General features: G+C 41.7%; 1 protein-coding gene and 3 pseudogenes across 1 annotated transcript; 3 read left to right on the top strand and 1 right to left on the bottom strand.

Moving 5' to 3' along the window:
* The window catches only part of LOC139448026 (uncharacterized), a 2,052-nt pseudogene extending 740 nt beyond the window's left edge, over positions 1-1,312 (top strand).
* An 18,059-nt stretch (positions 1,313-19,371) lies between these two features.
* Positions 19,372-20,226, top strand: LOC139448024 (uncharacterized; annotated as a pseudogene).
* Positions 20,227-28,494: 8,268 nt separating this feature from the next.
* LOC139448230 (inversin-B-like) lies at positions 28,495-33,605 on the bottom strand (annotated as a pseudogene).
* Positions 33,606-36,346: 2,741 nt separating this feature from the next.
* On the top strand, positions 36,347-70,001 carry LOC139448099 (tetratricopeptide repeat protein 14-like). The gene is made up of 15 exons (XM_071229613.1): positions 36,347-36,404; positions 39,860-40,031; positions 43,333-43,445; positions 47,931-48,007; positions 48,578-48,700; positions 50,320-50,404; positions 53,462-53,556; positions 56,000-56,037; positions 57,880-58,017; positions 58,912-58,983; positions 59,733-59,852; positions 60,158-60,280; positions 61,247-61,361; positions 63,289-63,551; positions 66,581-70,001. Exons 2-15 carry the CDS (start codon positions 39,883-39,885, stop codon positions 69,327-69,329), a joined length of 4,260 nt encoding a protein of 1,419 aa, XP_071085714.1. The 5' UTR covers positions 36,347-36,404; positions 39,860-39,882; the 3' UTR covers positions 69,330-70,001.
* The last annotated feature ends 2,088 nt before the right edge of the window (positions 70,002-72,089 follow it).

The raw sequence follows: 72,089 nt of genomic DNA, 5'->3' as shown, positions 1-72,089 counted from the left end.
GTTGTCTTTGGGTCATCTGTCACCCAGCACCATAACACCAAGTCAGTTATTGGCTCTAATAAAGGACATAAAAACTCACCTACCTATTAGATTCCGGTTAGCGAATAATCCGGTAGACAATTTATGGGGATTCTATAAGACTTTACTGTGTACCACCGTCCTATTTGATGATAAGATATTAGTAGTCACGACGATTCCACTTTTAGATGTTAATGGTGAATTTGGAATATACCAGGCTCATAATTTGCTGGTACCACTAGTCATGAATCATATAAATACAGGATCAAACAACATAAATAATATGGTAGCAAAACACCGGTTAGAAACAGAGGTAATCGCAGTCAATGCACAACGTACGAAATATGCATTACTGAAACCCTGAGAAGTTCAGATATGTACAAAACCCCTTACGGACTATTGCCATATCCAGAGCCCGATCTACCCAATCAATCTCAGCCAACTATGTGTAATTTCTCTGTTTATGAAAGATGAGACAAAGGTCCGACAGACATGTCACACAGAAGTCCAGCCAAATGCTATATTGCCTAGGGCAGAATACCTTACTGCGGGACGCTGGGTATTGACAACCAATAAAAGGTTGGATCTTGTACTGGTATGTGATACGGATAACAAGTTTTCATATACCATAGTGGTCTTACCTCCGATGGCAATAGTTAAACTGAACGCATCATGTTCAGCATCAAATGATCATTTGACCTTACTCCCTTATTATCATAATGAAAGCCAGTACGAGTTGTAAGATAATTTTCTGAAGTTAGTTCATACCCCAAATGTTTCCAACATGTTGCTCTGGAAACCTTTCTTGAAAACTGCTATAAAAATGAACTTGACTAGGTTACTTGATAAACTAAAGAGTATCGAGAATATCCCTATGAATCATCTTATTGATCAGCTTAATGATTTACAGGCTATGGTACCATATGAGGAGATGTCAGATTGGAAATATTTCTTGGGAATAACCTTAACTGTAGTGGGAATTCTTGTGGGGATTTTCTTGTATGTAAGATTTATTAGACCCTGGCTAGCCAAGCGAGGAATGAGTAAGAGGAATGTCTTGGCTACAACCGAGTTTGAGATGGCGCCAGTTGACACTGGGAGCGCAGGTCGCGCCTACAGAGGAAACCTACCCTCTGCGCCACTCTTGACACAAAGGGACTCTGATCCAGCAGTAGAAGTTCGACCAACTCCCGCCATACGGAGCATCTACCCGACGCTGGATGCGGGTACCCGAGGGCATCGTGTGTTGACTGACCCACGTGGACAGGAGTACGGACAACAGAGAACTACATGAACTGTTGTCGTCGCATACGATCAGAACACCAAACTACAGATCTTTACAAGTTGACTGTGAAAAAGAAAAAGAAATATCCACAACGCATGAAAGACGATTGAACATGGTGCAGCTGTTTGCACTTCGGTTCTTGGTGTGCGAGGATGAACTGTACCCTGTTTCAGAATGTGTTTTATTTTGTGAATTTATATATGTATGCATATTAACTATATTCTAATTAACAACGGCTTGTTGTGGCTTGTACATACATTTGAAGTATTCGTATTAACTATATGCTAATGATATGCTAATGAAGTTGACAACGGATTGTTATGGATTGTACATATATTTTGAGGTATTCATGTATCTACGGATTGTCATAATTATTTTATGAAATTTTATGCCGTCACAGCCATCCGTTGAGAAACTCCTATATAAACCGCACTGTAAGTGTAGTCGGTGAGAGAGGCAGAGAAGGGCGCTGAACACTGACCAGGACCAGACCGACAGAGCAGTCCAGAAGAAACGGCATAAGAACACGAGCCAACGGCCAACAGCAAACAAGTCAAGTCACCGCTCAGAAGGCCAGCACACTGGGACGAGCTCTAGTCACACTGGGTCACGCCTGAAACAGCACATAGCCTCTCTCACAGTCTCTGCCACGCCCTTGTTAAGTGTTCGTAGTACCAGCATATAAAAGAGTCCTTGTTATTAAAAAGCTGCTGAAACCGAAGACCGTTTTTGTCTGTTGAGAAAGCCTGACCACCCGTTCCCGTTAGTTGCCTCTCACGACAACCAAAGTCGCCTTTTACGCCAAGCATGGGTTGCTGAAGACCTATTCTACCCCGGATGCGCTTAAAGAGTCAATTTGATTTGAACAACACATTACAAACATTACGAAGTTGAAAACAGCCGCCTGTTGTGAGATACTCATTGACATGATTCATGTAATACCACCTATCATACCAACTGTTTATCAGGAGAAGTAGAGGATGAATACCATGTCTTACTTATAAGTGAAACGAATTCTCATTTAAGGCATAAATTTCTCCCTATGTTACAAGGTATTTTTATAGACCGTCAGGTAATGTTAAATCTGCTAAACTCTGAAAATCCTAAAATGATACAAGCTGTTTCTGTATTTTTAAATCATGTCCTTATAAAGAGGAATGTGTAACTTGATTTAAAATCTAATCATGTACATCACGTGACAAATGTTAATATCCAATCTGCATTGTACTATGGGCCTTATGCCTAAATTGCCTAAAAACTGTCTTTCTGTCTAGTATACCCATATCAAATACATCACCGTCGGATAACCATTTGTAGTTGGTTTCATTTTTAGTCACCATCAAACAAACATAGTTAATACTTTGCTTTGACTGGATGTTTATTTATTAAATTAATTAATTAATATAATAATTATTAATATCAACTCCGCCTTATTTTACCTGTCAGTGCGACATTTCCATGGGCGTGAGAGGCAGATGATATCGTGATAACAGCAGGGAAATATGAAAACGGATCTGTGACGGATACTTTAAGGAATGTCTTCATTAAATGAACATTACTTCATAACAATGATATTAATCCATTAATTGGTTATTCCGAACCATTATACTCGAAAACGTGTACCGGATTGTGGAGATTTCACTGTAGTTAATACTCACAATGTTAACGCTAACGGTAGGACGATGCCCTTCCTGTACATGTAGTCGTGACCTAGTTTCACACGTTGTACCGGGAACAAGTGTTGTCTCTCTGGGTCCTGAATGCGACTTGGTGTCCTGTATTCATACGAACAACATCAGGTGATAACCGGACTGCACATTATCTGTCCATTAATCACGTGGTTTAGCTGTATATGGTCTGCCCTTATCAATCCGATCGAAGGAGTTGTGGTCGATACCTTATGCTTTTTCTCTGCTGGGTATGTCCGATGATTTATGGTCTATCGGCAACATATCTGTGCTTCTGGGTTGTGAGTTATGCACCTAGAATCTGAGCACCTGGGACTTCGACCCCCGCCCATGTTACACTGATAAGCTGGGTTAGATTGCCGTGGGGAGGTTGTTAAAACAGCGCCATGACCAACACAGTTTGTGCTCCCACATATCACGCCCTTCACCATGTGCTGAATGATGCGGAAATACTCACAGACGGTTTGTTGGGGTCTTCGCACGCAGGCGGTTTTATTTTTATGTATTAGCAGGAAGATGAATCGCGGCGCCCTTTGATGTTTCCTGTCGAACTTGTGTTATTTAATAGGTTAGGATTATGAGGAAATATGTAGATAAATAAGGTATAGAATGAAAATGAAATCATAATGAGCGCAATTTTAGTTGTTTCATAAAATGTAATATGCACAAAAAATACATTAAACATAATGAATGAAGTCTTTGAATGGCATTTAGAAGTGATACACATAAGGTAGAGAATGTATCAATGTCAACGGGATTGCCTCAACAGCCGGGCCAGTCCGGACCAACGTTAGTATTGACTAATTACTCCATAACCGACGACCATTCCTACATGTTAATACTGCAACATACACACATGACATTAATGAACAATCTCAAGACACAAACGTGCAACATTATTAAGCTGTTGGGAGTAAATCGCTTGAAAATAAGGAAGTCGAGCGGTGGGTGAGCGTGGCTGAGCTAGCCTACATAGAGCAAGGGTTCACATCTCTCTTTCTCTCTGTTATCTCGCTCGTCTATTTAGTGGTGGATTCTTACGTAACGGTGGATTCTTACGTAATTGATTCATCAAGACGGGTTTCAATGTTTGATCAGGCTACATATGTACTTAAGGTTACACCCGCACTGTCCACTCTGAGCTCACGTCAAGTGATAACATTTGCTAAAAAAACATTGAGTTGTATAAAATGTGTATGTGACAATAAGTATCGGGGTAGAATAGGTCTTCAGCAACCCATGCTTGCCGTAAAAGACGACTATGCTTGTCGTAAGAGGTGACTAACGGGATCGGGTGGTCATGCTCGCTGACTTGGTTGATGCATGTCATCGATCCCAATTGTGTGGGTCGATGTTCATGACATTAATCACTGGATTGTCTGGTACAGGCTCGATTATTTATAGACCGCCGTCATATAGCTAGGATATTGGTGAGTGCGGCGTTAAACAACAACAAACCAACCAAACCAACGTACTGCTACAGAATTATTTCACCACCGTCTACTGCCTTATGGTGATTTCACCGCTGCCTACTGCTCCAGGATTATTTCACCACTGTCTGCTGCCTTTTGATGATTTCACCGCTGCCTACTGCTACAGAATTATTTCACAACCGTCTACTGCCTTATGATGATTTCACCGCTGCCTACTGCTACAGTATTATTTGACCACCGTCTACTGCCTTATGGTGATTTCACCGCTGCCTACTGCTACAGAATTATTTCACCACCGTCTACAGCCTTATGATGATTTCACCGCTGCCTACTGCTACAGAATTATTTCACCACCGTCTACTGCCTTATGATGATTTCACCGCTGCCTACTGCTACAGAATTAGTTCAACGCCGTCTACTGCCTGATAATGATTTTACCGCCGTCTTTTGCTTCATAATGACTTCACTGATGTCTTCTTCCTTATAATGTCATCGCCGTATGCTGCCTGATAGTGATTTAACTGCTGTCTACCACCTCATAATTATTTCACAACCGCCTAGTGCCTTACAATGATTGCACTCACGTGTCCTCATGTGTCTACTGCTTCATAATGACTTCACTGACGTCTTCTTCCTTATAATGATATCAACGCGGTCTACTGCCGTCACTGCCTCATCGTACATTCGACGCTGCTTTCAGCAGGGATTTCTAATGTAAACGAAAAGGATTTGTCGCTTTTATTTATAATGATTTCACATAATTATTTCAACACCGTCCAACGGCCTTGTTATTTCACCGCAGTATACTGACCTACCATGATTTCACTGCTGTCTACTGCCTAACAATGATTTGAAAACCATCTACTGCTTTGTAATAATTTTACCGCCGTCTACTGTTTGTTGTGTGACACCGCACTCAGCAATATTCCAACTACATGATGGCGGTCTGCAGATAATCGACTAGACAATCCAGTGATTGATTTCATGAGCATTGATCCACGCAATCACGATATGATGACATACATCAAGCAAGTCAGCGAGTCTGACCACCCAATCCCGTTAGTCGACTCTTACAAGCAGAGTCGCCTTTTGCGTAATACTGATTTCATTACCTTCTATTGCCTTAAAATGATTCACCAGCGCATTCTGCTTTATGATTTCACTGCCGTCTACTGCTTTATAATGATTGCCACGCTGTCTACTGGATTATGATTTCACCACCGTCTAGTGCCTTATGATTTTCCCCCGTTGACTGCGTCATAATGATTTTACCACCGTATACTGTCTTAAAATGATTTCACTGCAGTCTTCCTCTTTATAGAATAGTTCTTCAGCAACCCATGCTTGCCGTAAAAGGCGACTATATGCTTGTCGTAAAAGACGACTAACGGGATCGGGTGGTCAGGCTCGCTGACTTGGTTGATACATGTCATTGATCCCAATTAAGTGGATCGATGCTCATGATGTTAATTACTGGATTGTCTGGTCCAGACTCGATTATTTACAGACCGCCGTCATATAGCTGGAATATTGCTGAGTGCGGCGTTAAACAACAAACCAACCAACATTATGAACATTTCAACACCGTCTACTGCCTTGTAATAATTTAACCACCGTCTTTTACCTTACAATGATTTCACCGCCGTCTAGTGCCTTATAATTATTTCCACGCCGTCTACTGCTTCATGATGTGATCGCTGTATACTGCCTTATGATTTCACCACCGTCAACTGCGTTATATTCATTCCGTCGCGGGGGCACGGGTGGCCCAATCGTCTCAGGCGCCGCGATTCGCTGTGCAGTGTTGCGTCCCTTGGGCACGCCAGAAACCTATGATTGTGGGTTCGAATCCCGGTTCGCCCCTATTATGTTTCTAGGTTTGTCAGCACCATACCCATGCTCGTGGGTTTCACCGAAGTGGTAAAGGTCTGAGACCTGCATCACCTCGGGCTTTTCTCCCACATTAAGCTGACACGCTGTGATATAACTGGAATACTGTTAAATAAAAGCGGCGTTAAACCCAACTCACTCACTCATTCATATCATTGCCTGGGTGGTCAGGCTGGTCAGGCTCGCTGAGTTGGTTATGCATGTCATCGTAACCGAATTGCGTGGATCGATGCTCATTTTGTCAATCACTGGATTGTCTAGTCCAGACTCGATTATTTACTGACCGCCGTCATATAGCTGGAATATTGCTGAGTGTGGCGTTAAACAAGAAACAAACAAACCGTTCGTTGTCTGCATTGACGGTTTCTTCCTGTGACAACACACCGCGCATCTGGCGCCATAATCAACTGTTGAGTAATAACTAGACTTGCACAGGTTCCGTTTACATGTTCATATTTCTCAGTCAAAGCGAGTTTGAATTTGGTTTAACGCTGCTTTGAACAGAATTTCGCTTATATCACGGCGTGTCAGCTTGACACAGGAGGAACGCCCGCTGTGATATGCAGGTCTTAAACTATAACATCTTAAGTGAAACCCACGAGCACGTTTGTTTGTTTTGTTGTTTAACGTCGCACTGGGCAATATTAAACCTATATGACGAATGGTCTGTAAATAATAGTGGACCACACAACAGTGATTGATATCATGAGCATTGATCCACGCAATTCGGATACGATGATAATCAACCAAGTCAGCGAGCCTGACCACCCGATTCCGTCAGTCGCCTCTTAGAAGCATAGTCGCCTTTTACGGCAAGCATGGATCTTCACCGGTTCGTGCACGTACGGGTATGGTGTTGACAAATCTAGGAACATAATCAAGGGGCATTTGGGATTCAAGTCCACGATTTCTGGTCCGCCTATAGGGCATACCGGTATACAGAGAACTGCGGCGCACATCCATATAATAGCAAGTTAAATCGTTTAAGAATTCAAAGATTCTAAATCGCTATGGGTTATGGAGATCATACAATCGATAAAATGGCCATGTAAACTAAACGACAAGTGAAAAAAAACCTTCACTATAGGTGGAACACGATATCAAAATCTGTTCAAATATGAGTCAACACACACCTTATTCGCACATAAGGTGAGATCAAATAGTCATGCAATAAATGTCAGTGAAAAGAGGCCTGCCAACAGGTTGTTTGTTTGTTTGTTTGTTGTTTAACACTAGGCAATATTCCAGCTATATGACGGCGGTCTGACAATTAATCGAGACAATCCACGCAATTGGGATACGACATGCAATCAAGTCGGCGAACCTGACCACCTGATCCCGTTAGTCGCCTCTTACCACGAGCATAGTAATTCAAGTGTAGGAAGTGTCTGTTCAAATAACTAGGGCATTCCACACACACACACCTAATTCGCAAATACCGCTAGGTGTTCGTGTAAGCATGAGCTTATCAATGACCGTTGGTCATCCGTCTTGTTCCCACGTCATCGACCACACAAGACGACGTTCTTATCGACATCTCCCCCCTATAATTATTAATACACACGCTGATATTATAATATACAAAAAAACACTGTACATCAGATCCCCCCGATGTCTTACCTGGCTAGCCGTAGCATCCCGAGTCCTCAGCTATAAATATACTGAATCTCAAAGCGCCCACAGCTAATGAAAGGCCTTACCTGCTTCTTGTGACCTGATTGTCACTGATTTTTCACTTATCCAACGCCTGTGGCGACCAGAAGTGGGATACGACCAGAACTGGGATAAACACTATAGAGAATTATATCTGTCAAATGCAACGTTGTGTTTAATTGACAAACATTTAAGAAGAGCAAAATCATCTGCACTTCTTGTGTTTTATATTTTTACTCCGTTCTGCAAAGTGCGCCAATGGCAGTGCTACCGACTCGATATCCGCCATTTGTAGCTAAATATAGCAGCGCATAAAGTGGTGATGCGGAACTAGAGCGGAATACAATTTATTCTTTTTATACAGATCGCTAATGAAAAAATGCAATTCCTATAAGATGTTCGTGTTGCTTATTATCGGTAATTTCTAGCCATTGCCATGTTTAATTTCTAACCATGATATCACTCCCAAATGTATTATTTAATTGTCATAACCTTTGTGAGGTGGTGACATGTTTAATAATAGAATAAATTTTCTGTAAAATAGCTCTCTTGGCCACTTCTGAACACAGTGTTTTCCTACGAAATAGCAATTGACAAATGAAAATAAAATTATTCTCTAATATATATATTTTAAAGATGTTATGCCACTCATTGGTGAGGCTGTCGGGTGGCCTAGTGGTTAAAGCGTTCGCTCGTCATGCCAAAGACCCGTGTTCGATTCCCGACATGGGTACAATGTGTGAAGCCCATTTCTGGTGTCCCCCGCCGTGATATTGCTGGAATATTGCTAAAAACGGCGTAAAATCTCACTCACTCACTCATTGGTGGGGATATAAATGTAATAATACAAGTTCCTAGGATGTATGTGTTATGCTATTTTTCAAGATTATTTTAATTATTCTTCTCATACACAGAAACACAGGAGGAAAATGTCTAGGAGTATACACTCATGACATTGTACAATAGGCGATGATGTTCACACTATATAATGTGGGATGGTATGTACAGTATCATAATTATGATATTTATTTTGAATATTACTGAGTGTGTCGTTACACATCAAACAAAGAATATGATACACAACAGAGTTAAAAGGGGTACAATTACATTTGTACTATTCAAGGGATTTCTAAGCCCCAATACCTCACAGCCCTCTGGCAACTGATGTGTGTATTTTTGTATGTATTCTCAGGTCCCAAAGTCATTTTTTGTAAATATTATTATCACTATATTGCAAGAATTTTGTGGTAACCATTATTCAAAATCACTCCATTTGATTATTGATGATAAAAGCAACTATTTTTATATTAATGTTGGAGGTGCATGTAACTGCTTCAGGGCATAGCAGATGCGGAATGTGAGAGAGTTAACTGGGAAACTCATTGAACCATTCCTGGTAGCTTATTGACATATATATATATTGGAGCTTTCATAACCGTTTTGCCAGCAAAATGTCCTCATATATATATGGAGAGACCACAAAATATTTTATGATCTCTGATACATATGGAATCTAAATAATATTATTTAATATAATCGAAATAATAACTTAAGACAAATAACATATATTTCATAAACCCATTCCTAACAGAGAATTGAACTTGTTATCATCATTGACATTAACATTTGCAAAACAAAACAACAGTTAGAGTTATCCTCCCTTCACAACTTGATCAAAATGGTCGTCTGGTCCTTGCAGTTGAAGGCCAAGTGGCTGAGGCTTCTAAGGTAATTTTTCTTTTAAAGCAAGAACGTCAAAGTAAGAGAATATACCTTTACTTTTTAGTTTTTTTCTGTGGTTTCTATTATGCAGGTACAGACAGTCAGTCCCTCCATGATGATCAGTGAGCCTATTATAGTTGTGAAGGGGACGAAGCATTTTTTAAAACTATGTTGTTTCATATACACAGCCTATTATCAAAGTACCTGTTTCCCATAGGTTTGAAATGTGAATGACAATCATCAGAAAACAAAACTCTCAAGATTCCTTTCATTCTTGAAAGCATTACATTTATGCCACTACTGGTCGAGGGGATGTGAGTAATAATATAGTAAACAATCTCTTAACATTAGAAAAATTGACCCATTGCATTCAGATTCTGCTCACAAGTTTGAAATGAAATTTACTATCAGAAGCCAAATGAAAATCTTAAGATTCCATAAATTGTAGATTTTACAGGCGTTATCCCACTTCTGGCAATGGTCGAGTCGATATGAGGGATAATATAGTAAAACATCTTTTAAAATTAGAAATATTGACCCATAGCATTCATAATCTGCTCACAAGTTTGAAATGTTATTTACCATTGGCAGCCCAAAAAAATCTTAAGATTCTTTATTTGTTGAGTTTATAGGCGTTATGCCATTTCCAGTTGAGGGGATATGAGGGATAATATAGTCAAAAATCTCTTAAAATTAGAAATATTGACCCATAGCATTCAGATTCTGCTCACAAGTGCGAGATGTTATTTACTATCAGCAGCCATGTTTGAGCAAAGTAACTAAACCAAACACATTTACAAGAAAATGCCCACCCTACTCTTCTGTAGAAATGGCATGAATGAAACAAACTGTATATGGTCAGAGTGGAAATATGGCAAGACTAGTGTTATGTCCTGGTTTTAAGATTTAATTGTGACTAATACTTAGCAGTGGGTGGAAAACAGGAAAAGTACAAAAAGACATTTCAGAACACTTTGTTTTATTCTTCCAAAGTGCCTAATGGTAGAAATGATATGCACATGTATAAATTCTATTCCGACAGGCTACTGATTTTACCACACTGATGTCTGCTGAGTTCCGTTATAGGTCAAATTGGTCAAAACTGATTTACTGCATGACACATGTAACATGGAGACACAGAGATACAGTTACATTGATCTAGTGTAGTTCCATTTCTTATAGGTTCGATCCCCGGCCGCGTCATACCAAAATACGTTAAAAGATGGTACTTGTTGTTACCCTGTCTGGCGCTCGGCATTAAGGGGCTAAGACAAGGACTGGTCGTATTTACAGCAAATACAGTTTTAGTTCCCATATGGTCCTTAGTTTGGCTAAGGCATGTCATGTATATATAGGATTTGCCACTAAAATTGTAGACCCGTGAAGATTCCGGGGTAGAATAGGTATTCAGCAACCCATGCTTGCCGTAAAAGGTGACTATGCTTGTCGTAAAAGGCGACTAACGGGATCGGGTGGTCAGGCTCGCTGACTTGGTTGACTGGATTGTCTGGTCCAGACGCGATTATTTACAGACCGTCTTCATATAGCTAGAATATTGCTGAGTGCGGCGTAAAACAACAAACCAACCAACCAACCTTACTTATGAACTCTGTTATGGAATCATGAATTCGAATTCTTTGTTATGGAATCATATGATATCATTACATAGTCATATCTATGTTGTATTCCTTATAGTTACTGCAAGCAATTAAAACTATGTAATATTAATTACAGAAAACATTACGGTACAGATGCAATACTCTACACGCTTGCCATAAATATGTCACCAGGTGATTCCCTAATTACTACTGAATAGTTGTCTGTTCAGATCTCTTGCTGCTCACCAGATTGTTGATACTTGAATTCCAAGGAGGAACTGGCTCTATGAAGGGTGTGAGAACCTCAGTGTAAATTTAAGCAAGGTGATTAGCTCATATAGTTAATGTTGTAGTGAAAAAATGATTTTATTTTACTGGAATTATTTGAATTCCTCTATGGAAATGAACACAAAAGAAGATTTAATACTAATTTGTAAATCTGTGAAAAGTTTTAAGTTGACCCAATAGGGCATAAAGTGAGAATTGTCGTGAATATGTATACTAGGATACGAGTAAGTAGCAGTATTGGAAAACTCTTTTAACGATCAACAATTGCTCAAAATTCTGTTTAGAGTCTGGCTGTGAAAACAACATTCATATCAACAAGAAGTTACATGCATGCAGTCTTTAAGCTGATATCTTCAAAACTTATATGCTAAGCGACAATGAGAATAACTGCCTGTTCAAAATAAGGCATGTTTTCTTATTGTCCCATGTTTTATTGAACAATATGCCAATATGCAGGATCCAAATTACATAACAAGAAGAGTTTTCAGGTTGATCAGCTGACCATATTGCTGACATACAGTGATGATTACGTGATGCAGACAGAACTAAATGACAACACAATAATAATATTATCTTCATGTAGCATACCGTTACATATTCATCATTTATGAACAAACCATTCACATTTTCTCAATGCTGATAGATATTATTATGATGTGAAGGCCATTTGCCATGAAAATAAATTCACCAACAGATCATCAGATACAGGCATATGGAAAGCTGTAAATATGGATACCCATTACTTGCGATCCTACCGAAAAACAACACATTATTACCTCAGGACACCTTCTTTAAGTAGTAGCTCAGATTCTCAGACATATGGCCCTGTCTAGACTAACACCTATAGTCTCTTAAATGAACATATTTTACAGATCAAAATGGTTGTTAAATTATAGTTATAAAAATATAATAAAAAGGAGAGACTCTTTTGGATATATTTGTTACAGGGTCTGTGTGGCAGACTTGACCCAGTCATCCAAGGCATGCAATTAGCTGTGAGTCGTGTCCATTACACATGCCAGAATATTATGGTTGTGGGTTCAAGTCACAGAATTGTCCAGGTTATGTTTCTTGGTTTGGCAGCAGAATACCATCAGAATACCAGTTTCACCAAAGTGGTAAACGTCTACAACTTGAATCACGTTGGGCATTCTTCTCCCATTAATCTGACATGCCATGATATGCCTGAAATACTGTTCCAAGTAATGTGTCACTAAATGAAGCAGATTATTTGTTTCTTGTTTGACACCGCACTTGTCAATATTCCATCTGCATGTGTGTGGCCTGTGAATAACCAAGTCTTGACCAAACAATCCAGGGATTCATTCATGTGACATATGGTTATAGTACAGCTTAAAGAAAGATATATGAAAACAGGTGAGCAACAAGTGTAAGTTTTACCATCTTTATTTTAAAAACCATCCATTTTTTTCGCTTTAAATGAATGCTAAGAATGTAGATCTATTTATATAAATCTATGCTCGTACCACGTTTTGTATTCAACCTGATTCTTGATGTCTCTGAATGAATGTTAAAATGTGTTTCCATCAGACACTTGCATTATACATTGTTAGAATATTGATAAAGCTTTATCTCAAAATTAGGGCTGCAACGAATACACCATGAGGCGAATACGATTCATATCACGAATATAGGGTAACGAATACGAATATTAATTAACAATTACAGCAGTCAGCAGTTTATGTATTATTTATTATATTCAGTGAAACAATAACAACATAATTTATTTGACATGTTTTGTTAATTATCAATAAATTATACATTTATATACTGCACTTATCCAGGTACTAGTATCTGCTCAAATGCGACAATGACCAGTGAAAACAATACTATCAAATTAAATATTCTTAGAGTGTTGTCATTGAAAGAATCTATGCATACAATATGTTATATGGATATTTTTAGGTACAGGGTATGTAAATATATATGATAGCATATTCATAAATATTCGATTCTAGTGGCCATGAATAACGAATTCAATTCATGAATGGTTACGGTTCGATTCACCGAATACGCGAGTGACTCGTAACAGCCCTACTCCAAATTAATGTTTCTCGTCAAATTATCTTTCAAATACCTGCCCGAGATTTATTTAGCTGTTTGTATTTCAGGGAAGTGTAAGTGAACACCAAAGAAAGAAGATTCTGGCATTCAATAATTCCGAAAAGTGTATAAATTTTCAATTATCTAAACATATTAAAATGTCAACACAATTGTGTCTTGGAGTTCTTTGTTGAATGGTGACGTCGCATGACTGAAAGTTGAAGCATACTATATGGACTTGATTAGAGACCGACCATTTATTATTCAAGGAGGTGGGGACCTGGAACTTTTCGATGGAGGTTACATATATATTCGGTCACAGCTACAAAATCAGATATATGATTTTATTTAACTCTATGAGCCTGAAGATAAGCACCTAGCAGCTAGATCTATGTCATTTTTGTGGCAGGCATTTATTTTCACCAGTCTGAACCGGAATTATTTTTGTCAAGAATTTTCGGTGACAATATGTTTTTTTTATAAAATTCCAGGACCCGACCCGCCCCTGAAAATATCATATGGTAAACCCGTTTCAATGTCTGCCATTCTTATTTTGTTTCCTGCAGTAGTCGCCTAAGGGGTAATGGTGTCTGACTTTGTTATAGTGATGATTTTACTTTTAGAACATTGTCAGCAAAACAAGATCTAACTGTTAACTAGGCTATTCGACGCCCTGGTTTTAAAGGTAAAAGGTGTCTCGAATCATACACATTCACGTGACTAAAGCATATTCTAAAACATTTCCGGATCATGTTTTTGGGTTGGTTTTACAACATTTTAGTGGGGAATGTTCACGACGTATTTCATCCTTGTAACAGTTATTTCACGTCGTTGTGACAACGTCCATGATAGTACACAGAATAACGTTGTAGGGACGCATTATTATAACATTGCCACAACGTAAAATACAACATTACCACAACATCAAATACAACGTTCCCTCAACGTAAAAATACGTTGTCACGACGTGAATATGACGTAACACAACGTTAGGCCATGACGTTGTGATAATAACGTTAGGCCATGACGTGACAATATATATGGGAGTCCACAGGATAACGTTATATGGACGTAACATCCGCAACGTTACCACAACGTGAAATTGTTAGCTGGGTAACGTTTTAGAGCTAACCTAAAGAATAACCACAGTAAATGGGGCTCAACGAAATTGTGGACTGTTTATCCCAGTTCTGGTCGGTGAAGAAAGCTTCTTTCTGTTCCCTTTGCTACTTCGAGTGATCGTACCAGTGGAGTTGGTAGGCTGGTTTGATTGTTTATCGCCGCACTCAGCAATATTCCAGCTATATGACGGCGATCTGTAAATAATCGAGTCCAGATCAGACAATCCAGTGACTGACATGAGCATCAACCTAAAAAAATAGGATGCGATGGCATGCATCAACCAAGTCAGCGAGCCTGACAACCCGATCCCGTTAGTCGCCATTTACGACAAGCATGGGTTGCTGAAGACCTTTTCTACACCGGATCTTCACGTGTCCCTCGCAACTGGGATACGATGACATGTATCATGGAACTGTTCTGGGTGAACAAAACTGTCCAAATGGCGTGCTGGATTTTTTGGGGGAATTAGTCAGCAAAGAGCCGGAGTCACAGGAGACCAATCACAATTTTATTTACAAGAACAATTAACAATGAACAATTTACAAATACTTAGAAAATAGCTGAGCGTGCCAAAGAGAGTCGGTACAACCCTCTGGGCTGTGGGAGAGAGGTCTGCTTGGTAAGAGAGTCAAACCCCTTCTCTGCCCTAACAACTTACTTACTTACTTACTTACTTTGGAGATTTAACGTGCGCTTTCCGAGTGATGCGTATTTCGCACACGGGCCCGGCCAGGCCATCCAATGTGTTTCCGGAAGGGGCGAAAGTGGTCTGTGCAACCAAAAAGGGGTGTTTAGGGGTTGCTCATATAGAATTTGGGAATTTTGAGATTTGGAATATATGCCGATGGGGTTGGGGAGGAGAACTAAGGGAGCTGGGTATGGTGGATGTTTGTTTGCTTATTTGATTTTGATTTGGTAGGTATTTAGGCCCTAACAAGGTTCCTGTATGTATTTAACAAAAATTAGAACAATAAAATGTAATATGATTGGTTGATACAAGATGGGTTGTGCCCTATGCTAAATGAAGGGCTAGACAGAGGGGAATACTTAATCCTGTCAATCCTGTTGGACTGGCACTAATCTTGTTGACATATTTACTGGATGCTTTGAAAGAGATTATAGTGTCACTGTAGACGGGCTTGTGTTGGGGCTAATCCTTAATGCACTATAGACGAGCTTGTATGGGGGCTAATCCTTAATGCCCTATAGACGAGCTTGTATGGGGGCTAATCCTTAATGCACTATACACAAGCTTGTACGGGGGCTAATCCTTAATGAGTTTTAACTGAAGTAATTGCTGAATGTTATTCTAATATACCCCGGTAGGTGATGACAGATATACTTAAATAAAATAGTTCAAGGTTATCTATAAGACTATGTAGACATATCCTTTGTCTGGGAGATGGGATCTTGATACCTTAGGCTAGCATTTATCTAAAAGCTTCAAATCAATTAAACTATGTAGACGTAACTCTTGTTTTATTGAGTAGTATGTCTAGGAGATGCGCTCCCATTACCTTAGGCTAGCATCTGTCTAAAAGTTATAGACTGAAACTACTGATATTTTATATATGCATTTTACCTGATGATAAGTATTACTTGCTAAACTAATATATGAAATGATGTATAAATATTACACCATGGTAACTCATAAAAAACACTTGATGTGGATCTAATTATTATAGGATGACTTAGTATAAATGTTAACAATGATACATGCATCAACCATGCCTGATCCCGTTAGTCGCCTTTTACGACAAGCATGTGATGCTCAGGACCTTTTCTACCCCGGATCTTCACGGGTCCCACGCAAATGGGATACGATGACATGCATCAACCATGTCAGAGAGCCTGACCACCCGATCCCGTTAGTCGCCTTTTACGGCAAACATAGGTTGATGAAGAGCTATCATCTGAACGAAATGCGAGGACGACACTTTACAAAATGTGTGTTTTAGCAGTAAAGGAACAAACGATCACAATTTGTACAAAATATCAATAAGAGTCAAGTTAAGTATCTTCACGGGTCACATGAGGAGACTCAGTCCTATCCACTCTCCACAATTGCGAACATGGAAGCCTTGCAGTTCAACTTTGGAGGACACAGGATCTAAAACCTTTACTATGAGAGCACAGTACATGAACAAACAGACTGAGCGTTTGTTAAACAGTTTGGCTGCATATGTAGATGGTGCTAGAATGTCCTGTTAAAAGGTGTTCGACCTATCAAAGACTTCCTTCCCTAGTGGCGTAGTCGTCATGATGTAACCCAAGGCTTCAGCCAACAAAGCTGTAATGCATTTTGTTTCACCAACAAAATGCTCAAACTCGTGGACGTGTTTCTCAGCACATCGTATTCACGCCATAAAGAAATCCTTGTCACGTTACTACAACAGCGATCTTGCTAGGTTTTGGGTTTTTATTGGATTTTTTTGTTTAACGCCGCACCCAGCTATGTGACGGAGGTCTGTAAAATAATCGAGTCTGGACCAGACAATCCAGTGATTGAGTTCATGAGCATCGATCCACGCAATTGGGATACGATGACATATATAAACCAAGTCAGCGAAACTGACCACCCGATCCCGTTAGTCGTGTTTTACGACAAGCATAGTCACCTTTTACGGCAAGTACGGGTTGCTGAAGACCTATTCTATCCCGGAATCTTCACGGGTCCGATCTTGCTAGAATTCCCGGTGGGTGCATAAGCCGCCTCCAACATTGCGACGTGTCAAGGAGAAAGCCTTCCAAAGATGCGTTAATAGACCAGTCCGACGATTGGCTTTTGAATGCCAAGCCTGTTCTGACCAAGGGAAACAAACAACAGGAAGCCCCCAGAAACAAATGGTCCTTAAATGAATCTACTCTTTGCAGACGACACGGACTTCGATAGGGGGACTTCCATTTTGTATCCCTTGTGATGAAAGAATCACGGTCAAGCATGATTTTTCCACCACTAGGGATAAATATTTCAAGGTTTCATCGCTCAAGGATCTTTTTTATCAGGTAAGTTCTCATTTAATTCTTGTTTTTTTAAAGGATATTGAATTGTTTTATAAATTTGGTTTGTTTTGTATATAAATAAGTTCACTTTTATAAGTTGTAAAATAAATCAGTAACTGAGATTGTTAGGTGGCTATATCCTCGAAGGGGGTTGAAGTAGTGTAAAATTATTGTCCCCCTGAGAGGGTATGTAAGACTACGTCTTTCAAAGTATATTTATTTCTACCACGTTTTAATCGTAGCATATGTGTTGTTTTAATGTTTGCTAAATTTGTCAACAATCGCCAACAGCTGACGGGATGATGTAAACCCGGCTGGGGTCCATGCAGGTAGCAAAAGTACTGTAAGTCCCCATGGACCCTAGCATGGTGATCTCTCTTCAGTGGCTGGTGATCTATAGCTCCTTTTTATCTTGTATTGTTACGTATGGTATTATATTATTTATGGTTATGTACTGGTTTTAAATAAAATCTGTGATAAATCTACTAATTTAACTGTTCTTCGACGTCAGGCTTATATACAGTCTCAATATATCTATTTTTGAATATAATGCTTTTTCTCGTCACGATATGTCTGAAATAATGCCGATGTGACGTTAAATATTAACTCCCTCCCTGACTCACCATTTCTGTGTGTGCAGTTGAAAGCAGTATCAATGTTTTATAAAGTGTATAAAGCTCATTGTGTTCAGTGTTTTTATCAAAATATCTCTGCTTGTCAATCAGTCAGTTCCCTCAGTTTTGAATGAATCGTATCCCAATTGCCTGGATCTGTGGTCACGAGACACGTGTAGATCCGGGGTAGAATGGTCTTCAGCAACCCATGCTGGCCGTAATAGGCAACTATGCTTGTCGTAAGAGGCGACTAACGGGATCGGGTGGTCAGGCTCGCTGACTTGGTTGATGCATGTCATCGATCCCAATTTTGTGGATCGATGCTGATGATATCAATCACTGGACTGTCTGGTCAACACTCGATTATTTACAAACCGCCGTCATACAGCTGGAATATTGCTGAGTGCGACATCCTACACATGTGTTGACGTGGATGATGTTGGAGATTTTACGAGTGGTTCCGGAGGACCCGATTTCTTACTATTTTGGGGGGTTTATCGCACTCTGCAATATGCCAGCTATGACGGCAGTCTGTAAATAATCGAGTCAGGACCAGACAATCCAGTGATTAATATCATGAGCATCGATCCTCGCAATTGGGATCGATGACATGCATCAACCATATCAGCGAGTTAGTCGCATTTAACGACAAGCATATTCGCCTGTTACGGCAAATATTGGTTGCTGAAGACCTATTCTATGCCAGAATCTTCACGGGTCTCGAGTATATATATAACTGTTAATGCTTTGATGATTTAACAAAAACAAAAAACTGATGTACTGGTTGTTATGCTGTCTATCGTTGACGCGATATTAATGTCTGATACATTCCGGTCACGCTGTCGAAGGGACGTAATATTTTACTCATTGTTTGAGCTACTGATGACACGACATGTTTCCGACTGTCCAAGGCATTGGTTTGAAAGTTTTCACACTGCATGTTAGGGTTTGCCGAGTTTCTCTTACATTGTGATTTCTCGAAATGCTGTCAGAATGAAAGCGATTACCTTCTTTTCAGCTCCTCGCCTAAATCCTACTTCACTGATAGAGCATGTCCTCACAGTTGTCACAGCATATTTCAACATTGGATTCAACATTCGCATTATGAAACCGTCGTAACATTATCCCGTCGAGCAAATATATGAACTTGATGGAAGTTTTTGATAACACCAGAAACGACCATGTCGCATATACCGATTCAATGGATGTGTTTGATATCGACAAGAATCTAAGACGCAAGTTCCCCAGCAATATGACAAAAGTATTCACGTACGTAAGCCAAGAAGATCCGTAGTATTTACAAGGAACCAAACTAGCCAAGATACAAACCGAACACAGTCAAGGAGAATTACTCTTGTGCAATGCATGGTAAATTTGAACTGGTGAACAAAGTTTTAATGGAGGAAATATTTCCAACGAAGAATTACTGCTGGCTGGACATTGGACGCTTTCGGTCTCTTGCAGGTTACGCGAACACCTTCGACATCTAGATACAGAAAGAATGGGATCAGCGGAAGGTGGCTAGTGTTGTGCTCGGTTTTGAAAAACAAGCAACAATCGAAAGCGTCATTAAAAACAATTACGTGTGGGTTGGAGGCGCAATATGTTTAGGAACTCTTGGAGTGCTTCACAACTACACAGAGGACAGAATGAATACAACGCCTCATGACCACTGATCAGCAGGTTATTTACTCTATGTACCTTCCTTCCTCTCCGGTGAAACCTGGAGTTCAATTACAAACATTGTCTCGGGAAGGCAATCCCAACACACCGTGGTTCTATCTGGGGTACCTGTGCAGGGAAACATGGTTAAACACACAAATACCTGCCAATAATCCACGGGAATAGGATGACAGCGTGTATAGCATAATATATTCGTTTAGAAAAAAAACTCGCACCCCTCTATATACATATAGACAAGGAGTGATTGGTTGCTTTTTTTGTTTAACACCGCACTCAGCAATATTCCAGCTATATGACGGCGGCGGTCTGTAAGTAATCGAGTCTGGACCAGACAATCCAGTGACTGACACCATGAACATCGATCCACGTAATTGGGATCGATGACATGCATCAACCACGTCAGCGAGCCCTACCAACCGATCCCGTTATAGACCAGCAGCCCAGAGCACTTTGGTCAAACGAACAAGGTACCAATATCCGAACACAGGAACATTTACTGTGTAACCCAACATATTCATATATGGATGTCTGCCGGGGAGCCCCTGCTGCGTCTGGCCCCTGGCCCCCCAAAAGAAGGGGCCATTCAAGGGCTGGATCAAACATTGGAGGTACCACATGAAAGTAAGTGTAAATAAACTGGTACATCTAACAGAGTACATAATGGGCCACGCCAGACAAATCTTCCTCTGCAAAAGGCCTGCCAGACACCCCCAAAGAGGGTCCCCAAATTTGAGCTGGGTTAAACATTGGAGGTACCACATGAAATCAACATAAAATGAACTATTTCCCTCTACTAAGAATAAAAAACCCATTGCCAGACAAATCGTCTGCTGCAAAAGGCCCGCCAGACACCCCCAAATGTTGACCCTTAATGGACTCAGTGAACACTCTGGTAAAATTTGACTAGAGTATACATTCAAAGTACCAGATGAAAGTAAGTTTAGATGAACAGGTACATGTTACTGAGTACAACACGGCCCATACCTGACAAATTTTCCTCTGCATAAGGTCCGCCAGACCCCCCAGAGAGGGTCCCAAAATTTCGGCTGGGTTAAACATTGGAGGTACCACATGAAACCAACATAAAATGAACAATTGCACTCTACTTATTGCACAATACCCATTGCCAGACAAATCATCTTCTGCATAAGGCCCGCCAGACACCCACAAAAAGTTGACCCTTCAGGTATACACGGGTAAAATTGGTGTGGAATATATATCGATTGTACCACATTAAGGTACGTTTGAATGAACAGGTTCATATCACAGAGTACAGAATGGGCCACACCAGACAAATCTTCCTCTGTATAAGGCTTAAACATTGGAGGTATCACATGGAACCAACATAAAATGAACTATTACACTCTACTTATTACAAAATACCCATTGCCAGACAAATCCTCTTCTGCATAAAGACCGCTAGACACACCCTCACCCCACCCCACACAGTTGACCCTCTGTAATCCCAGTGTGCATAATGAAACATTGGACATCAGCTCTGAGAGTCAACAGATGGTCAAATTTATGTTTTGTTCTTAAAGATGGAAGGTTTTTATTGAGATTAAAATCACGTATTTATACAATCAGGTCTTTGAATACTAGTATTGATATCATAGATTAGGCCTATCGTTGAAATGTAATAAAAAAAGGCATGAATCTGATTCTTGTGAATATATATCTGATCAGCTATGAAGTCCTCAAAGCCTGCTATGGCCTGATAGCTTGGCTATGGATTCCTACAAACCCAAACATGCTTAGGTAGTCCTCAAAGCCTGCTATAAGAATTGTAAATGACAGTCCCTGATACCATTTGGAAATCTTTCGGTGATAATTGTGTTTAAAAACCTATGATCTCCGTTTATTTAGCAAGTTTTATCATCTAAAAAGCTGAATGTAAAATTGATAAATATGGAGATATATTTGGCCTGAATTCAGATTTTTAGATGATAAAACTTGCTAAATAAATGGAGATCATAGGTTATTAAACACAATTATCACCCCGAATTTCCAGATTATCATCCTAAAACATTTCCAAGTGGCATTAGGGGCTATCATTATCCATTCAGCAACACTGAACAACAAAAGTGTATAGTGTATTTTTCAAACAAGTAAAGTTTGGTTTTCATTATTGTAGTACATGTATGGAATCAAGTCACAAAAACGCAAATGCTACAGAAAAGCATGCATTCCATGCAAATGTTGACTTTTATGCAAGCCCCATGCATTTCGTGTGCGTTAACGGGATTCCATATGCATTGTTTAGCATCGTGCTGACAACAACCACTCAGAAAAACAATAAAATTATGCAATTATTCAACATTATGAAATGCCACGCTTGTCCGAAAACGAGCGTCTGCGAGCCATTGGTGTGCTTGAAAAAGGATTGAGTCAACATGATGTTGCAAGACAATTTAACGTCCACAGAAACACCATTTGGTGTTTATGGCAACGTTGGCAACAGACGAATGCAGTCAGAGACCATCCTCGGAGTGGCAGGCCACGCGTAACCAATAATCGACAAGACAACTGGATTCGAAGAGCACACCTACAAAATCGATTCTATCCAGCAACAGTTACTGCAAGAAGCATCCCTGGCCTTCGACGATTATCTTCACAAACCGTACGTCTCCGCCTCAGATGTGCAGGGATTGTCTTCATTGTGTCATGGAAGAAGATCGGTTCTGGGGCGGCAGCGTTTTGGTATCGGGTCAGATTACAGCAAGACAGAGGACCCGTTTGATAGTGGTAGAGGTAAATCTCAATGGACAGCGCTACCGCGACGAGATCATCGGACCTGTTGTTCTACCGTTTTGGAGTCGTCATGGCCCAGGTATTACCTTTCAACATGACAACGGCCGGCATCATATTGCTCGACTTGTTCAGGATACCTTCAACAAAAACAACGTGAATGTCATCCCCTGGCCGGCTCGCTCCCCTGATCTATCAGCAATCAAGCACATGTGGGATGAGATGGATCGGGGCCTTCGACGTCAACCACGTGTTCCACAGACACTCCTGGAACTTCGAAACATGCTCCAGCAGATATGGACAGATATCCCACAGAACTTTGTGCGACGCCTGGTCCATTCCATGAGACGAAGATGTGTTGCTTGCATCGCAGCCAGAGGCGGACACACTCGCTATTGATTTGTAAATTGACATTTTGGCATGTTCATGTTTTTTTTAATGAAATCACGCATTTTCCGAAGTCAGTATGACAAATTAAAACCATTTGAACACTTACAGGAGTCTTCTATCTGTTGCAAGCCGAAATTGTTTCAGATTTGGTAAAAACATAACTTTGCATTAAATCTTATTCAGTGTCACAGGAACTTTTGTTGTTCAGTATATAAAGATCATGGCACATAGCATCATATGCCTATCTGGCTTGTAGGAATCCATAGCCAAGCTATCAGGCTATAGCAGGCTTTGAGGACTTCATAGCTGATCAGATATATATTCACAAGATTCAGATTCATGCCATTTTCATTACATTTCAACGATAGGCCTAATCTATGATATCAATACTAGTATTCAAAGACCTGATATTATAAATACGTGATTTTAATCTCAATAAAATCCTTCCATCTTTAAGAACAAAACATAAATTTGACCATCTGTTGACTCTCAGAACTGATGTCCAATGTTTCATTATGCACACTGGGATTACAGAGGGTCAACTGTGTGGGGTGGGGTGAGGGTGTGTCTAGCGGTCTTTATGCAGAAGAGGATTTGTCTGGCAATGGGTATTTTGTAATAAGTAGAGTGTAATAGTTCATTTTATGTTGGTTCCATGTGATACCTCCAATGTTTAAGCCTTATGCAGAGGAAGATTTGTCTGGTGTGGCCCATTCTGTACTCTGTGATATGAACCTGTTCATTCAAACGTACCTTAATGTGGTACAATCGATATATATTCCACACCAATTTTACCCGTGTATACCTGAAGGGTCAACTTTTTGTGGGTGTCTGGCGGGCCTTATGCAGAAGATGATTTGTCTGGCAATGGGTATTGTGCAATAAGTAGAGTGCAATTGTTCATTTTATGTTGGTTTCATGTGGTACCTCCAATGTTTAACCCAGCCGAAATTATGGGACCCTCTCTGGGGGGTCTGGCGGACCTTATGCAGAGGAAAATTTGTCAGGTATGGGCCGTGTTGTACTCAGTAACATGTACCTGTTCATCTAAACTTACTTCCATCTGGTACTTTGAATGTATACTCTAGTCAAATTTTACCAGAGTGTTCACTGAGTCCATTAAGGGTCAACATTTGGGGGTGTCTGGCGGGCCTTTTGCAGCAGACGATTTGTCTGGCAATGGGTTTTTTATTCTTAGTAGAGTGAAATAGTTCATTTATGTTGATTTCATGTGGTACCTCCAATGTTTAACCCAGCTCAAATTTGGGGACCCTCTTTGGGGGTGTCTGGCAGGCCTTTTGCAGAGGAAGATTTGTCTGGCGTGGCCCATTATGTACTCTGTTAGATGTACCAGTTTATTTACTCTTACTTTCATGTGGTACCTCCAATGTTTGATCCAGCCCTTAAATGGTCCCTTCTTTTGGGGGGCCAGGGGCCAGACGCAGCAGGGGCTCCCCGGCAGACATCCATATATGAATATGTTGGGTTACACAGTAAATGTTCCTGTGTTCGGATATTGGTACCTTGTTCGTTTGACCAAAGTGCTCTGGGCTGCTGGTCTATTAGTCACCGTTAGTCCAGACTCGGATTATTTTACAGACCGCCGTCATATAGCTTGAATATTGCTGAGTGCGGCTTTAAACCACAAACAAACAAACGATACTCATGATATCAATCACTGGGTTGTCTGGTCCAGACTCGATTATTTACAGACCGTCGTCACATAGCTGGAATATTGCTGAGTGCGGCGTTAAACAACCAACCAACCAACCTCATTGATAACATCTGTGTTATGTTTTGGGCGAGACATTTAGGCAAGAAGTAGATATCCTCACTAATTGTGCGCTTTTGCGGATATGTTTCCTTTGCTTGTGAATCAGAACTCTGCTTGGGGCAGTCAAAACAAGAAGTTTCATAGACTTCAGATCTATCGATAATCTGATATTGTTCAATAACGATCAATAGCAAACTCCCTTACACTGACTTTCCAAAATAAGAAACAAAGGGTGAGTGTTTGTTGTTTTACACCGCAGCTATATGACGGCGGTCAGTAAATAATCAAGTTTTTATCAAATAATCTTACGACATGCAGGGGTAGCTGAAGACCTATTCTACCTCGGATCCAAAGGGTGAGTGAGTGAGTATGGATTTTACGCCGCTTATAGCAATATTCCAGCAATATCACGGACACCAAAAATGGGCTGGTGACATTGTACCCATGTCGAGAAACAAAGGGGACCAGTTAGACCGCCCCATCCGTTTCATATTTAGACCAACGCATAAAGATTCAGAGCGAGAAAGTAAATCTCCACAAGACACTGTATGTCAAGATTGGTTGGTTGGTTTGTTGTTTAAAGCCGCACTCAGCGATATTCCATGCTTGTCGTTATAGGTGACTAACGGGATCGGGTGGTCAGACTCGCTGACTTGGTTGATGCATGTCATCGATACCAAGGATTGATGCTCATGATATCAATCACTGGATTGACTCGATTATTTACAGACCGCCGTCATATAGCTGGATTATTGCTGAGTGCGGCGTTAAACAACAAACAAACCAAATCCTTTGAGACAAGATTGTCAGAGGCAGATGCTAATTAGGTGAAGGGTGCTGACTGACAAGATGCATCGTCAACAGGGAAAGCCACAGAAGAGGGAGCTAACCGTTGTTTCCGAGTTTCTACAGCAATACCGATCTCCAACCAGAAACGAGAATAGACTCGATTCTGATGACTGAAAACAATTTTATTTGATTTGCATCAGGATCGTATGAAAGCCATTTAAGCACTTATTGATGCCTTGAAAAACAAAACATGATATCTTGACATTGTTGGAAATGTCAAATGCACTCTCTTCCTCCAATTATTTGAACTGTAACTATCATGGCTGTTGCCATGGTTACTTAATTGCATCATAGATTTTTTTTTTCAGTTTGTACAGGACGATGTCGCATTGGCCACAATCGGTTTACACGAATATCTGCTTAAAACAGATGAGGACGAACCTACTAATTTTTTAAGAGTTTTTGCGATGAAAGATTCATCGTGAAGCATATATCGCTTGACTGTGGACTTTGTAATCGCAAGGGCTTCACATTATCAAAACGTAAATCTGAAAGATGTCTTTTCCCGTGTCAGGGGGCATCTCATAATCACCTATTTGAAAGAAATTGGTCTGTGTAATAAATTTTAAATATGTATGTGAAAAATTAAATGGTTGTTTTTAAATTTTGTGTGATGCTATTATCAACTGACATTATTGAAGGCTCTGTCCAGGAGGTTAACGTAGCGTAACTTTAATGTGTCCCTGTGTGACACGTAATCCTATCATAATCGATGTAACTATCATCAACAAGTGTTTTTTTAAGCCAACTCATTGCTGAGTATTTATAATATTGGTCAGTATTATTCACAACCACCAGTAGCTAAAAGTGATGTCGTAAATCCGGCATGGGTATCATGCAGAAAGCCCATGCAGGTATTGTAAGTCCCCATGATCCCCCGCGAGGTGTTTTTAAGATGTATACATGATATTGTTATGCTCAAATATGTTTCATAAATTGTTTTTAAATGTAACTTTGAATAAATGACTCAATTGTAAACATATTAGCTTGATCTCGTCGCTTAATAGCTGAAATAATGCCGATGGGACGTTAAACTTAAACACTCTCGCTATACTTTTACACAACACTTGTAAACCCTTGAAGATCCGGGGTAGAATAGGTCTTCAGCAACCCATGCTTGCCGTAAAAGGCGACTATGCTTGTCGTAAAAGGCGACTAACGGGATCGGGAGGTCAGGCTCGCTGACTTGATTGATGCATGTCATCGATCCCAAACGCGTGGATCTATGTTCATGATGTCAATCACTGGGTTGTCTGGTCCAGACTCGATTATTTACAGACCGCCGTCATATGGCTGGAATATTGCTGAGTGCGGCGTTAAACAGCAAACAAACACAACACTTGTGAGACTCGTGAAGCTATAGGTTGGAATAGGTCTTCAGCAACTATTACTTGTCAGAAGTGGCGATTATGCTTGTCGCAAGAGGCGAGTATGTTGGGCACGGGTCGGCAGGCTCGCTGATTGTTAAAATATATTAAAACTACACATTTGAATTATCATCAAGATCATTTGTGTCCGGTCTAAGACGAGTTTATAACATAAAATGTGTAATTTGTTACATTTGTTTGTTGTTAAACGCCACGCTCAGCGATATTCAAGCTAAATGACGGCACTCAAAAATATTCCTGAGTTGGTTGATGCATGTCATCGATCTCAATGGCGTGGATTGATGCTTGTTGTTAAACGCCAGGCTCAGCAATATTCAAGCTAAATGACGGCACTCAAAAATATTCCTGACTTGGTTGATGAATGTCATCGATCCCAATGGCGTGGATTGATGCTCATGATGTCAGTCACTGGATTGTTTTTGTCCAGATTTAGATGAAATATTGCTGAGTGCGGCGTTAAAGAACAAACAAATAAACAAAGATTATGATCTTAATTGAAGATAAGCAGTGTATGTGAAGGTCTATTCAAAATGGGACCACTCGAATGTGATGAAACATGTGACACTGGAATTACCGACTATGATGTTTTACCAACTTAACATACGTTTAATCAGACCAGATTTTAATGGCTGATTACTTTTATCTATCCAATTTCTTTTGTTAATTATGCAATTTGAAATCTTGCCGATTAATAGTTTGTATGTGTTGATCAAACACACCATTCTAGGAGCCTCTTATATGGTGCCTAATAATAGATGAAGTCGTCTGACCTTAAGTGAAACTGAAGGTTTTCTGTTTGCTGCTCAGGGCCAATCACTTCCCGCTCGAAACCATCAATGTGTGATTTTGCATCAAAATGTAAATATGAAATGTAGATCATGTAATGAATTAATGAGACTGTCCAACACATTGTCAGTGGATGCCCAGCTGTGGCACAAACACAGTATCTTAAACGACATGATGGTGTGGCTCGATCATTGTATTACCGTCTTCGCCATGCTTGTGGTTTTGACACAGAGGTCCCGCCATGGTACGACCCGGAATATGTAGAGGGCGTCATGGAAAAGGATAAATTGCTTGCTCAGCAATATTCCATCTATATGACGGCGGTCTGTAAATAATCGAGTCTGGACCAGACAATCCAGTGACTAACATCATGAGCATCGATCCACGCAAATGGGATCGATGACATACATCTACCATGTCAGCGAGCCTGACCACCCGATCCCGTTAGTCGCCTTTTACGACAAGCATGGGTTGCTGAAGACCTATTCTATCCCGGATCTTCATGGGTCTACAAACATTGCAACATAGTTGCAATTAAAGAACGCTCCTGAGAGACAAATACAACCGACATAAATACATGTTGGATCACCGAACACTTTGTCGCACACCATGGGCATGCATATAATACTACATGGTTATATGAAACAATTTCACGTCCCATTCATCCCATTCAAAAGAAATAAAGGAACAGGAACGAAGGGAGTATTTCGAGGCTTCTACAATCAAGTTAAATATGTTTTTTAATTCAACATTATTAGTTGTATCACGAGGGGTATGTGGGTTTTAGGAGCAAATTGATTGACAACAGCTGTTCAATATTGAGCTAAGGTTAACTTGTGCTATGTCACATGACTGTCATTGACACAGAAAAAAACTGGGATCAGAGATTTATTCCTCCGCTCAGAAATCCACTAATGTCTTCCTCGTGGCGGGGTATACGTGATTTATTCTCCCGCTGAGAAAGATTATTGTCACCCATCCCACTACTCTCTGCTACCAACATTGCTTGACTTCGCCTTGTGTGAGATCTGAGGGCTGCACATAGGATCACGTGCCACAAATAACGCACCTACATCACATGACAACGTGGCTTTTTAAGGAGTCTAACCACTTTTTCATGACCCCACACCTCTGCAATATCTGCGGCTGTCTGGCCCATCTTAGTCCTTGCGTTGATGTCCACAAACTTCTGAGAGAGGATATATCTCACCATCTCCACATTCCCTCCCTGACAGGTCCAGTGAAGGATGTTTTCATCGAGATCATTCACGACTGTCACGTCAGCGCCTTCACCCACGAGGAAGTCCACGACATCTTTATGTCCCATCCATGCTGCCGACGCCACTGGAGTCGTTCCGTCAGTCCCTGTAGTGTTGACGTCCATGCCGTTCAGGGAGAGGATATATTTCACCATCTCAACACTTCCTCCTCTACAGGCCCAGTGGAGTATGTTGAAACCGTAGTTGTCCAACAGTGATATATCCGCTCCTTCACTCACGAGGAAATCAAATACTTCTTTGCGCCCTCCGTGTGCAGCCTGCATTAGAGGCGTTTTCCCTAAACTGTTTCCAGCCGCACCATTGATATCCTCCTGACCTTGAGACAAGATGTATCTCACACGGGCCAGGTCTCCAGAAAAACATGCCACGCGGATGTCGAGATCTGAACCAGGTTCTTGTTCGGGGATGGGTGTCGACGTCGATGTTGCTGTAAAATAAATTAATATTGTCATAGCGACTGATTTGGTCGCTATTGTCATAGCGACAGCCTTTGTCTGAATGAACAAGGCTTAATGACCCTGTAGCGATGACACGTATATATGTCTTGAATCAGGTAATAGTCGTTATGTATAAGATGCTAATCCCAATTGTTAATCCCCATTGCATTGTACTTGACTGTCATACTGAACGAGCTGTGCAACTATGTCACGGAATAATTACTGTTGTTTATATTTATGACTAAATACAGGTCAAGTGACTTTCGGTATATAAGCCTTGGTCTAGAGATAAAACTGAATCAGCTTCAACCCAGGCAAACACCCAAACAAATACCTGAAGTTAACCTGACAGTAATCCATCAAACGCTCTCTCGCCAAAACCCACTCCTAAATGCAATATCACAACGCATACTAGACTATATAAACATACAAAATCTAAACGAATTAAACAAAACACGAAACCAAATACCATCTTCACACCCAAACTTCAAACCCTCAAAATAGACACAACACTCTCCTCAAGAATGAATAAGACCACTGACCCATACACCTTTAAACCCACCACACTAGCATACATATATGGAAAATGGCCAAATTATTGTCACATCTGACCTGGGCTCAAAACACACGATTTGGCATCCATATTTCTCAACCGAAAAAGGAAACAGAATCTTAAAGGCTCCCAAATAACAAAACTTCACGGTCGAGCTATTGGGGATGGCTACAGCCCTACACAACCCCAAAATTGAAAAAGAAAATCCTATATTTTTTTTCAAGGACTCGCTAAGTGGACTACAAGCTACGAAAAACAAAAACAACGACCTAAATTAATACACCAAAAACTTCAAAGCTCAAACCAACTCAGCAAAGAAATAGAATTTCTATCGATCCCCGTCCACGTCGGAGCGCTTGGAAACGAACACGCTGACCAAGCAGCCAAAGCAGCCAATCAACTGTCAGAAAAAAACTAAACTTATCAATATCCAAAACTGAGATTAAATATTTTTCAAAAATGGCAAACCAAGTACCAAAACTCAATCTGTAAAATAAAATATATGCTCATAAAGACACTCAAAAAAGTGAAAACACACCATAAAATCCAACAATATTGACAAGGCAATAACCAAACTTCAAACAGGTGACACAAAATTAAACTCCACAAACATAAAATAAAGAAACACCAAACAGGTAAATGCCGACACTGCCACCAACTAAAAACACAAAAATCACGTACGACTACATTGTACACACTACAAACAACCCAGAACAACGCTCCAGACCAAACTAGACTGTAACACTCAACTGACACGACCAACACTTCTAGTCTTCAAAGCATTAGGCATCTCCCTAATTAAAGATGGACTAATACGCCGCATATAATTACCTACAAAATTAACTATCACTAATCTAAAAACCTGAAAAATGAAGCACCTATGACCGAGTTGTGTAGCTTTATGTGTTGTCTTGTGTCTATAGCATGTATAGTCATATATGCGTAGTCTTAACAATCTATAGTCTGTGTCTGCCCTCATCTAACAATCTCATTGATATCAGAGCTGAGCGCTCGCTACCGCTAAAAACGATCTGAGGAAATATCACACCAGGTTAAATTTACGCCAGAACGACCTTTGACCTTCTAATTAAATGACCATATGGCATATCAACCAATCAAAAAGCAGCTTTCTCGAGTATTACGGCACTACTTTCAATCTGGCGACTTTTGTTCCAGACTAAACTTTGAAAAATAGATAAGAAAACTGAACAAAAGAAGATTCTGGAATGTCTTGAGCATGGCCGAGATTTTATGGCAGTGCTTCCCAAAGGTTATGGAAAGTATTTGCCGTTTCGAATGTTTATACCATTGAAGCGAGAGATAAACGATGGTTTTGGTGGATTCCAGACTTACAGCCCGTAACTAGTTCGGAATGTCCCGTGTTAACCTTTCCGAGGTTGAATGATTAGAAAACACTTTCCGAAATATTCACTTTCGATGTCTCGTAAGCGAAGCTTCGATTGGTGGGACGAAAGGTCGTTCTAGCGTGACCTGTGAAAAAACTGAGACATGCATTGACTCTGTGTAATTAGATGTTTTTGTTTGTTTACTTGTTGTTTAACGCCGCACTCAGCAATATTCCAGCAATATGAGGGCGGTCTGTAAATAATCGAGTCTGGGCCAGATAATCCGGTGATTATAATCGCCTTTTACAAGCAAAGTCGCCTGTTACGGCAAGCATAAGTTGCTGAAGACACAATCTCTACCCAGTTCTTCACGGGTCCTGTGTGTTCAGAGTACTGAACTGAGACATTGGCTCTGTGTATTTATATACTTGTGTGAACTGAGACATTAGCTCTCTGTATTTATATACTTGTGTGACCTGAGACATTGTCTCTGTGTATTTATATACTTGTGTGACCTGAGACATTGTCTCTGTGTATTTATATACTTGTATGAACTGAGACATTGTCTCTGTGTATTTATATACTTGTGTGAACTGAGACATTGGCTCTTTGTATTTATATACTTTAGTGAACTGTGATATTGGCTCTGTGTATTTATATACTTGTGTGAACTGAGACATTGTCTCTGTGTATTTATATACTTATGTGAACTGAGACATTGGCTCTGTGTATTTATATACTTGTGTGAACTGAGACATTGGCTCTCTGTATTTATATACTTGTGTGACCTGAGACATTGTCTCTGTGTATTTATATACTTGTATGAACTGAGACATTGTCTCTGTGTATTTATATACTTGTGTGAACTGAGACATTGGCTCTTTGTATTTATATACTTTAGTGAACTGTGATATTGGCTCTGTGTATTTATATACTTGTGTGAACCGAGACATTGTCTCTGTGTATTTATATACTTATGTGAACTGGGACATTGGCTCTGTGTATTTATATACTTGTGTGAACTGAGACATTGGCTCTTTGTATTTATATACTTTAGTGAACTGTGATATTGGCTCTGTGTATTTATATACTTGTGTGAACCGAGACATTGTCTCTGTGTATTTATATACTTATGTGAACTGGGACATTGGCTCTGTGTATTTATATACTTGTGTGAACTGAGACATTGTCTCTGTGTATTTATATACTTGTGTGAAGTTCTTGTCGTTAGCGGCGACTGGCGAGATCGGCCGTCAGGCTTGCTGTCTTGGTTGATGCATGTCATCATATCCCAGTTACGCGTATCGATGGCAGGTCAAGACTCGATTATATACAGACCGCCGTCATACTGCTGGAATATTGCTGAGTGCAGCGTTATACAACAAAAACACACTTTATGTTGGGTGAATAACTGCCAAATGATTATCATGTATAGACATCCATTAGTAGTTTCAACGGAGGATGATTCTTGTATTGTTGTTGGTTCACAGAAAACGCTACCCCGTGCCCCACGCGATGCAACAGTTGCACGGTCTCCATTCACTCTTGACTGGCCCCTGTCTACCTTCACCGAGCAGTACCGTTAAGTTTGTTGCGCAAACCAACTATGGAACCAGTTTATCGTTTAATTATTTATAGCGTGTTGAATAACACACCCGGACCTGAATTACTTCTGACGATGTGAACTAGCAGAGAAACATTGTGGTGTTTGGGATCCTGAACCAAGGTTGAGAGGACTGCCATAATGTTATTGTCTATAGCCTAGCCCTGACCCCTCACCCTAATCCCCATTTCTATGTGATAAGCAGTTGATGATAGCGCTCATGTTTTTCGGGCGAAGTACACATGCACTGACCCTCTTCCGTGTGGTGTACATGGGGCTCTGGTTTGTCGTCCATGTTTGTTGCCCTCGTGAAGAATTGTTCGGAGTAATTTCTGTCTGAAACTGTCTGAATATTGCTCGCTGTTCTCTTCCATGTTGTTTGTCTACCATGAGTCGTATAGTAGGAGCGCTCTGATTGGTTCCCTGCCAACAAGCTGGCGCTTCAGCGGCGTAAGCTGGGAGATTCAGATTTTAAAGTTTCCACGCCTTAAATAATCAGTAACACCCGTAAATGTAAAGACATAATGCATATCGACATTGTAAATGAGTTATCATAATTACCCTGCGCAGCTCTCTACGTGATTTGTTTGTTTTGTTTATTTGTTGTTTAACGCCACACTCAGCAATATTCCAACTATATATGACGGCGGTCTGTATAAGGGTATCACAAAATAGTTTATGCCACGTTCCAACAAAAGAGTAATTGAAATGATTTCTACACTTCATTTTTTTCTACATCTTCTCAGAAAACAAGACTATGGGTAGTATGCTTATTAACTTATTAGTGAGTGAGTATGGTTTTACGCCGCGTTTAGCAATATTCCAGCAATATCACGGCGGGGGACACCAGAAATGGGCTTCACACATTGTACCCATGTCGGGAATCTATTAACTTATTAAAATACATCTCTCGCAAATCTTAAACCTTTCTAGGAAGCAGCTGCCAACGACGATGAATACCTAGAGGTTCATGTGGCACATTCCCTATCATATCCCACATCGCGCTGAGCTTGCGTCGCGTACCAACAGTGGAATCAAGTTTATATCAATCCGAGACCCCTCGTATCAAACCGACCGCCTCCGTGGTCTAGCGGTAGAGCGTCCGCCCGGAGTGTGGAAGGTCCGGGGTTCGAACCCCGACCGCGTCGTACCAACAGTGGAATCAAGTTTATATCAACCCGAGACCCCTCGTATCAAACCGACCGCCTCCGTGGTCTACGCGGTAGAGCGTCCGCCCGGAGAGTGGAAGGTCCGGGGTTCGAACCCCGACCGCGTCGTACCAACAGTGGAATCAAGTTTATATCAACCCGAGACCCCTCGTATCAAACCGATCGCCTCCGTGGTCTACCGGTAGAGCGTCCGCCCGGAGAGTGGAAGGTCCGGGGTTCGAACCCCGACCGCGTCATACCAAAAGACGTTCAAAGATGGTACATGTTGTTACCCTGTCTGGCGCTCGGCATTAAGGGTCTAAAACAAGGACTGGTCGGCTCGGAGTCAGTATACTGTGTCTGAGTGGGGTATTTATGTTCAACTGCGGTATAGTATCTCAGTGTGCTAGCACTATAAATCGGACTAGTACAAGCAGCCACACACACACACACACACACACACACACACACACACACACACGTGCATGAACGTCGCTATATAAGTGCAATAATCTTGGACGCGACGTTAACCCCATTTCACCTCACCTCCGTATCAACCCCAGGGCACACTCAGCTATAATTATGATGGCGATCCCTAAAATAATCGGGTCTGTGCCAGACGATACAGAGATTGACATTGTGAGCATGTCGATCTACGCAAATGGGATACAGTGACATGCATCAACCAAGTCAGCGAGCCTGACCACCCGATCCCGTTAGTCGCCTCTTTCGTCAAGCATGGGTTGCTAAAGACCAAACACGGTCCGATGTCCGATGTCTACTTGTTTACAGATCTGTGGGTATTGTAAATATTAGTTGCAGGGTCATTTCATTTGGTAACGACGTCATTAACCGGGCATTAAATTAGGAAATAATCATACTGTGTTTTCAATGTAGAGCTATGTTATCTGATTTAACCGCGCAAAATTTAATTTGGAACCGAACGCGCAACGTGGGGTTTCAAATGTTAAATTTAGCACATTGTGATATGTTTTTAGCGCATTTTGACGTCATATCCCTTATTGTGACGCAAAAGATATGACGTCACAGCCGTATATAGAAAAGCGCCTTTCATACATTCTCTTTATAGATTTCTTTCATGTTTACTGCACGAAATGTATTGCCACACACCGTTTGAATGTTGAAGTAACCGCAACTTTGCATTTTGTAACATATAATTGTAGGTATAATATTATTTATATATGCCCACCGAAAATAAATGAAAACAATACTATACTATGAATATTAGCTTCTGCGGCCGTCAAATCGGCTGTTAAAGAGGGGGTTTATTGTGATTAAATATCTCTGATTGATCAATCAAAATATTTTCCAAATTTGTGGTAGAATATGCAATAACACTTGCAAATCTAAAAACACTCGCGTGATATTCATCGACTTTGTGAAGGTTATCAGTTATAATTTTCCGCGACAACTAAATCCGCCTGGTCAGTCGACAGTAAAGACAGAAACAACTATCTAGAATTTCTTCAGATAAATATTGATCAAACAAGATTCTATGCGGTATCAATTTCGTGCCAATCCGAAAGAAGCGTTTTATTTAAAATTAGGATTGAGAAAGAAAGCACCGTCTTAATAAAAGTTTTATACGTCAGTGTAAAGTTCAATAGATTATCGAGACCAAAATCCATTTAACAACGCTTAAAACCATTCAGATTGCAGCACACGTTTTTTATCCTCATGCACCCTACATTTTTGTTAAACTTAACCCAGTTGGTCACTGATGATATCCGGGTCAGACCGAATAAATTTGACTTACATTAAATACGCTTCATTGACATATTTGATCACCGCTGCCGCTAGTCTTTTGCATAACCTGCAAGAAGACTCACCCCACATATTGCATTTGTCATCACTCGTCCCTTTTCGTTACAAACATTCGGCCAGTCCAAGAACGGCACGACCTTGTCAATGAAATATGCAGATTTTCAGTTTTGCCCGGATTATAACTTCTACTTCCGGTGCAGTTGCTTGTTTCGTGCAGGTTGTGGTTATTGATATGCCGTGATTATGCATGACACAGGTAAAGACATTCATATTTTATCAGCAATAAATGCTGATTAGATCTTTACTGACACAATTCAAACTTTCATCTTTCTCTAGACATTTTCCAGATCATATATTGGACAAGGAAACACATACTGGCTCTTTCGTGTCTGCTTTCTCAGAAAAGTGATCGGGGTATGATATCGCACGCCGTCTGTCAGACATTGTTATGTCACATGTCAGCATATGGTTATAAAGTGAAAAATAAAATATTTTCTTGGGTTAATAAACAGACTTTTGCAACATTGCAGTTTGCTCGCCCAGCGTTAGAAATTGGCACTAGTCTCGGCCTGGGACGGGTAACTCGGGTCGGGTGGGTCCTGACTCGGTAGGGCTGGGACGAGTTCAAATTTACTACCCGGGTACCCAAACCCCTATTAGCCGACCCTACACGGGTACCCACTGTACTGTAGGTCTCAAGAGATTCAAAATGTCCGATTGGGAATTGTTTTACCACAGCACTTGCAAAACGTATGTAGATACATGTATTAAACTATCTGGTCATGCATACACTGAAGTTGACTTAAGTTATATCTTTATTCAACCATCTGAAAAGTCAGAAGGAATGGGTGCATAGTCAGAAAGAAATGCGAACATTAGTGACTTGTAGTGTAACCATAGAGTTCCAGGTGATTTTTGTCATTAAACAAGTATCACGTGACTAACCACGGGTCCGGGTAGTCCTGTGGGTACCCGGGTCCTACTCAGTACCCATCAGACCCGGGTACCCAAGTTACCCGTCCCAGCCTTAGGACTCGGGTACCCACAGGACTACCTGGACCCGTGGTTAGTCATGTGATATATTGTTTAATGACAACCACTCACTATAGATCAGTGGTTACAATACAAGTCGCTTGTGTTCCTTTTGACTTGTATATATTTGAGTTAAGATCAAGATACATGTATCTAAATACTTTTTGCCAGGGCTACGATAAAACAATTCAAAATCAGACATTGTGTTCCCAATGCTGAGACCTTCAGTGGTTGCCCAGGTTGGGTTGGATATCATAAGGCCGAGTAGAAATTTGCCCTCTTTAGGGGTTTTGCTATATGTTATCTTTATAAGCACTAGAAAACTAAACCTGTTAGTTTCCAATGCTGCGGGTGCAACTTTTAACGCTACTTGGCTTCGGCTGTCACTCTTGCTTCACATCTTCACCCCCAACTGTACCCTTAGTCCTTGGGTCCACTTTCCGACCAACACCTCTTCATGAATTTCAGGGTTGGACACCACTTCCAAATCAAATACCCCTTTAGATCACATATGATGTTATGGCATATCCTGAAACTAGTTCAACCACCATTGTCGCACATCTTATGATATTTTGCGGCCCATATCATCTTCCCAAGGCAAGAGAGTTAAAAGACTGTAAAAGTCCAGTTTCCACCCTTGCTGAACTAGGCTGGTATTATGGAGTTACATTTTGACTGGGCTAACAAGTTTTTGCATAGTCCAATCAAAATCGCGCAACGGAAGTAAAATCCGGTTCGTTAACTGTCATGCAGATTTTGGTCGTTTGCAGGATTTGTAAAGCATGTGCATCGTCAACTCCTTGCCAACAGATATTTTCCAAATCTGTTCATGTTTCTAATCAAGGTGCTCATGTGATTTGGTAAACTTCGCGATGTAGGACCCATTTTATCTGAACATAGATACTGATTATCGATCAGATCGTCTCGCCTGGGCGTGGCCATTTTGTTTGAAGCAAATGCGAGTGATACGAGAGGTGGCATCTAATTGGTCTATAGGAGAGGCTTAGATGGGACACAACTCGTAATGGCCACTGGTGGTGCTACGATCGATTGTTTGGTTGTTTTGTTGTTTAACGCCGCACTCAGCAATATTCCAGCTATATGATGGCGGTCTGTAGATAATTGAGTCTGGACCAGACAATCCAGTGATTGATATCATGAATATCAATCCATGCAATTGGGATTGATGACCTGCATCAACCAAGTCAGCAAGCCTGACCACCGGATCCCGTTAGTCGCCTCTTACGACAAGCACAGTCGCCTTTTACAGCAAGCATGGGTTGCTGAAGAGCTATTCTATCCCGGATCTTCACGGGTCTGCGCTACGATCAAGCACAGGAATTCCAGGCTAGTTCGGCAAGGGTTGAAACTGGACTTTAAAAGTCAGTTAACTCTCTTGCCTCGGGAAGATGGACCCATATTGGAAGAATGCACATTTAGACTGATGATGAAATAAGTGTAAATTATGAAATTGTTCTGACACCAAATTAAAACAATTGTTGACCACTGGCCTAAAACACATTATGAGCTTAATGCGAGTAGCCCAAAACTACTCAACAAACAATTACATTAATACCATGAAGACTGTAGACTTAGAATTCTGTGATGTAGTATGATGTGATAGCACTGCAATTGTTTCGTATCATTTGCTATCTTCACAAACTTTACTTTAGCTGCTTGACATGTGATGTAACTTCCATGAAATCAAAAGCAGAATGTTCTAAATAACACATATTCAAATGAGAGAGGCCGGGTTGCTGTACAGATTCGTAGTGTTGTTGGACAAGTCAGCACAATCCTTGGAACTTAAATGAGTAGTGTTTTTGCTGTACTGCTGTGAGCAATGTTTAAATTGTTCAGTTACATTGTTTATTGTGAGCTTTGTTATATTTGTCATTGTTTCTACCCATGTGCAGCAATGGTACTGTGAGACCCGTGAAGGTCCAGGTTATTATAGGTCTTCAGCAACCTATGTTTGTAGAAAGAGGCGACTAATGGGATCGGGTGGTCAGGCTTGCTAACTTTGCTGATGCATGTCATAGTATCCAAATTGTGTGGATTGATGTTGATGATGTCAATCACTGGATTGTCTGGTCCAGAATTGGTTATTTGCGGACAGCTGTCACATAGCTAAGTGGGGTGTTAAACAATTAACAAATTGCATCCTCACCTGTGCATGTTGTTGTTAATCACCTCCTACTAGATCGATGCTCATTATGTCAATCACTGGATTGTCTGGTCCACACCAGATTATTTGCAGACTGCATCATATAGTTGGCATATTACCGAGTGCGGTGTTAAACAACAAACAAATATGATTTGGGGGGATAGCTATTTTAACATTGTGTCATTGAAATTGGGCTTAAAGCAAAGCCATTGTCGTGATTTGGTCCAGGGCAGTTATCATAGACTATACTGACCAAAAAAAGTTAGGGATCATTACGGTCTTTTGGGATATTTTGTTTGTAGTGAAGATAAGGCTTACAATTTGATAATAATTTTCGGAACATATTCATGATCTCTAACTTTTTTTTGTTCCCTATGGAATGGAGATTCTAAAACCAAGGGTAATCAGGCAGAAACACAGCTTCACTAACTGAAATTTTAATTTATTAGGATTATAACACTGGATGGGTGAGTTTGGGAACATCAGGTTTATGTCTGACTATCTATTTGTAGACTGAAGGTGAGAGGTGGTCACAATGGAGTCTTCACTGCTAGGCCAGGTGATCGCACATCGGGGCGTGGCCTTGGCTCGATGTCTACAGACAGAACAAGAGGGCAAGCTGCCAGTCGGACTGGTGGAACATGTGGAAAGTCAGAGATTTCAGCCAGCGGAGCCGGATATAAAGTAGGCAGTAGAAATTGAATTCTCATTGTATAAATTTAATTCTGAAAGTAATAATAAAAGTTCTTAAAGAAATAATTAATTTGTCACGTTAAAAATCGATTTTCTCAACATGCTCAAAGATAAACTGAATTCACAGAATGCACAATTGGTTTCAAGCTGAAAATGATTTGATTGCCATCATGGTCAGTGATGTCACATGTTTCCAATGTTTGCGAACATTGTTAATTTGCAACTGCTGGTTCCATACAGGATTTCCTTTACCATGTCTGAAATTATTCATTTATACTTCTATGAAAGTTTTGCAGATAATGAATGCAAAATGATACTGAAAACTGCTCAGAAGAGCTCTCATGTACCTTTCTCTAATCATCATTCTTGCCACCGCCACCCCCCCCCGCCACAAACTCCCACCCCCACCGCCATCCCCACACAAACTCCCACCCCCCAAAACCTACCACCGCCACCCCCACACAAACTCCCACCCCCAGCGCCACCCCCAGCACCACCCCCACACAAACTCCCACCTCCACCGCCACCTCCACACAAACTCCCACCTCCACCGCCACCCCCCCACAAACTCCCACCTCCACCGCCACCCCACACAAACTCTCACCTCCACCACCACCCCCACACAAACTCACTCCCCAACCGCCACCCCACACAAACTCACACCCCCTCCGCCATCCCCACACAAACTCACGACCCTACTCACACTCCAACACAAACTCACACCCCTACTCACACCCCAACACAAACTCACCCCCCCACCGCCACGCCCACACAAACTCACACCCCTATTCACACCCCTACTCACACCCCAACACAAACTCACACCCCTAATCACACCCCAACACAAACTCACACCCCAACACAAACTCACACCCCTACTCACACCCCAACACAAACTCACACCCCTACTCACACCCCAACACAAACTCATCCCCCCCACCGCCACGCCCACACAAACTCACACCCCAACACAAACTCACACCGCCACCCCCACACAAACTCACACCCCAACTCCCACCCCCACACAAACCCACACCCCCACATTCAATGGCTTGGTTCCCTTTGGTGTTGGTGTTCCGTCCTATTTCAGGCCATAACCTGAAAACCGTTCAGTTATTTCCGATGTTAGCTGGGCATATGTATTGCTCATCAGTATAACTGGTGCCATTTGTTATTTTGAAATTTTTCAAAACCAGTGGAAACAAGTTTGACTTAGTTTCACTCTCCAACAACTCCAGGCTTTGTTTCCGTGCCATAACTCTCAAAGTAATGAATATTTTTTGCGTGAAACTGTACATGTGCAATGACCACATAATCAACATAGTTTCATATTTTTCAATTTTTAGGTTTTTCATTTCTTGTGTTTCAATGGAAACAATGAAGTCTTTTCTACCTTGCTTAAAGCTCCTGATTGTTCACTATGGGTACATCTACTTGCACAATACAATCTATCATCCAAACTGCTGTTATAACCTCAATAGTGTTACCTTCCAAAAAGAGTCTGCATGGCATTAACTGTAATGCTGCTTCAATTATGCACTGAGTAATTAGATTCTGTAGCAGTATGTTTTTTTACTATTTTTGTTTTTCGAAATTGCACACACATTTTTGTAACAACTTGAACTAATGTATAAAAAAAAATGGAGGGTAGACACCTGTTTTTATGAGTATAAACACATTGCAGTTAATAAAACAATAAAATGCGAAATTGGATTGGTTAAACTGACATCTATTTTCAGTTTGTAGTCATTTGAACCAGACTGGAAACCAATATTTTGAGGTGAATGTGCCTATGGTCCTCACCGCTTGAAATAGAATCATGAAATAAGTATCGTGGTGATTAATTAACGAAGATAGCTGTGTGTGTGTGATAATACGAATAAAATGAAAACAAGCCATTCAGCTGAAAAAGAAGATTACAATGACAAATATTGCAAAGAGTTTGTTTCAAGAAATATCCATCCCATTGCTGGTTGTAAGCGTTGAGAATCCCATTGCTGGTTGTAAGCGTTGAGAATCCCATTGCTGGTTGTAAGAACTGAGCATCCCATTTTTGGTTGTAAGTGCTGAGCATCTCATCGTTGGTTGTAAGAGCTGAGCATCCCATTGTTGGTTGTAAGTGCTGAGCATCCCATTGTTGGTTGTAAGTGCTGAGCATCCCATTGTTGGTTGTAAGAGCTGAGCATCCCATTGTTGGTTGTAAGATCTGAGCATCCCATTGTTGGTTGTAAGAGCTGAGCATCCCATTGTTGGTTGTAAGATCTGAGCATCCCATTGTTGGTTGTAAGTGCTGAGCATCCCATTGTTGGTTGTAAGAGCTGAGCATCCCATTGTTGGTTGTAAGAGCTGAGCATCCCATTGTTGGTTGTAAGTGCTGAGCATCCCATTGTTGGTTGTAAGTGCTGAGCATCCCATTGTTGGTTGTAAGAGCTGAGCATCCCATTGTTGGTTGTAAGAGCTGAGCATCCCATTGCTGGTTGTAAGAGCTGAGCATCCCATTGCTGGTTGTAAGAACTGAGCATCTCATTGCTGGTTGTAAGAGCTGAGCATCCCATTGCTGGTTGTAAGAACTGAGCATCTCATTGCTGGTTGTAAGAACTGAGCATCTCATTGCTGGTTGTAAGTGTTGATTTAAACAAGTATTTGGTGGCTGCAATGTGTGAACTGGCATATGCCTCTGTGCACCCAGCAATCAATGGGTACGCGGTAGGATGCGACGGTTATCCTACCTCACAGGCAGCATGGGTTGTATACTTCAAAGAGAGTTGAGAAGTAAAGTTGAAACAGCGATCCATTTATCAGGTTATTTATATAGCACTTTGAGCATGCTTTCTGGAGTGGACTTTGGGCTTGTTGCACATCATTATCCCAGATCCCAGTAAGAGTATTTTCTTTCTGGAATGGAAGTAACACAAGTGGATGCATCGGAGGATCGCAATTTTTTATTTCTCGATACAAGTATCGATCACAGTCGCACACTAAGAAAAACATATTGATTCTGTTCTTAAATGTTTGCTTTCCACTAAACACTAATCAGTTGTGCACCTTAATCATGTTAATAGTGAAAACATAAATATTTTCCTAGGGTGTTTGGCCAGGTATTTGGCCATCCTGTTTATAAAAAGATGGCTTACGCACCACAGATATGCGCACATGCATATCGGTATCGTGATACATATGGGATCGTACAGTTGGTGTATCATCCCAGCCTCAATCTGCACTCACAGGTAGCAAGTCATAACGTAACTTTGTCATTAAATATTCTGTTACCTTCTTCTTTTAATTGTTCCAGAGATGAGAGATTTATTCAATCAGTCAACCGGTTCATCGCCAAAAAGGCTGACCTTCTGTTTAGCAGTGTGGATGAGGAGGTCAAGGTCATTCCGAACAAACAGGAGTTGGAAGGTAAGTGTAGGGAATGTCACGTTGAGTCTGTCGGCTCAGTGTACACGGCCACACAGAAAGTACGGTTTGTGTCAAACCATATGCCCTGAGGGATAAGCCACTGATATCATTTACCAGAGTTTGAAAACAAATTGAGGTTCAGATGCAAAGCATTTGTTTGTCCCTAGATAACAATTTGGTTATGTGTTTAGCTGTGTGCATGACCTACATTTAATGTAATGTCAATATACATTGCACAATGCCATTTTCGCGGTGAGGAGCTTCAATTGTTTAGATTACAGCTATCAGGAAAATGTTTGTTACCATGGTTACAATGATGGTGGGGTATATTTGTTCCACTGTGGAGGGTACATGAATATTTTCCAAACATCATTGACCAGTAAAATTCAAGTATTTTACACGTATGCAGACCTATAGATATTTTAGTATTTGCATAAAATATGCAAAATAAATCACCATCACCCAATTAATTTGGAATTGCTTGCATACAAATATACATGAAAAATATCAAAACCTCAGTATTATTATAACTGAATGTAATTACCGGATGTGGTCTTGTAAGCATGTGGACACCGATACCTGTACAAATCTGTATTCTCTGATTGAATGCAGCATCACCTACACATAAACTCTACTGCAGTGAATAATGTACAAAAGGGTTATGTCTAGCTTATTGGAACTGAGGCCTGTATGTCCTGCAAATAACTAGTCTTGATGAGGTTAATATGTGAAAACAAGGACCAGACCCGTGAGGTGGTCACCTGAAGGCCCTAGGAGTACATGGGAAGTGCCGAAGGGGTACATGGGTTTTATAAAACCTAACGTTGGACACACAAAACCCCATGTACCCCTCGTGATCCTGCTCCAACTTATAATGTACCCCTCGTGATCCTGCTCCAACTTATAATGTACCCCTCGTGATACTGCTCCAGCTTATAATGTACCCCTCGTGATCCTCCTCCAACTTATAATGTACCCCTCGTGATCCTGCTACAACTTATAATTTACCCCACGTGATACTGCTACAACTTATAATGTTCCCCTCGTGATCCTGCCCTAACTTATAATGTACCCCTCGTGATCCTGCTACAACTTATAATGTACCCCTTGTGATCCTGCTCCAACTTATAATGTACCCCTCGTGATCCTGCTCCAACTTATAATGTACCCCTCGTGACCCTGCCCTAACTTATAATGTACCCCTCGTGATCCTGCCCTAACTTATAATGTACCCCTCGTGATCCTGCTACAACTTATAATGTACCCCTCGTGACCCTGCCCTAACTTATAATGTACCCCTCGTGACCCTGCTACAACTTATAATGTACCCCTCGTGATCCTGCCCTAACTTATAATGTACCCCTCGTGATCCTGCTCCAACTTATAATGTACCCCTCGTGACCCTGCTCCAACTTATAATGTACCCCTCGTGATCCTGCTACAACTTATAATGTACCCCTCGTGACCCTGCCCTAACTTATAATGTACCCCTCGTGATCCTGCCCTAAGTTATAATGTACCCCTTGTGATCCTGCCCTAACTTATAATGTACCCCTTGTGACCCTGCTCCAACTTATAATGTACCCCTCGTGATCCTGCCCTAAGTTATAATGTACCCCTTGTGATCCTGCCCTAACTTATAATGTACCCCTTGTGATCCTGCCCTAACTTATAATGTACCCCTTGTGACCCTGCTCCAACTTATAATGTACCCCTCGTGACCCTGCTCCAACTTATAATGTACCCCTCATGACCCTGCTACAACTTATAATGTACCCCTCATGACCCTGCTACAACTTATAATGTACCCCTCGTGACCCTGCTCCAACTTATAATGTACCCCTCGTGACCCTGCTACAACTTATAATGTACCCCTCGTGATCCTGCCCTAACTTATAATGTACCCCTCATGACCCTGCTCCAACTTATAATGTACCCCTCGTGACCCTGCCCTAACTTATAATGTACCCCTCGTGATCCTGCTACAACTTATAATGTACCCCTCGTGATACTGCTCCAGCTTATAATGTACCCCTCGTGATCCTGCTCCAACTTATAATGTACCCCTCGTGATCCTGCTACAACTTATAATTTACCCCACGTGATACTGCTACAACTTATAATGTTCCCCTCGTGATCCTGCCCTAACTTATAATGTACCCCTCGTGATCCTGCTACAACTTATAATGTACCCCTTGTGATCCTGCTCCAACTTATAATGTACCCCTCGTGATCCTGCTCCAACTTATAATGTACCCCTTGTGATCCTGCCCTAACTTATAATGTACCCCTCGTGATCCTGCCCTAACTTATAATGTACCCCTCGTGATCCTGCTACAACTTATAATGTACCCCTCGTGACCCTGCCCTAACTTATAATGTACCCCTCGTGACCCTGCTACAACTTATAATGTACCCCTCGTGATCCTGCCCTAACTTATAATGTACCCCTCGTGATCCTGCTCCAACTTATAATGTACCCCTCGTGACCCTGCTCCAACTTATAATGTACCCCTCGTGATCCTGCCCTAAGTTATAATGTACCCCTTGTGATCCTGCCCTAACTTATAATGTACCCCTTGTGACCCTGCTCCAACTTATAATGTACCCCTCGTGATCCTGCCCTAAGTTATAATGTACCCCTTGTGATCCTGCCCTAACTTATAATGTACCCCTTGTGATCCTGCCCTAACTTATAATGTACCCCTTGTGATCCTGCCCTAACTTATAATGTACCCCTCGTGACCCTGCTCCAACTTATAATGTACCCCTCATGACCCTGCTACAACTTATAATGTACCCCTCATGACCCTGCTACAACTTATAATGTACCCCTCGTGACCCTGCTCCAACTTATAATGTACCCCTCGTGACCCTGCTACAACTTATAATGTACCCCTCGTGATCCTGCCCTAACTTATAATGTACCCCTCATGACCCTGCTCCAACTTATAATGTACCCCTCGTGACCCTGCCCTAACTTATAATGTACCCCTCGTGATCCTGCTACAACTTATAATGTACCCCTCGTGACCCTGCCCTAACTTATAATGTATCCCTCGTGACCCTGCTACAACTGATAATGTACCCCTCGTGACCCTGCTTCAACTTATAATGTACCCCTCGTGATCCTGCCCTAACTTATAATGTACCCCTCGTGATCCTGCCCTAACTTATAATGTACCCCTTGTGATCCTGCTCCAACTTATAATGTACCCCTCGTGATCCTGCTCCAACTTATAATGTACCCCTCGTGATCCTGCTTCAACTTATAATGTACCCCTCGTGACCCTGCCCTAACTTATAATGTACCCCTCGTGATCCTGCCCTAACTTATAATGTACCCCTCGTGACCCTGCTCCAACTTATAATGTACCCCTCGTGATCCTGCTCGAACTTATAATGTACCCCTCGTGATCCTGCTCCAACTTATAATGTACCCCTCGTGACCCTGCTTCAACTTATAATGTACCCCTCGTGATCCTGCTCCAACTTATAATGTACCCATCGTGATCCTGCCCTAACTTATAATGTACCCCTCGTGACCCTGCTCCAACTTATAATGTACCCCTCGTGACCCTGCTACGACTTATAATGTACCCCTCGTGACCCTGCTACAACTTATAATGTACCCCTCGTGATCCTGCCCTAACTTATAATGTACCCCTCATGACCCTGCTCCAACTTATAATGTACCCCTCGTGACCCTGCTACAACTTATAATGTACCCCTCGTGACCCTGCTCCAACTTATAATGTACCCCTCATGATCCTGCTCCAACTTATAATGTACCCCTCGTGATCCTGCCCTAACTTATAATGTACCCCTCGTGATCCTGCTCCAACTTATAATGTACCCCTCGTGACCCTGCTACAACTTATAATGTACCCCTCGTGACCCTGCTCCAACTTATAATGTACCCCTTGTGATGCAGGGGAGTGCAGGGATCGACTTTGCTGTATCCAAACTGCACCAGTGCAGGTAAAACATTGCTAGTGCTGGTAGTTTTATTGCCATGTTGCACCCAGTGCAGGCAACATTTTCCACTACAAGTGAATGGCAGCAGTTTTATTTCATAAAAGTGGAAAACTTAATTCTTTTAGAACTGGATGCGAAACTCTTAGACTCATGCAAACAAAAGTTCTTTGAAATAGTGAAGTAAATAGGTCTGCATGCAGAGAACTCACATCTAATTCTGCACAATTACTACCAGAACAGTCACTGATGAGATTTCCTCAAAATAAAATTACTGGAGCATTCTCAAGTTTATTTTCTTTTTGAATTTATTTGATATTCAAAATAACTGAAAATTCAGTGTTTCAATTTATGACAAAAAGGGTGCAGCCAATATTTTGGTGGTGCATCCTGATTAATTGGCTTGGTTGCACCTGGTGCAGGTGGTAAAACAGAATGAAATCGTAGCCTGCAGTGGCGGCCTGCAGCGCCCCTGGGTCTGTGTTGTACTCCTCTTGTGGCTTGTTGCAGACAACTACGCCATCATGCCCGCCCTGGAGTCCTTCATGGGGATACCAGCCCACATCTGTAAGGATCACTTCTTCAATGTAAGTCAGTGGAGATGGGTAGCCTCATGGTCGTGTCGAAAGGCCCAGATTTGAATCCCACTTTGGTGCAATGTGTGAAGCCAAATCCTTGTGTCCTGTGATGCTGGATCTTGCTCAAATACTGCGTAAATCAGTACTCCATACTCCATACTCACTCACTCACTCACTCACTGGCTTCAAAAGGCCTTGAAGTTTAAGGTCCCTCTACAAAAGCCTTGTTTTTTGTTGACAACCTTGGAAAGCTTGCTTCTTGATAAAAGTATTAGATTCTTGTTAGGCTTAATTATTTTACTTGTTGGAAAGTCTTGTTAGAAACCTTGTGATGTTCATACTGCTTTTTAGGTCTTGCGACTACTATATAGTGTGCTGGATGTAAACAGATATGGAAAATAAGTCTTGTGTTGGAAACTTTGGACTACAAGTTTGTGCGGTCCAAACCTATGTTGGAAACTTTAGACCACATATTTGTCCGGTCCAAACCTAAGTATTAACAGTCTGCTGTGATAAAGCTTGAACATTGCCATGTGCGGTGTCAGAGACCATTCACACACTGACTGTATCATGTCACAGGGCTTGGAGAAGCGAGAGGTGGTGATCGGCGTGGTCACTTCAGTGCTGGAGAGCGGCTTACTCGTATCTCTTCTGTGTCTGGACTCCGGGCGAGCTCGAGAAATAGACGACTTAAAGATCATTGTAAGTATCTATATTCTGTGTGTACATGCAGGTCATCTGGCCTGGAAAGGGGTCATCTTCCCGAGGCAAGAGAGTTAACTGACTTTAAAAGTCCAGTTTCCACCCTTGCCGAACTAGGCTGGTATTATGGAGTTACATTTTGACTGGACTAATGAGTCTATGCATAGTGCAATCAAAATCGCGCAACAAAATCGAAACCCGGTTCATAAACTGTCGTGCAGATTTCGGTCGATTGCAGGATTTGCAAAGCATGTGCACCGCCAACTCATTGTCAACTGATATTTCCCAAATCTTTTCATGATTATAATCAAGGTGCTCACATGATTTGATGCATTTTGCGATGTAAGACCCATTTTATCACAAAATAGACTTGATTATCGATCAGATTGTCTTGACTGGGCGCCGCTGTTTTGTTTGAAGCAAATGCAAGTGATACGAGAGGTGGAATCTGATTGGTCCATAGGAGAGGCTTAGAAGGGACATAACTCGTAATAACCACTGGTGGCGTTACAATCGAGCCCAGGAATTCCAGCCTAGTTCTGCAAGGGGGGAAACAGGACTTTTAAAGTCAGTTAACTGTCTTGCCTTGGGAAGATGGAAAGGGGTCAGCTAAGCTATAGATAACTTGAAGACCATCATAAGTACCTCTTGACTGGATCATCTCAGGTCCTTGCATCACATGCCTGGCCCAGGTCACATGATTGCTAGAGATCACATGATCTTTTTAATGTTGGTCACATGATGCCTGCCACATGATTGGTTACATTTTTTTTTAATGATTGATGAAGGAAACGTAACGATTTGGGTGACTTGATTGGTGTACATGATTAGGTAATATAATTAACAGATATCACAAGCTTTCACATTCCACGTCTTGTTCTGTCCCGGGGTGACTCCCGATCAGTGTGAGGTAAGCTGAATAACTGTTGATTGCAACACGTGTAGTGTATACGACTAACTGAATATTCCGTGTGCTGATGCTGAGTGAGAATAGATCCCAAATATTAGAGGTGAAACGACACAACAAGGTCATGAAACAATACGTTTCACGATACATAGGTCATGATATGATATGTATCGCAATACGCATATTTACACCAAATTATATGGAAACTTCTTACTGTTAATATTTCAGAGCAAGTTCAAAAGGAAAAGCTAGCTGTAGACAACATGTTCATATCAGGTTTTATTCAAAGTGAACTTGAAATGCTAATTACAATACATTTTGCGATATTTGACTGACGAAAACGTTGATGTCATTAAACTAGTAGTAAGTGATATATTTTAGCAAGTGTATCGTCTGGTATTGATATGGAAAAGACATATCGTGTATTGTATTGTAGTATAAAAACTCATGACTCACCCTTACCAAATATCTCCTGTAGGAGAAGACGATAGCAGGGTGGTCAGGCTCTGTGACCTGGGCATGTGTCATGGTGCCCTGGCAGTGTTGAACGTTGTTCATGCTATCAACCACTGGCTTGCCGTTTCCTGTGATACTGCTGGAATATTGCTGACTATGTGGCAGCTGTGAAATTGTCAAATGGCTGAATGTGACATGAAACCCAATTGAAACCAAATCTCACTTTCTCACACAGATATTGTTTTTTCTTGTTCAGGTATTCTGCCCTGTCAAGGAAGTTCCCAAGATTGTTCCAGACCAGAGTGCTCTGGAGTCCTTCCATGTCAAAGACATTGTGAGAGGTAAGTCAGACCTGAGAAGGTGTCAATGTTACCTTTCCTGAGTGGATTGTTTCTGTTACCTGTCCTGAGTGGAATGTTTCTGTTACCTGTCCTGAGTGGAATGTTTCTGTTACCTGTCCTGAGTGGATTGTTTCTGTTACCTGTCCTGAGTGGAATGTTTCTGTTACCTGTCCTGAGTGGAATGTTTCTGTTACCTGTCCTGAGTGTTACCTGCCCTGTGTGTTACCTGTCCTGAGTGTTACCCGCCCTGTATGTTACCTTTCCTGAGTGTTACCTGTCCTGAGTGTTACCTGTCCTGAGTGTTACCTGTCCTGAGTGGAATGTTTCTGTTACCTGTCCTGAGTGTTACCTGCCCTGTGTGTTACCTGTCCTGAGTGTTACCCGCCCTGTATGTTACCTTTCCTGAGTGTTACCTGTCCTGAGTGTTACCTGTCCTGAGTGTTACCTGTCCTGAGTGTTACCTGTCCTGAGTGTTACCTTTCCAGGGTGTTACCTGTCCTGAGTGTTACCTGCCCTGTATGTTACCTTTCCTGAGTGTTACCTGTCCTGAGTGTTACCTGTCCTGAGTGTTACCTGTCCTGAGTGTTACCTGTCCCGTGTGTTACCTGTCCTGAGTGTTACCTGTCCTGAGTGTTACCTGTCCCGTGTGTTACCTGTCCTGAGTGTTACCTGTCCTGAGTGTTACCTGTCCCGTGTGTTACCTGTCCTGAGTGTTACCTGTCCCGAGTGTTACCTGTCCTGTGTGATACCTGTCCCGAGTGTTACCTGTCCCGAGTGTTACCTGTCCTGTGTGTTACCTGTCCTGAGTGTTACCTGTCCCGTGTGTTACCTGTCCTGAGTGTTACCTGTCCTGAGTGTTACCTGTCCTGAGTGTTACCTGTCCTGAGTGTTACCTGTCCCGTGTGTTACCTGTCCCGTGTGTATCCTGTCCCGTGTGTTACCTGTCCTGAGTGTTACCTGTCCCGTGTGTTACCTGTCCTGAGTGTTACCTGTCCTGAGTGTTACCTGTCCTGAGTGTTACCTGTCCTGAGTGTTACCTGTCCCGTGTGTTACCTGTCCTGAGTGTTACCTGTCCTGAGTGTTACCTGTCCCGTGTGTTACCTGTCCTGAGTGTTACCTGTCCTGAGTGTTACCTGTCCCGTGTGTTACCTGTCCTGAGTGTTACCTGTCCCGTGTGTTACCTGTCCTGAGTGTTACCTGTCCCGTGTGTTACCTGTCCTGAGTGTTACCTGTCCCGTGTGTTACCTGTCCTGAGTGTTACCTGTTCTGAGTGTTACCTGTCCTGAATGTTACCTGTCCTGAGTGTTACCTGTCCTGAGTGTTACCTGTCCCGTGTGTTACCTGTCCTGAGTGTTACCCGCCCTGTATGTTACCTTTCCTGAGTGTTACCTGTCCTGAGTGTTACCTGCCCTGTATGTTACCTTTCCTGAGTGTTACCTGTCCTGAGTGTTACCTGTCCTGAGTGTTACCTGTCCTGAGTGTTACCTGTCCCGTGTGTTACCTGTCCTGTATGTTACCTTTCCTGAGTGTTACCTTTCCTGAGTGTTACCTTTCCTGAGTGTTACCTGTCCTGAGTGTTACCCGCCCTGTATGTTACCTTTCCTGAGTGTTACCTTTCCTGAGTGTTACCTGTCCTGAGTGTTACCTGTCCTGAGTGTTACCTTTCCTGAGTGTTACCTGTCCTGAGTGTTACCTTTCCTGAGTGTTACCTGTCCTGAGTGTTACCTGCCCTGTATGTTACCTTTCCTGAGTGTTACCTGTCCTGAGTGTTACCCGCCCTGTATGTTACCTTTCCTGAGTGTTACTTTTCCTGAGTGTTACCTGTCCTGAGTGTTACCTGTCCTGAGTGTTACCTTTCCTGAGTGTTACCTGTCCTGAGTGTTACCTTTCCTGAGTGTTACCTGTCCTGAGTGTTACCTGTCCTGAGTGTTACCTGTCCCGAGTGTTACCCGCCCTGTATGTTACCTTTCCTGAGTGTTACCTTTCCTGAGTGTTACCTTTCCTGAGTGTTACCTGTCCTGAGTGTTACCTGTCCCGTGTGTTACCTGTCCTGAGTGTTACCTGTCCCGTGTGTTACCTGTCCTGAGTGTTACCCGCCCTGTATGTTACCTGTCCTGAGTGTTACCTGTCCTGAGTGTTACCTGTCCCGTGTGTTACCTGTCCTGAGTGTTACCCGCCCTGTATGTTACCTGTCCTGAGTGTTACCTTTCCTGAGTGTTACCTGTCCCGTGTGTTACCTGTCCTGAGTGTTACCCGCCCCGTGTGTTACCTGTCCTGAGTGTTACCTGTCCTGAGTGTTACCTGTCCTGAGTGTTACCTTTCCTGAGTGTTACCTGTCCTGAGTGTTACCTGTCCTGAGTGTTACCTGTCCTGAGTGTTACCTGTCCCGTGTGTTACCTGTCCCGTATGTTACCTGTCCTGAGTGTTACCTGTCCTGAGTGTTACCTGCCCTGTATGTTACCTGTCCTGAGTGTTACCTGTCCTGAGTGTTACCTGTCCTGAGTGTTACCTGTCCTGAGTGTTACCTGTCCCGTGTGTTACCTGTCCTGAGTGTTACCTGTCCTGAGTGTTACCTGTCCTGAATGTTACCTGTCCTGAGTGTTACCTGTCCTGAGTGTTACCTGTCCTGTGTGTTACCTGTCCTGAATGTTACCTGTCCTGAGTGTTACCTGTCCTGAGTGTTACCTGTCCTGAGTGTTACCTGTCCTGAGTGTTACCTGTCCCGTGTGTTACCTGTCCTGAGTGTTACCTGTCCTGAGTGTTACCTGTCCCGAATGTTACCTGTCCCGAGTGTTACCTGTCCCAAGTGTTACCTGCCCTGTGTGTTACCTGTCCCGAGTGTTACCTGCCCTCAGTGTTACCTGTCCTGAGTATTACCTGTCCTGAGTATTACCTGCCCTGAATGTTACCTGTCCTGAGTATTACCTGTCCTGAATGTTACCTGTCCCGAATGTTACCTGTCCTGAATGTTACCTTTCCTGAGTGAAATGTTTCTTCTACCAACCCTGGGTGAGAGTGTGCGGTTACGTGTCCTGAGTGGAATGTTTCTGTTACCAGGAATTGTGCTCAATGTGAATCCAGAGACACAGAGGATCATCATTTCACTCCATGAGAAGTCTCTGAACCCCGGACACCCCAACAACCCTAAACTGGTGAGTTGATAGCAGCATACGTCTCTGATCCAACAACCCTAAACTGGTGAGTTGATAGCAGCATAAGTGTCTGATCCAACAACCCTAAACTGGTGAGTTGATGGCAGCATAAGTGTCTAATCCAACAACCCTAAACTGGTGAGTTGATAGCAGCATAAGTGTCTAATCCAACAACCCTAAACTGGTGAGTTGATAGCAGCATAAGTGTCTGATCCAACAACCCTAAACTTGTGAGTTGATAGCAGCATAAGTGTCTGATCCAACAACCCTAAACTTGTGAGTTGATAGCAGCATTTATTACCCACGTGGAGAAGATACAGGTGGTAAGATACTAAATCCGTACATCACACGTGTGTCGTACAAGGTTGACCTTGTTTTATTCGTTTTGATTGGATAACCGTGACCTCTGTCACACCGGGACTACTTTTTTCATTCATAAAAAATCGCGAGACGTCATTCATTTTGCGATTACAAGGCAGAACTGAAGAAATTCATGAGAACGAGAGATATTTACAAACACTTTATTAAACCAAACAAGATAGTCACACGCATCAAATTCGGTTTGCATTCTATATAAGTTATGTATAATGTACGACTGCCGATCGAGCGCGTCCCTTGAGCGTGACGCACCCGACCATTTTCGCAACTTTCAATTTGATTTAACGTAAAAGGATAAGCGTGGTGAAATGAAGTCTGTTTAAACTATCTGGACAGATATCTAGACTTACTTGGGATGATCCGGTTGTGCCATCGGTGTCCCCTTTGAAGCGTATGTTGTGGCGCTGTTTCGGGAAGTGTTGTTCATGAATGAACGAACACGACAGCACGACCAGATCACTTAAAGTTCACAGTTCCGATACAAATCATTCGAAAACTCCATGGAAGTGTGCCTGACTTCTGATTTTGTGGCCCCAAACATCCCAAATGTGAATAGTAACATTCCCTATCTCTAGAGTAAAACGCTGTGAGTGGATCGCGGTTGTCTTTTCTTATTCCGGTGGCGACCTTGCCCTTCGATCGTTCAAAGCTGTCACTGACATGCAAGCAGATTTGAGTTTGTTGATTTCCACGTCTTCAGTAAAGGGTGGTACAGTTAACATGAATGTCTTTGGCGAACAGTCTGATTTCCCTCTTCCAAAATGGTACGGACATGATATAAATTCAGCTGATAGATCAAGGAAACCGAACCATTTTGATTGCACAGACGGGACCCCGGCAGTGTGATGCGTGTGACTGTTGGTCCGATATTCAAAGCGCGGCGCTAATGTGACATTTCAAATTTTCTTATCGGTGTCCTGCGTACTAACAACATGGCGCTTGAATTACCATAAGTTGAAGACTTTCTTCCAAAAGGATCTTGAGCGTCGGTGCTGGTTTGTTTGCAAACAGATCAGCAGGCGCATGTTGTTAATACGTATGCATAAACATGTCAACAATGCCCATATTTGGTCATATACCAATATTCATGCGCAACCAAATTTTGCAACCGGTTTCAGTTTGGTCTGTCAACGAACGCAAGTTGTTATGTATTTACGCTTTAATATATATTTAACGTGGGTAATAAATAAAATACCACACTCATTCTCGTTAGATACCATTTTTACGAAACGAGTGGACTTTCTATGGTATCTGACCTCGCTTTCGCTCGGTCAGATACCATAGAAAGTCCACTCGTTTCGTAAAAATGGTATCTAACGAGAATGAGTGTAGTATTCTCTATACGTCTCTGATCCAACAACCCTAAACTGGTGAGTTGATAGCAGCATAAGTGTCTGATCCAACAACCCTAAACTGGTGAGTTGATGGCAGCATAAGTGTCTGATCCAACAACCCTAAACTGGTGAGTTGATAGGAGCATAAGTCTCTTAACCAACAACCCTTAACTGGTGAGTTGATAGCAGCATAAGTATCTGATCCAACAACCCTAAACTGGTGAGTTGATGGCAGCATAAGTGTCTGATCCAACAACCCTAAACTGTTGAGTTGATAGCAGCATAAGTGTCTGATCCAACAACCCTAAACTTGTGAGTTGATAGCAGCATAAGTGTCTGATCCAACAATCATAAACTGGTGAGTTGATGGCAGCATAAGTGTCTAATCCAACAATCATAAACTGGTGAGTTGATGGCAGCATAAGTGTCTGATCCAACAACCCCAAACTTGTGAGTTGATAGCAGCAAACAAAAGTCTCCAAACCCAACAACCCTAAATCCATGGCTGGATGGATGGATTCTCCGTCCCTGTTTCTACTTTTCAAAGGAAATTTTAATTCTGTGTGCTATTGTATGTTGATAATATTCATGTGGTTTCTAATAACACGTACAAAGCTATGAGTTGGTGATTGAATTTCGGTATGAATGTTTGAATAGATATTTTGACAAAGACTACCCGTTTGTTTTCTAAAAAAGGAAATATTCTATTTACTCGATGGCTTTGTTTCCAGGGACTCATAAGTGAAGATGACTTCCCTGTACATTACAGGTAAGCACAGCTTCATTTCTTCTGCATCTTTGGTTACCATGCTGCATTTCCTGATCCTCACCCAAACTGCATCACTTTATAACTTTATTACATAAAGCTTATAAACCATGTTAATGTATTTGCTGTTCACATTGCATCTTCCCGAGGCAAGTGAGTTTATCGCATATAAAAGTCCAGTTTCCACCCTTGCCGAACTAGGCTAGTATTATAGAGTAACATTTTGTCTGGGCTAATGAGTCTATGCATAGTCCAATCAAAATCGTGCTCCAAAAATCAAATCCGGTTCGTAAACTGTCATGCAGATTTCGATAGATTGCAGGATTTGGAAAGCATGTGCACCGCTAACTCGCCATCAGATATTTTCTAAATCTATTCATGTTTTTACTCAAGGTGCCCACGTGATTTAATGCACTTCGTGATGTAAGACTCGTTTTATCACAATATATAGATCTTGATAATTGATCAGATCGTCATGACTGGGTGCCGCCGTTTTGTTTGAAGCAAATGCAAATGATACGATAGGTGAAATCGGATTGGTCCATAGAGTTATAGAAGGGACATAACTCGTAATTGTTACTGGTGGCGCTACGATCGAGCGCAGGAATTCCAGCATAGTTCAGCAAGGGTGTTAACTGGACTTTTAAAGTCAGTTAACTCCGTTGCCTGGGGAAGATGTTCACATTGGTGTTTATTCAACTTAATCTCTCATTCTTACTCCAGCAACCTATGCTGGTTCTAAGAGGTATCCAAACGGGTCGGGTGACTTGGTTGATTGTGTTTCATCGTACCTCAACCATAGTCCCTGATTGTTCACTGGATTAACTCCGAGTGCTGATGTGGTGTTAAACAACAAACAAGACAGACACTCACTCATACGAGCAAACCAAAGTGGGGTAGATCTGATGATAGGGTGGATTGTTGCCCGTGCTTTCAACCACCAGTTTACTTGCCCAGGATTCAGTAAGAGGTCCATGATGTGGTTCAGTGTTTGAAATAATAAAAAAAATGCCAGGACCCACAAACTTCAGAAGCTGCAGGCCCTGAATAAACTCTTTAGACCTTCAAACTTCAGAAGCTGCAGACCCTGACTAAACTCTTTACACCCACAAACTTCAGAAGCTGCAGACCCTGAGTAAACTCTTTACACCCACAAACTTCAGAAGCTGCAGACCCTGAGTAAACTCTTTACACCCACAAACTTCAGAAGCTGCAGACCCTGACTAAACTCTTTACACCCACAAACTTCAGAAGCTGCAGGCCCTGAGTAAACTCTTTACACCCACAAACTTCAGAAGCTGCAGACCCTGACTAAACTCTTTAGACACACAAACTTCAGAAGCTGCAGACCCTGACTAAACTCTTAAGACCCACAAACTTCAGAAGCTGCAGGCCCCGTCTAAACTCTTTAGACACACAAACTTCAGAAGCTGCAGGCCCCGACTAAACACTTTAGACACACAAACTTCAGAAGCTGCAGACCCTGACTAAACTCTTTAGACCCGTAAACTTCAGAAGCTGCAGACCCTGACTAAACTCTTAAGACCCACAAACTTCAGACGCTGCAGGCCCCGACTCAAGACACAAATTTACTGACTTGTTGCTCACAATATCAATCCCTGCTTTGTGTGACCCAGGCTTTGTTAGATACAGGCTGTCATCATATAGCTTGAACATTACTGAAGGCAACAAAACAAGACACTCTCTTGACTTGGGTGAATGATACAGTGAATCAATTCTCATACTGTCAACCACTGGTATACTTAACCAGAACTTGATTTTTGGCTGCAATATTGAAGACTGCAGCTCTGCAACATTCACTCATTTTACCCGTGCTTGTTTCAGACGGAAGCTGCATGTACGCGGGCTGACGTTTGATGAGCTGCTGCAGTCCATCATGGGATTCAACAACTCTGGAAATGTGGAGTTTCTGGTGAAGCTCCACAACCTCAAGGACTTCTCCCTGATGAGAGGCATGCACAGGTAGGTTAAACAGGGGTGTCACAGAGCTCCACTCCCTCAAGGACTTCTCCCTGATGAGAGGCATGCACAGGTAGGTTAAACAGGGGTGTCACAGAGCTCCACTACCTCAAGGACTTCTCCCTGATGAGGGGAACACAGAAGAGGGTTAAACAGGGGCGTCACAGAGCTCCACTACCTCAAGGACTTCTCCCTGTTTTGAGGAACACAGAAGAGGGTTAAACAGGGGCATCACAGAGCTCCACTCCCTCAAGGACTTCTCCCTGATGAGGGGAACACAGAAGAGGGTTAAACAGGGGTGTCACAGAGCTCCACTCCCTCAAGGACTTCTCCCTGATGAGGGGAACACAGAAGAGGGTTAAACAGGCGTGACACAGAGCTCCACTCCCTCAAGGACTTCTCCCTGATGAGGGGAACACAGAAGAGGGTTAAGCAGGCGTGACACAGAGCTCCACTCCCTCAAGGACTTCTCCCTGATGAGGGGAACACAGAAGAGGGTTAAACAGGGGTGACACAAACAAAACGAGTACTACGTGTATTCTATAATGTACATGTAATAGTAGCTTCCACAGTGATGCAGCTGTCAAATCCGCTGTTTCAATCAGAGTGGGTTAATTACGATTTTATAACCTCTGATTGATCAATCAGAATCATCGAATTTCCAAATTCACTGTAGAATTAGGAGATAAACATACTATGTTTTCATTGTATAGCAAGGTTACCTGTTCTAATTTACCGTGGTTATATTACAGGTAACCTAGCTCTGCATTGAAAACACAGAATGTTTATCTTCATTCTAAAAAAAATGTATGTATGCATAAACTCTACTCCAGTGAAGAGCTCACATTAAATTGAAGTGCTCACAATAATCCCCAAACACTGATTTGTGTGTTCCAGTCTGAAGCTGCCGGAGAAGGAATATGCGGAGAATCTGCGCAAGTGGCAGTGTCAGCGGCTGGCCCTGCAGAGGTCAGTCAGTCGGCCATTTTGGAAAAAAGATCAGGCAGCACTGAATATCAAGAATGTTTTTATTTCCTTATATGTAATGCTATCTTGACATGAGAAAAATTGTTTTCTTAGAAGTATGTTATTTTTCAAGGAACCATTTAAGATATACTGTGCGAAAAATGTAGGGGATGTTTTGAGGTACTACAGTAAAATACACAAATATCTGGCAATGAAAGTAAGGGATATCCAAAAAAATCAAGCTCCCAAACCCAACAATGTTACAGTCATGGTGGTTTGTTCTGGTGAGCTCAGCTAATAATTTTCACATACCTATCATTGATATGAGGCACTTCGAATGTGCGATAACGCCAACATGGAGACAGTCATATCACAGGGCTGTAATAACCAGAACCATATTACACCTCTGCTGGGCTGATATGGCTTGCCAATGCATTTGAAATGGGCGATCAATATTGTAAAGTATTATAAAGTTTGCTTAAAATTATACTAGTTTGGCAAAGAATCTGTTCAAACATCACAATCTTTGTCAGCTGATTCAAGTTTTATGACTTACATCAACCTAACATTAAATGATAACCAAAATTACACAGAGACTGTTTTCATCGCCAGTTTCATCATCTAGACTTTGTAGGCATGGACTGGAAAAAGGTATCTGACAATGTCTCTTTGATGTTAAAAAATAATTTGAAATGTGTATGTTTAACAAAGGCCTGCTAGTTTTTATTTACAAAAATGTGTTTGTTTGACAGTGTGGCCCAGGGTGTGTCACTGTTCAAGAAAGGGAGGCAGATGGAAGCCATGCAGCATCTGAACAAGGCTCTACAGATCGATGAGACCAACGTTGAGGCGCTTGTGGCTCGCGGGGCACTGTGAGACAAGTTCCATCTCATTTAATTCAGATCTTTACTCCGATATTATACCTCTTTGCATGAGGATCTGTGTTAATGCGAGGTCAAGTGAACATTTTATTGGAACCAGCATACCAGAAAGCAGTATCATGAAAAGGATTTAAAGGGACAGTTCTGAATGTAAATTATAAAGTCTGTGCCATTATAGTTTTCTGAGTGAGTGAGTATGGTGTTACACGGCTTTTGGTAATATTCGGACTGTATCCAGAGTTTTGTAACAGTATTATACATGTCATTGTCCAAAAAAAGAACTTATCTCTGTGAAGGTACGCCAACAATGAGAGTTTCACAAGAGCAATTGAGGACTTTGAACAGGCTCTCAAGATCAACCCAACACACACCAATGCCAGGAAATATCTGTTGGAAACCAAGCTGGCCCATGGAAAACTGTGAGTTATTCCCACCCACAAGTCTTAAAAACTGACTTATTCTCAAAACCACCCACAAGTTTGAAAGCTGTTTGGACTAGTCTAGAATCTTTTTAAAAACCACTGAAATATACAATGTTTGAGAGAACCACCCCATTCAGCATGTAGTGCCTAATGATTTGCAACCATTTTGCACTACAGGAACTCCCCACCTGTGAAGATTCCGGGGTAGAATAGGTCTTCAGCAACCCATACTTGCTGTAAAAGGCGACTATGCTTGTCGTACAAGGCGACTAACAGGATAGAGTGGTCAGGCTCGCTGACTTGGTTGATACATGTCATCGATCACAATTGCGTGGATCGATGCTCATGATGTCAATCACTGTATAATCTGGTCCAGACTCGATTATTTACAGACCGCCGTCACATAGCTGGAATATTACTGAGTGCGGTGTCAAACAACAAACAAACAAACTACAGGCACTCCCTCACATCAGGCAACCCCTATCTCAACCTATCGGAAAAGTTAGTCAAATCTATTGATCAAGTAGATATTGAATTGATGTATGGGGCTTAAAAGTACTTCTTCTGGTCAGGTGACCTCATTTGCATATTTGTCGCGGCTTAATACCAAATTGATTTAATTGGTTTGTTGCATGGATAACACCATCCATTATGCTTAAGGATTTAGCTTCACACTTAGTTATTAAGCATGGCAAATATAGCCTGCTTGTTTCCCCATTTGGTAACATTGTTGTACTCCTGTAGCTACTAAAATTGGCTGTCTGCTGTATAGGTATATAACCTACACCTAATAAGTATACCGCATGACGTGCTACTCTATGTATCAATATGTAACATTGTACTGAATTGAATAAAAAGTATTTATAAAAAATAAAAAATAAACCACCATCCTTTATACATGTATAAGAAAAGTAACAATATATTATCCAATTTTACTGTGCTGAACCTGACAACATTTTTCAGATTTGAAGATCAGAAGGATTATGTGTCATCGCGGGAGTGTTACCGCCAAGCTGTAGCTCTTGACCCAGCCAGTGAAGAGGCCTTGACCTTTCTAAGATCTTTGGAGCACAGGATGGTATTATTACATAATTTGTGAAATATAATATCAAAACTTGTCCTGTCTCACACTATGCATTTCTTCATTCTTCTTTTGATGCTGACATGGAAACGTCCTAGAACAAAGTTTCCACCTTCAAAACTCCATTGGGTTTCCTTGTAAAATGAGGGCGGTCGGGTAGCCTAGTGCTTAAAGCGTTCGCTCGTCACGCCGAAGACCCGGGTTCGATTCCCGACATGGGTACAATGTGTGAAGCCCATTTTTGGTGTTCCCCGCTGTGATATTGCTGGAATATTGCTTAAAACGGTGTAAAACCATACTCACTCACTCACTCACCTTGGAGAATGCAAGTGCTGGATGTACACAGTGTTGAAATGATGACTGGATGGGCTTGTGGTATATCTGGCTTATCCTTTAAAAGCTTTCCACTTATTGTAATATAATGATTAAGTGGAAGTGCAATGTGCCCCAGTAGCAGTTTTGGCAACCCTTGGAATACCAAAGCTCCAGATAACTTTTTGAGCAATTGAGTTTTAACTCTAGGGTTTCTTTTTTATTTGGATTATTACATTTTTTATTGGGTAACCAAGATTTTTTCACTCATCTCTTCATCACTCTATTGGGTTTGTACCAAAATTAGTGAACATTATAAGATTTAAAAAAATATGAAATGATGTTTTAGATGTTTATAACTGTTCTAAATATCTCATGACATAAAGGCTTAACTTGGAAAGTAAATAAGCTTGTACATGTGTTTCGGAAATTAGCTCCCTTGTACGCATGATGAAAAAGCTTCATAGGGTATTTCTGCGTGCTGTTTTTATACATTTGAGTTTCTCATTTATTGCATGCATTTCTGTATGCAAGTTAATTAAAAGTAATTGGGTTTTGAATATTTTGTGGGTGGTGGGGGCGCTTATTTTTACGCAAATACGCTGCTTATAGCTGTGCAATATCTGGTTTGGCCCCAAGGGTTTTTAGGAGACACGTATTCTGTATTTACACAAAACATGTCCCCACACCATGGCCATGAGAAAGAGAATGAAGAGGTATGTCATGTAATTAGGTAGGGTTGTATCGCATGGGATTGAAGTGGTGCATGACCCATTGTTTAGGTGGGATGTGTTCGGGTGAAATGGGTTTTTTAAGCTGGAAGTTTTGTTCTGACATTTCAATACCAGGGTTGAAAGAAGAAGGAAGAAATGCATCAAGTGAGATAGGATAATAATCTAAATACACAATTTATAATAAAACTTTCAAAATATCTTTCCACAATGCCCTCGTGAGGATTTGGGGTTAAAATGAGTCCCAATGGGTCGCCTGTCATAAGAGGCAACCGATAGGCAATTGGTGACCTGGTTGATTGTGTGTCATCGTACCCCAAAGATGTAGGGCGTTGCTTATTATATCAATCACTGGATTGTCTGGACTATTTCCAGACAGCCTTTATGTAGCGGGAGTATTGCAGAGTGCGGTTTTAAACAAACAAAGTAATCTTCCCAGATTTGAAATAAACATGCAAGTTTGATTAGACTGCATAAGGTACATATATTTCACCATTGGGGGCAGTGGGATAGCCTAGTGGTTAAAGCGTTGGCTCGTCATGCCGAAGACCCGGTTTCGATTCACCACATGGGTACAATGTGTGAAGCCGATTTTCCGACGTCCCCCGCCAAGATATTGCTGGAATATCACTAAACAGCTTTGGGCTGTAAAACTTATCTGTCTTGCTCCGCATACATTCATGCACAGTCATTGGATTGTCTGGTCCGCAGTCATATAGCTGGATTATTGCTGAGTGCAAGAACATATTTTTAGATTTCTGTGCTCTTATCTTTTTTTCAAATCCATCAAAGAAAGAGTGATGACGTTTCATTTTTTTCACATTATGGCTTGATGTTTCAATCTGCAAACAGAAAAATAAGTACAGTGTCACTTTGTTCAGGTCACCACTGGCATGCCAGCTCAAAGAAGCCGTTCCCGCGATGGTAGAGACGAGTCACCAGTGCACCACAGGGAATTGTCCGGGCACAGACATAGAGAAGAGTCACCACGGAGACACAGAGATTGTTCACCACGGCGACACAGAGATTGTTCACCACGGCGACACAGGGACGCATCACCCCGTCGTCGACATGATGAGTCTGTCTTTGAAAGGGCAACTGATAAATTAAGACGTCTTATAGAAGAAGAGCAGCAGGAGCCAAGGTAATACACCAAGGGAATGGTTTACTTGGCGAAAGTGGTTATTAGCCGAGTATGTTTCTGTCTCATAAATATCATATCTTTTTCCAGGACTAAAACTTGTGTCATGAGAGTCTAAGGATAGTGTAATATATACTTCTTGTTCCTGAGGCCAATCTTTATCTTCAGCTTGGTTTACAAATGCACCAACTGAAACAATTAAAATGTGAAAAATATTAAAATTTTCTACATACTGACTGGAATTTGGGGGCCAAAAATAGATAAATCCTCCAAACATGAAGTCTGGCCTAAAATGTACTGAACAACAAAAGTTCCTGTGACTTTAAATAAGATTTAATGCAAAGTTTTGTTTTTTACCAAATCTGAAACAATTTTGGTTTGCAACAGATAAAAGACTCCTGTAAGTGTTCAAATGGTTTAATATGCCATACTGACTTCAGAAAATGCGTGATTTCATAAAAACATGAACATGCCAAAATGTCAATTTACAAATCAATAGCGTGTGTGTCCACCTCTGGTTGTGATGCAAGCGACACATCTTCGTCTCATGGAATGGACCAGGCGTCGCACTAAGTCCTGTGGGATATCTGTCCACATCTGCTGGAGCATGTTACAAAGTTCCTTGAGTGTCTGTGAAACACGTGGTTGAAGTCGAAGGCGCCGATCCATCTCATCCCACATGTGCTCTATTGGTGAGAGATCAGGGGAGCGAGTCGGCCAGGGGATGACATTCACGTTGTTTTGTTGAACAGAATCAAGAACAAGTCGGAACAATATGAGACCGGGTGTTGTCATGTTGAAAGGTAATGCCTGGGCCATGACGATGCAATAACGGTAGAACAACAGGGCCAATGATCTCGTTGCGGTAGCGCTGTCCACTGAAATTTCCCTTTACCACTATCAAAAGGGTCCTCTGTCTTGCTGTAATCCCACCCCATACCATAAAGCTGCCGCCCCCAAACCAATCTTCTTCCATGACACAATGATTGACGTAACGTTCACCTCGACGTCGGTACACTCGATTCCGTCCATCACTGTGGCTGAGGTGAAAACGAGACTTGTCAGTAAATAGAACTTGTCCCCACTGCATGGCCGTCCAGCGTACACACTGTCTGCACCACTGTAGACATGCTTGAGGTGGTTTCCTGTCAAAATGGGACGTTTGGTGGGTCTTCTGGTGACAATCCCTGCACATCTGAGGCGATGACGTACGGTTTGTGAAGATATTCGTCAAAAGCCAGGGATGCTTCTTACAGTCATTGTTGCTGGCTTGAATCGATTTCGTAGGTGTGTTGTTCGAATCCAGTTGTCTTGTCCATAATTGGTTATGCATGGCCTGCCACTCCGAGGATGGTCTCTGACGGCATTCGTCTGTTGCCAACATTGCCATAAACACCAAATGGTGTTTCTGTGGACGTTCAATTGTCTTGCAACATCATGTTGACTCAATCCTGCTTCAAGCATACCAATGGCTCGCAGATGCTCATTTTTGGACATGCGTGGCATTTCGTAATGTTGAATAAATGCGTAATTTTGTTGTGTTTCTGAGTGGTTGTTGTCAGCGCGATGCTAAACAATGCATATGGAATCCCGAAAACACACATGTTTATATACCCATTCTTGGATAGTGAAATGCATGGGGCTTGCATAAAAGTCAACTTTTGCATGGAATGCATGCTTTTCTGTAGCAGTTGCGTTTTTGTGACTTGATTCCATACATGTACTACAATATTGAAAACCAAACTTTACTTGTTTGAAAAATACACTAAAACATTGGTGTCACAGGAACTTTTGTTGCTGAGTATATGTCATTAATAACACACAAACACACCAGGGCAATATTCTCTTTGTCATATGCAGTAGAACAGGGTTTCTGGACAAGAGGAATCAGTTTGTTGTATACTTTGTTCATTATTTTCATGTTGTTCGTTATGTATGTTTTCTCTTGGATACATGTGCCATCTTGGATACATATTTACGTAATTTTTCATGTTTATTAGGTTTAACGTTATCAAACTGTGGGTGCTTCAAGATTATGTGTACGTTCCTGTTACATTCCACTATCACGTCTAGTGACGTTTTATCACAAAAATGACATTTTGATATATTTTCATGCACCTAAGTTGAAATAGCAGTTACTCCTGAAACTTGGGATGAATGCATTACGCTCAAGTGCACATGTAAGACCCTGAATGAAGAAAGTTTTTATATCTCCGTGGCTTTTCCCACCATAAATAGTTCATCCATTTTTTGGCCGTAATCAAAAGAAAACTACCCGTTTTAAGAAGCCAGTGTGACCTACCATGACTTCTAGCAATATGTGGCGCAATTGTCTATATGGTACTAAGATTAACCAATCACAGAATGTCATCAAATTCTGAACAAGGACATGAACAATACACTGCCTATTGATTCCCGACACAAACATCCTGAGGTTTTTGACAAGCTGATTAAGGTACTTGACACAAGCATTCTGATGTTGTTGACAAGCTGATTAAGGTACTTAACACAATCATTCTGATGTTGTTGACAAGCTGACTGGGGTACTTGACACAAACATTCTGATGTTGTTGACAAGCTGACTGGGGTACTTGACACAAACATCCTGATGTTGTTGACAAGCTGACTGGACTACTTGACACAAACATTCTGATGTTGTTGACAAGCTGACTGAGGTACTTGACACAAACATCCTGGGGTTGTTGACAAGCTTACTGAGGTACTTGACACAAACATTCTGGGGTTGTTGACAAGCTTACTGAGGTACTTGACACAAACATTCTGATGTTGTTGACAAGCTGACTGAGGTACTTGACACAAACATTCTAAGGTTGTTGACAAGCTGACTGAGGTACTTGAAACAAACATTCTGAGGTTTGTTGCCACAAACTTACACATTATTTTACAGGTTATTAACACAAACACACTTTGGGATTAACAATGACTTTTGAGGTTATTGACCGATTATACCCTTTCTTAGGTTATTGACATAAACCTGCTGTGGTTATAAACTTATTGAGGTTTATTTCCAGGAGAGATGAGAGGAAGAGAAAGTACAAGTCCGGGATGGAGTCACCACCGAAACAGAAACTCCGTCGTGATTTTGAGGACAGGGAGGAGGTGGAGGACTCCCACAGACCATGGGGCTACAACCACATGGTCAGCAACCCTTACGCCAGCATCTTCAACAGACAGGAGGTGTCCATACCCTGCCTGGGGTCTCCAGAGGCACACACAAAGGCAGCTGGGCACTCCCTAGAGTCTAATGTGTTTCCAGAAGGATTCTGCAACCCACAAGATCCAAACTTTGTTCCCAAGTCCAGAAGACCCCAAGAGGAGTATGCAGGTGGGAGAGTGATAGTACCCACTGATAGTGACAGACAACAAGCTTGGGGAGAACTGAAGCTACGGAGGATGTCCCACGGGGACTCCTCACCCAGTGAGCTTGAGAGGAGTCACAGCCCCAAAAGCACCAAATCCTCGAAGAGTCCTTTTGATGAAGAAGCCTTCTTGTATGGTGAGAGTGAAATTGACACTTTGCAGAGAAAGTCTCAACGTGGCTTAAAAGGCCGACGGTCAGATGACTGGGAAGAGAGAGAAATGGAGAGAAGCGGGGATGAGAAGAGATGTAGGAACTACTGCATGGAGGATATGGAGCTAAAAACACATTCATCTGAGTCCCCTGAATGGGAACATGTGAAAGCGGGTAAGGTTGTACGACTAGAATCCCCAGCTTATAAAAAAGGAAAGGGGAAAGGAAAAGCCCGTCGGGCTAGAAGCTCCAGCTCAGATTCCAGTTCCGGATCTAGTTCCAGGTCCAGTTCGAGTTCTAGTTCCAGTTCTTCTTCCTCTTCCTCCTCTTCTTCATTCGCAGACAAACCAATGGGGGATCGTTATGAAAAACGTGGTGTTTCTATACCCATGGGACTTCGAACAGATGGGAGTTTCATGGACCAGGACTATAACAGATCTTATTCAGATGAGAAACCAAAGAAAGCAAGAGAAAGGGAGTATAGTGAGGGTAAATATGCTAAGTCAGCAAAATATTCGGACAAAGAGGATAAATTGGCAAAGTCAAGGAACCAAGGTAAACATGACTCCAAATGGGTAGGGAAAGTTGAAAGGGATGACAGGGGTTCTAGTATTGACAAAAATAGCTCAAAGAAGAAAAGAATGCTTGATACAAAGAAAATGTCTGACAGAGGAGATGAGGATGGCAAGAGAAAGAAAGAACCATCTGGTGAAGAAAGAAGCTCTGCTTCAAAAGAAAGATGGACAGAAGAATCCAAAAGATCCAAGTCCCCCGAGAAGGTGCTTCAAGACTCCAGTGTGTCTTCCTTCAGTGAGAAGTTGGAAAAGGCTCAAGGGGAAGATCCTTCTGTTACCATAGGTGGGTTTGGGAAGATTGATGAGTTGCCCAGAGACGACGGCAAGGGTGAAGGTCCCCCACCGTCAGCCCTGTCCAGCAGATCTCTGTTCCATGTGGCCTCCAAGTGGGACGACTCACCACCCGTCGACATCAAGATCAAACCAGAGGGGAAGAAGTATGAGAATATCCAGATCAGTATCACAACCAGTGGGAAGTCTGTCACTCCAAGTGATCCCAGTGGCATTCATATCTTTTCCGGGAAACAGCTGTCAAAGTATCGGGCTGATAAACATGTGGAAGAGAATGATTCAGATGATGATGAGCTTGAGCGATTGTTTCTCAAGGAGAAGGGCGTACAGAAAGTTCCAAAGGGGAAGAAATTGCAAGCAGCCAAAGGCAAGATTCAAGAATCTTCACAGAAGGGTGAATCTCTGGCTTTGGTTGGTGAGAATTTTGAAAGACAGAGTTCCGACAGAAATTCAGAAAGGAGGGACAGTCGGGGTAGCCGGGAAGTGTCCAAAGACAGGTCAAAGTCTGAAAGAGAAGATGATGCTATATTCAGGCCAGGGAAAGGGACGAAGGGAATGGGACGCTATGAGGAGGACAGCAGCAGCGATGACAATAATCATGACAAATATAAAACTGATCGTTTTAAACGGAACTCTCATCATCGTGGAAAGTATCGTCGACACAGTCATGATGATCATGAAGATGATCATTATCCTGATGGTGACAGATGGCAAGATAGATATGATGATGGTCGACGTAGTCGATACGATGATGAACATCGTCGTAAAGACTATTCTTTGGATAAACGAAGGGGGAATGATCGAAATAAAGGCAAGGAGTGGTTTGATGATGATAGTTATGATTACACTAGACAAGACTGTAGACCACGAATCGGTCGAAATCGGCGATGTGATAGATACTGTCGAAAAAATCATTGTGAAGATATCGGTGAAAGAAATACCGAAAACAGAGATAGGAGTAGATCACGTAGTCCTCCAAGGAGGAGGTCTAGGTCATACACATCATACACATCATCATCATCATCATCGTTGTCATCGTCGTTGTCGTCGTCAAGGAGCCGATCAAGGAGTTGGTCAAGCGAAAGATCACCGCTAAGAAGACCTTCGTCAAAGCAAGCAAGAAGACCCTCGCCGAAGCAAGCATTGAGGAAAGAAGAACCCACGAAAGTTGATACTTATGTTGCAAGACCAGCAATACCCAGCACTATTGTAGCGGCTCCAATTGCCACTGATGCAGCAGAGCCTGTGTTAGAGGCAGATGATGAAGTAATGACTGAGGAGAAAAGACAGTCGCTACGTGAGCTGGAGTCCTTTCTCACCAACCTTAAAGACAGGAAGAAACAACAGTGGATTGCAGAGGGAAAAGTCAAGACAACAATTTGAGATAGCGCAGAGTTGCTTTCAATGTCATTAACATTAAATATTTGTTCTCACTACGGGTAAACAAACATCTGAGGATATCCCATTACAGGTCACATCAGAACGACTTTTCCTCCGAACAATCAGAGTGTCACTTGCCAGATCAGGAAAGTTTGTGAAAACATTTTGTGAGTGTAGTCTGGAATAGAAGTCACCATTTTGAAACTAGTGTCGTAAAGCTCGAGAAAACTGCTAACTGATTGGCTAATGTAGAGTTTCCTGTTGGTTTTTCATTAGTTGGTCAAAGTTCGCAAATGGTCATTCTGATGTTACCTGCAAGCAATGGGATTTCTTTGGATTTTTGGTGTCGTGGTGGCGGGCACTAAGATCTAATTTTAATGAGATTGGGTAACCTAGGGCATTTCATGTTCATTTCTTTGGTTTACAGATGAGGTTGTAATGAACATAATGTACGTGAGGAGTGTGGCAGAAGAACATAATTCATTTGTACAGCTTTATTTATTACCACCAATCATGATAATCATGATAATTACACTTTCAAAAATCGAAATCACAAATTTTATAACCAGCTGATCCAGACAAGTGATTTCTCAGTGATCCACAAATGTCTTTTACTTTATCTAATACTCAAACCTATCACTCTGTAAGTGTTATCAGTAACTTTAAAAATTATCAAAATTGTCACATTTCTCAGAAAAAATAAATGAAGATAAGAGAATTTGAATTTATTTGTTATCTCATATTACTGAACACAAAAATAGAAGGGTGTTATATTATTTTGTCACAGACATCAAAATCTGAAAACCAATTGAGTTTTTTTTGTCCAAAAAGGATTATTTACAAGTTGCATAACTGGAATATTGCCCAGGCAACCACCATTTGAAGTTCTGGAGGAGGACCTGGGAGTTTTGTTAGACACTGGATGATGTTTGGGCCCTGTGTCAATGTACGCAACCTTTTCTATAAAAGGAGGATCTGAGCAATTTATATTTTTCGTCCCAACAAAATATTCCAGGACATGTCCAGCTAACAAGTAACGTTGGGGGGTAAAACCGAAGGACTATTCATATTTTTTGTTAAATTCCCACCACAATCAATACTTTATCATCTGTGTGATGGGGGCCTGTAGATAGTCGACTGTACCAGGAAATCCAGTGATTGTTTTTTTTAGAAAGTTGGAGTGTGATGACAAGTCACCAGCATGACCACCCGATCCTTTACGTCGTCTCTTCTAATGCCATATTCAGAAAGCTACCTATCATCTGGTGGGAAACGATTTTTGATATACAATGCTGTATGCTTGTCTTTACAATGCTGTATGCTTGTCTATACAATCCTGTATGCTTTGCCGTACAATACTGTATGCATGGCTATACAATGCTGTATACTTGACAGAGCTGCCTGAATGCTTGACAGTGTTGTCATGAATTGGCTTTTCACAACAGGATATGCTTACCAATGAAGCAATCAATGGTTTAAATATCTTACTGCATCACAAGATATAATGGCTTCTTTGAGAACCAGCCTAAATTAACCAGTCATGCAAGTTTAATGTAAGATAGTGACATTGATCTTGACCTGAGGTGTAAATATGAAAAGTATCTATACTAGCCACATAAAGAAACTGTGCACTGAGAAAATATATTCTGGATTGAAATACAACACAGCAAGAACAAAATGATGCAGACGCTGTAGCAGCTGAATGATCGGACCATAAGAAAATGTCAACGGGACCTGAACAACATCTGTTATGATGACGTCAGAAGATCAAAATTGAGTAGGGGGTCAAACGACAAAGTCAGAAAGTCAATAACGGGTATGACCACTCTGTGCGAGAATCACAGCAGTGCATCGGCGATGCATGGAGTCCACCAAATGGGCATGGAAGGCCTGGGGAATGGCCTGCCATATCCTCCTCAAATCCTGTGCCAAGTCACGGACGTTATCTGGAGGATGTGGAAGACGACGCAGACGGCGCTCCATTTCATCCCACACATGCTCTATTGGGGAGAGATCTGGAGAAATTGCAGGCCATGGCAGTAACATGACATTGTGATGGTGAAGGAAATCCATTGCGACCCTAGCCGTGTGAGGACGAGCGTTGTCCTGTTGAAATGTCAATCCCGGGCCATGACGTTGCAGGAAAGGAATGACCACAGGCCTCAGAATCTGATCTCTGTAGCCAACACCGGTGAGATTGCCCTGAACAACCACCAAAGGGGTTCGGTGCCGTGCTGTTATCCCACCCCAAATCATTACAGAGCCACCTCCAAAACGATTCCTCTCCACAATACAGTTGCGTGCATAACGTTCTCCCAAACGCCGGTAGACACGTTGGCGCCCGTCACTGTGGGAAATGTTGAACCTCCATTAATCTGTAAAGACAACATTTCTCCACCATATTCGAGGTTGGCGAACATGATTTCGACACCATCTTAGACGGTTGACTCGATGACGGTGTGTCAGGATGGGACGTATGGCAGGGCGTCGTGGTCGAATCCCGTACTGACGTAAACGATTCCTGACAGTGTTGGGATGGATACGGCGCAGTCCAGGAATTGTCTGGGACGTCGTTACTGCCGTTTGGAACCTGTGTCGGAGATGTGTAACTCGAATCCATCTGTCCTGTCTTGGCGCCGTTACTCGGGGACGTCCTGAACATGGGTGGTCGGCAACGTCATTTGTGTTCTGATAACGCCTCACCAATGCCGATATCGTGTTACGATGGCATTGGAAATGTGTTGCCACCTGTTGTTGCCTCAT

The sequence above is a fragment of the Haliotis cracherodii genome, unplaced genomic scaffold, assembly GCF_022045235.1.
Source record: "Haliotis cracherodii isolate W230 unplaced genomic scaffold, xgHalCrac1.p SCAF_7, whole genome shotgun sequence".
Classification (NCBI taxonomy): domain Eukaryota; kingdom Metazoa; phylum Mollusca; class Gastropoda; order Lepetellida; family Haliotidae; genus Haliotis; species Haliotis cracherodii.
This window is presented reverse-complemented; position numbering and strand designations above follow the sequence as displayed.

Bases quoted from the DNA above. Each gene is read 5' to 3' on its own strand.
- LOC139448099 (XM_071229613.1), top strand. From the start codon at position 39,883: ATGGAGTCTTCACTGCTAGGCCAGGTGATCGCACATCGGGGCGTGGCC. The intron at 53,557-55,999 runs GTGAGTTGATAG...CTTTGTTTCCAG, and splicing joins ACCCCAACAACCCTAAACTG to GGACTCATAAGTGAAGATGA. The intron at 61,362-63,288 runs GTATTATTACAT...CACTTTGTTCAG, and splicing joins GATCTTTGGAGCACAGGATG to GTCACCACTGGCATGCCAGC.